This window comes from Eubalaena glacialis, chromosome 17, assembly GCF_028564815.1.
Source record: "Eubalaena glacialis isolate mEubGla1 chromosome 17, mEubGla1.1.hap2.+ XY, whole genome shotgun sequence".
Lineage (NCBI taxonomy): Eukaryota > Metazoa > Chordata > Mammalia > Artiodactyla > Balaenidae > Eubalaena > Eubalaena glacialis.
Genome location: NC_083732.1, coordinates 47,449,194 through 47,521,282, shown reverse-complemented (window position 1 = coordinate 47,521,282; position 72,089 = coordinate 47,449,194). Strand labels below are relative to the sequence as shown.

The window sequence follows — 72,089 nt, the reverse complement described above, 5'->3', positions numbered from 1 at the left end:
CAAACGATCATAAGAGATTACTACAAGCAACTCTATGCTAATAAAATGGACAACCTGGAAGAAATGGACAGATTCTTAGAAATGCACAACCTGCCGAGACTGAACCAGGAAGAAATAGAAAATATGAACAGACCAATCACAAGCACTGAAATTGAAACTGTGATTAAAAATCTTCCAACACACAAAAGCCCAGGACCAGATGGCTTCACAGGCGAATTCTATCAAACATTTAGAGAAGAGCTAACACCTATCCTTCTCAAACTCTTCCAAAATATTGCAGAGGGAGGAACACTCCCCAACTCATTCTACGAGGCCACCATCACCCTGATACCAAAACCAGGCAAAGATGTCACAAAGAAAGAAAACTACAGGCCAATATCACTGATGAACATAGATGCAAAAATCCTCAACAAAATACTAGCAAACAGAATCCAACAGCACATTAAAAGGATCATACACCATGATCAAGTGGGGTTTATTCCAGGAATGCAAGGATTCTTCAATATATGCAAATCAATCAACGTGATACATCATATTAACAAATTGAAGGAGAAAAACCATATGATCATCTCAATAGATGCAGAGAAAGCTTTCGACAAAATTCAACACCCATTTATGATAAAAGTCCTGCAGAAAGTAGGCATAGAGGGAACTTTCCTCAACATAATAAAGGCCGTATATGACAAACCCACAGCCAACATTGTCCTCAATGGTGAAAAACTGAAACCATTTCCACTAAGATCAGGAACAAGACAAGGTTGCCCACTCTCACCACTATTATTCAACATAGTTTTGGAAGTTTTAGCCACAGCAATCAGAGACGAAAAAGAAATAAAAGGAATCCAAATCGGAAAAGAAGAAGTAAAGCTGTCACTGTTTGCAGATGACATGATACTATACATAGAGAATCCAAAAGATGCTACCAGAAAACTACTAGAGCTAATCAATGAATTTGGTAAAGTAGCAGGATACAAAATTAATGCACAGAAATCTCTTGCATTCCTGTATACTAATGATGAAAAATCTGAAAGTGAAATTAAGAAAACACTCCCGTTTACCATTGCAACAAAAAGAATAAAATACCTAGGCATAAACCTACCTAAGGAGACAAAAGACCTGTATGCAGAAAATTATAGGACACTGATGAAAGAAATTAAAGATGATACAAATAGATGGAGAGATATACCATGTTCTTGGATTGGAAGAATCAACATTGTGAAAATGACTCTGCTACCCAAAGCAATCTACAGATTCAATGCAATCCCTATCAAACTACCACTGGCATTTTTCACAGAACTAGAACAAAAAATTTCACAATTTGTATGGAAACACAAAAGACCCCGAATAGCCAAAGCAATCTTGAGAACGAAAAATGGAGCTGGAGGAATCAGGCTCCCTGACTTCAGACTATATTACAAAGCTACAGTAATCAAGACAGTTTGGTACTGGCACAAAAACAGAAATATAGATCAATGGAACAGGATAGAAAGCCCAGAGATAAGCCCACGCACATATGGTCACCTTATCTTTGATAAAGGAGGCAAGCATATACAGTGGAGAAAAGACAGCCTCTTCAATAAGTGGTGCTGGGAAAATTGGACAGGTACATGTAAAAGTATGAAATTAGAACACTCCCTAACACCATACACAAAAATAAACTCAAAATGGATTAAAGACCTAAGCGTAAGGCCAGACACTATCAAACTCTTAGAGGAAAACATAGGCAGAACACTGTATGACATAAGTCACAGCAAGATCCTTTTTGACCCAGGTCCTAGAGAAATGGAAATAAAAACACAAATAAACAAATGGGACCTAATGAAACTTAAAAGCTTTTGCACAGCAAAGGAAACCATAAACAAGACCAAAAGACAACCCTCAGAATGGGAGAAAATATTTGCAAATGAAGCAACGGACAAAGGATTAATCTCCAAGATTTACAAGCAGCTCATGCAGCTCAATAACAAAAAAACAAACAACCCAATCCAAAAATGGGCAGAAGACCTAAATAGACATTTCTCCAAAGAAGATATACAGATTGCCAACAGACACATGAAAGAATGCTCAACATCATTAATCATTAGAGAAATGCAAATCAAAACTACAATGAGGTATCATCTCACACCGGTCAGAATGGCCATCATCAAAAAATCTAGAAACAATAAATGCTGGAGAGGGTGTGGAGAAAAGGGAACACTCTTGCACTGTTGGTGGGAATGTAAATTGATACAGCCACTATGGAGAACAGTATGGAGGTTCCTTAAAAAACTAAAAATAGAACTACCATATGACCCAGCAATCCCACTACTGGGCATATACCCTGAGAAAACCATAATTCAGAAAGAGTCATGTACCAAAATATTCATTGCAGCTCTGTTTACAATAGCCAGGACATGGAAGCAACCTAGGTGTCCATCATCGGATGAATGGATAAAGAAGATGTGGCACATATATACAATGGAATATTACTCAGCCATAAAAAGAAATGAAATGGAGGTGTTTGTAATGAGGTGGATGGAGTTAGAGTCTGTCATACAGAGTGAAGTAAGTCAGAAAGAGAAAAAGAAATACAGTATGCTAACACATATATATGGAATCTAAGGGAAAAAAAAAAAAAAAAAAAAAGAGGTCATGAAGAACCTAGTGGCAAGATGGGACTAAAGACACAGACCTACTAGAGAATGGACTTGAGGATATGGGGAGGGGGAGGGGTGAGATGTGACAGGGTGAGAGAGTGTCATGGACATATATACACTACCAAATGTAAAATAGATAACTAGTGGGAAGCAGCCGCATAGCACAGGGAGATCAGCTCGGTGCTTTGTGACCACCTAGAGGGGTGGGATAGGGAGGGTGGGAGGGAGGGAGATGCAAGAGGGAAGAGATATGGCAACATATGTATATGTGTAACTGATTCACTTTGTTGTAAAGCAGAAGCTAGCACACCATTGTAAAGCAATTATACTTCAATAAAGATGTTTAAAAAAAAAAAAAAAAAAATTAACAGTGATTTCTTATATTACCAAATACCAAGTCAGGTTAAAATTTTCATTTTTTAAAAAACAGTTTATTTCAATTGGGATTCAAATTAGTCTACAGATTGGGATTGTTGATAGGCTCTTAAGTCTCTTTTACGCTATGGATTCTCTCTCTCCCCCCATCCTCATTCCCCACCTCATCCCCACTCCCTACCCCCCTTCCAATTTATTTGTGAAGAAATGAATTTTTTTGCCCACAGAATTTCCCACACTCTGGACTTTGCTGGTTGCATTCCCTTGGTGTATGTTGGCATGTTCTTCTGTCTCGCTCTGTCCTATAAGTTGGAAGCCTTGATCAGATTCAGACCCATTTTAATTTCAAATGTTATGCAAAAAGATGCCCAGTGAAGGTGTTGGAGGGAGCCACGGCAGCGGATGGGATCAGCGGGAAATAGTGTAAAGCGGGAGGGTTCTGAGAACCCCTGAGGCCCCTTAGGGAGGGCGACATTTAAGGGGCAGGCAGAGGAGGAGACTTCTGGTAAGGAGGGGCAGAGGTGCAGCCGGGCCAAGGCTGAGGTAGGACCCTGAGGCTCAGACCGGGTGGTAGAGCGCGCAGGTGTCTTCACCCCAGGCCCCGGCAGTGGCAGAGCTGCTTACCCCTCTTTGCCTGCAGTAGAAAGTAACCTTTCTTCTGCAGGGGCCTCTGGTGGCCCCAGAGAGAAAACAGGCAGAAACACTGCCGGATGCGTGGGCAACACGAGCCTCGGGGACAGGGCTAAGAACCAAACACGCACAGCTCCTGGCTCTGATCCGGCATCCGGCGGGTGGGAAGGGGAGGTGGCTCGCTGCCGGATGCCCCGCCATATGACGAGGCCAGGCGGTGTCCTCCTGGCCCTCAGTGTGGCCGTCTCTTGCAACAGTCCCTGCATCTGCCTTTGCAATTGCACCCTCGCCCACTGGCCGGCCTGGTGCCTCCCTGCAGAGGGCTCCTGCTTCTCCAGCTGGTGCCAGGCTTCTCCTTCAGGTGCTAGAGAGATCCTAGCGATTGGCCTGCTTTCTCTCACTACTCAGGGACCCTGCTCTTCTTCAAGGTGTCCACTGCGCAGTATCCTCACTGCCGTGTACCACTTTCTTGCTGCCTATGGCAGTATTTATAGTCACCTTTGTGCTAGGCTTTCAATGATTAAACTTTTGGACTCTTACAAAATCAGTGGGTTGCACCATCACACAGACACCTGGTCTCGGGTCAGTGGATCAGACCAACTTGGCCACCTGTGCCCCAGCAATGCCCATTTGGCTGGTCCAGCCTCGCTGGAGAACCAGGAGCAACAAGTCCTTCTCTGCTTTGGAAAGTCCTGGAAAGAGGCCGGGACTACCACAAAGGTCTCTCTTCAGAGGAAAATGCTAGACAGGGTTTCTGAGCCCTAATAGGAAGCCTGTGAGCTGACCAGCACTGTCAATCAGCTTCCCTTCTCTAACTGCCCAGGCATCCCAAAATCTCAGCGTCAGTCACTGCTTTGCTTGGCATCTAAGGCCTCTGTGACAAGGTTAACTTGATATCGACAGATGCCTGATAGCACTCATTAACCCCCAGTGTAGATTAGTATAAAGATTTGATTGCCTTAACCATGAATATCAAGACTTTCAGGAAATGGAATAAAGGATGGGGGCAGTTAGGGTTCTGGCATGGGGAGCAGCCCTGCACAGATCTGGGTGTGTCTGCAGATGGGGGTAGCCTAACATGAAGGCCCTGGCTCTTAGTAAACGGCCAGGATAGGGGAGGCAGGAGATGTGTAAGGAAAGGAAACTGTCATTTTACTGAACATCGAGACAGGCCTTATGCTGGTGCTGAGATACATGCAAAGACTAACTTCTGGGAAGGAGAGCGTTAAAAACTATGGAGGGGGAAACGGGCATTTTTTGTTACTCCTCTCCCGATAACATAAAGCCAATCTGTGCAGAGTGAAAGAGGTCTTGAAAGAAAGTGGATGCCAGTAGCAGGAAACCCCTCTGCCTGGCACTGAACCCCCTGCCAACACAGCTCATTTCCTCAGCAAAAGCCCCTTAATAGGATCTCAGCCTCAAACAAGGCACAGGGCGTAGGGCTGGCACTGTTGACGCAGCTGCTTCGGAGGTGCCCTGGGGCGCTTCTGGAGCTGAGCCGTGGCTCAGGAATGACTTCAGCCCCATGCTCTCAAGATTCCCGCAGGCCCCTCAGTCCCCACCTCTTAAAGAAGGAAGGACGTGTCTCACATCCAAACTCATCTCTGCAGGAATTCTGCCAGGAACTACTTACCGGCAAATGGAGCCAAGATAGGTATTTCCAGCACATGAACCATTCTCCCTGTGCCCACTGAACAGGATGCAGATTCCCTGAAGCCCTCACAAAGAAGCTGCAAAGGTCACTGGGTCAGGCCTGGTAAATGGCCAATGTCTTAAACCCTCTGTAGGCCCAGGAGCCCCCAGGACAGCCCTGGGTGCTGTGCAAGCCTGCAAGCCTGGCTGGCTAGGGGCCCTGTGCTGATGAAGTCAGCCTTAGGCTTTCAAATAACCAGCCATATGGTACTAACAGATGCAAAGCTAGTTGGTTTGACTGGGCAAGGAGGGTATATTTAATTTCTAAGTGATCTGGATTATCACCAATGTTGTTTCTCTGTTATAGAAGTTACTTTTTACTGCTTGTTGCTTTTCTAAAGTTATTTTCTCCCTCTGACTTAGACAAATAACATAGGGAAGGTGATTAGAGGGGGAAAAAAAAGAGGGGGGGGAAATCATGGGAGATATGCTTCAAAGCCACAAACCTGAGGAAAAGGGGAAGCGAGGGAGAGAGGGTTTTTCTGTTTTTAATTGCAGTTGAACTGCACAACACAGTGCCATAGAAGTGAATATGACACCAGAAATTCTCTGCCCAGCTTCTGGTTGTTGATACATTTTAATTCTTATGTGTGACATTAACAGTTTTAGTGTGTATTAATTATCTGCCATCTGGCCTATTTCTTTTAAACATACCTCTGAATTAATGGATTTTTAAGTGCCTTTTGTTTTGTTTATATAAATCTTTTTTTTTCTCAAAATTCAAAGTGGAAAGAAACCCAGCATTCATTTTTAGAAGCTCATTCTCTAAAGTTGAAAGAGATAAAAATGTATTTCTTCTCTTAAGTTTATTTGTTTGATAACCTGAATTTACTAAAGCATCCAAAATGTAAAAGCCCAAGATTCAAACCTTAATGGCAGTGAGATTCCAACAGATAAAGTTCAGTGACCTGGTTTTCTCTTAAAGTGACAGAAGTATGTATATAAATAGATTAAAATAGCAAACACTCATGTAGCACTTATTAAGTACTAGGCACTGTTCCAAGCACTTCATAGGTATTAACTCATTTCATCATCATAAAGATTCTACAGACTAGGCACTGTCATTACTCCATTTTAAGGATGAAAAAATTGAGGCACAGAGAGGTTAGATAACTTGCTAAGGGTCACACTCTAGGAAGTAGAGGAGCCAGCACATAAATTCAAGCTGCCTGGTGCCAGAGCCACACTCTTGTCCCATATGCTATGACTTTCAAAACTAAAAAGAGCTTCCCTTAGGACACAGTGGTCCCTCAGGGGAGCTGCCTTGAACTCTTGAGCTGAGCCCTTGTCTGGATATGAGGTTCATGAGTTGAGGGGCTCCTGGAGGCAAGAATAACGAAGGTGCAGAGATGCTGATTAACTTGCCCCAGCCTGTGTGGCTGGTACGTGGCTGCACAGGTTCCAAAGTCATTGTGTAACATCAAGAACATATTAAACTGCTTTTAGATATTTGTAAAGTCCTTAGAAAAAATTAATATGTAATAATCAGCAATATTTTAAAATCAACAGATTTTTTAAATCACCAACTATGTTAAAGCACATCTTTAAAGTAAACCTCATACATAAAAATAAGGTGGTAGCATTAGTTTTATGGAAGTAACACAATTTTTACCCTCAGTAATTTTAGAATTAATAGATAATTGAGATAATGTACATGAAAGTTTACAAGTTTGATTAACATGGTTGAAATGTCATATGGCTCCATAACTAACTGATTTGCTGCTGTTGTTTGTTTGCTTTCTGTGTCTTCCACTAGAATATAAACTCCATGAGAATAAAGACCTTGTTTACCTTGTTCCCTGCTATAGAACAATGCCTGGTACATAGCAGGTGCTCAATAAATGAATATTGAATGTATGAATGAATGAGTGTATTTATCAGCCTTGTTGAGGCTGTGAGCTTGGATAAGCTCTGTGAGTCTGTGGACAAGAAAGGAAGAATCTCGAGGAATTCTGCCATTCAGACGATGGGAGTAAAAACTGGAGTCAGAAAGTAATCAGTGGGATGGAGAGCAAAGCAAGAAAGTGAAGGATCATGAAAGTCAAGAGTAGGGAGAAGTTTGGGAAGTGGTGAATAGCATCAGGAAACACTGCAGAAAAATTTTAAAGGGTGATAAAGGGAAGGCACTGTTGCATTTGGTCTTTGGGGCTGAAAAAAAGGCAGCTGCAGAAGAGAAATTGGAGTGGAACCCCATTTGCACAGGAATTAAGGAATAATTAGGACACTAGGCAGGAAGCTTGGCAGTGAATAGAAGGAAAGAGAGTTGACAGCACTGGGCATTTGCTTGCAGAATGCAAGGACATTGTTAATTCAGTAGAAAAGTGTCATGTTGTCACTTTGTCACTGTCTCAAGTGGGGGCTCCCTCTCACTTGTCCTTTGTCCTAAAAGAACAAAAGGGGCCTTGAATTTCATGAGTGCCCCAATGATGCTTCTGAGAGCTCAGGCTTTGGAATCAGACTGTCCAGGTTCAGATCCTAGTTCTTCCTATTACCAGTTGAAGAAGAAGAAATTACTTAAGTCCCTACGTTTTCTCATTGGTAAAGTAGAGATTCAGTCACTGAATATTATTAAGTTCCTACCATGTGCCAGACACAGTTCTAGTGAGGGAGTTAACATACCAGCGATAAATAGATCTCTGTACTATTCCAAAAACATGAAGTTAACTAATATTTTAAAATTATATCTTGACTTCTGTTTCCAGGAAGATGGAGTAGATATACTTTTCCCTGTTGCTAAGTAAAACTTAAAACCCTGGACATTGTATATAAGACATGAGAAGACTCTGAAAGGTGGAGAGAAAAAGACAGACAGGCTAGGGACTTTGGGATCTGAGGCACAACCTGGTGATGAGTTCCCTGGGTTTTCTTTTAGCTTCGTGGTTCCCAGATTTGGAGCTGAAGAAGCTGGCATCCCCTAGAAATGCCAAAAGGAGCAAACAAACAAAAAGTCCCCAACGGAAGTCAAAAGACCAGGAAAGGGGAAACCTAACAAGAGTAAAAACTTTTAAACTGTAACCACTTACCCCAGCCAAAAGCCACAGAAAAAATGGTGGCTCCACTCCCACCCACACGAGCAAAGGGGGAGTGGGAGCCTAGACTTCCTGCCCAGCAGGGTATATCAAAGGACCCCAACTGCAACCCCCCCACCACACACACACATTGAAATGGTATAAGAGAAGCCCATAGGGAGCCAGACTTTCATCCCCACCTGACAGTAATGGGTCGTGCCCCTATGATGTCAACGGAGACCACAAGGAGCATCTGAATTCCACCCACAGCAGCAGTAACAAGGCACCCCTCTCCATCCCTGCTGGGGTGGTGTCAAAGGCATCTGAGTGGAGAGTCAGGACTTCCACTGCTGCCCAGAGATAATGAGGCCACCTTTCTGTGGTGTCAGTAGTGGCCACATGGGGAACAATAACAAGGTAGTCCTACCTCTCCCAGCCAGGGTAATATATATTGGTGGATGCCTCGTGGGATCCAAACCTCCCACCCCTGCCCAGCAGTAACTAGGAGCCCCTTTCCTCTCCAGTGTCAACAGAGATCAAGTTGTGAATCTGGACTTCTACCCCAACCTGGAAGCAACAAGGCAGTGTCCCTCCCTTCCTCTGCCAGGAATCGGAAGAGCCAGTTAAAACAGAAAGTTTAAGTAAGATCCAGAGTCTCATAACGTAATATCCAAAATGTCCAGTTTTCAACTGAAAATTACTCATCACACCAAGAACCAGGAAAATTTAAACTTGAAAGACAAAAGATCATCAATAGGTGCCAACACTAAAATGACAGAGATATTACAATTATCTGACAAAGATTCTAGAGCAGCCATCTCAACAATGCTTTAACAAGCAATTATGAACGTGCTTAAAACATGAAAAAATAGAAAGTCTAAGCAAAGAAATGTGAAGTCTCAGCACAGAAATAGAAAATGTAAAGAAGATCAAAGTGGAAATTTAAGAACTGAAAAATATAACTAAAGTTAAAAAGTCAGTGAATGGGCTCATCAGCAGAATAGAGGGGTCAGAGGGGGAAAAAAATCTGTGAACTGGAATATAGAGCAATAGTAATTGCCCAGTTTGAACAATACAGAGAAAATAGACTGGGGAAAAAAAAAGTGAACAGAGGCTCAGGGACCTATGGGCCCATAACAAAAATCTAACACAGATGTTGTCCAAATCCCAGTAGGAGAGAAGAAAGAGAGCAAGGCTGAAAAATCACTTGAAGAAATAATGGCTGAAAACTTTCCAAATTTGGCAAAAGACATAAACCTACAGTTTCAAGATGTAAGTAAATCATGAACAGGATAAACCCAAAGAAACCCCATACCAAGCTAAACTTCTCAAAACTAAACACAGTATTTCTTCTTATATTTATTTAAATGTAATTTTATGCCACTGAATATAATAATAAAATTTCAACAACAACAACAACAACAAAAACCCCTAAAGACAAAAAAATCTTGAAAGCTAAGAGAAACAATACCTTACATAAAGAAGAAAAACAACTTGAATAATAGTAGATTTCTCATCTGAAACCATGGAAGCCAGAAGGAAATGGCATAACATTTTTGAAGTGCTGAAATAAAAGAACTGTCAACCCAGAATTCTATATCTAGTGAAACTATCCTTCAAGAATGAAGGGGAAATCAAGACATCAGCTGAAGAAAAACTAAGAAAGTTCATCATCAGCAGACTTATCTTAAGAAAATGGCTAAAGGAAGTTCTCTAAACAGAAAGGAAATGGAAAAGGAAGAAATCTTGGAATATAAAAAAGGAAGATAGCACAAAAAGAGTAAAAAATATGAGTAAATACATTTCCTCCTCCTCCTAGGTTTTCTGAATTACGTTTGAACATTGAAACAAGAATTATAACACTGTATGATGTTCTTCTATGTAGAGGAAATATTTAAGACAATTAGAAGCAGGGGAAGGCAAAGAAATGTAAAGGGAGATAAGGTTTCTACACTTGAACTGATAACATACTGACACCATTAGATTGTAATAAATTATGCATATGTAAAGTAACACCTGGAGCAATTACTAAAAAAGCTACAAAGAGATACACTCAAAAACACTATAGCCATAGGAGAATGTACAGATTAATGTAATTATGAAATTAAAATTAAAACAGTATAGATAAATAAAACATAATTCAAAAAAAAGTTCAAGTAATCCATAAAAAAGCAAGAAAAATAAAACAGAAAAATAAGAAATAGAACAAACAGAAAATAAACTGGCAGATTTAAATTCTAACATCAATAATTACATTAAACATAAATGATCCAAATATACCAACTGAGGGACTTCCCTGGTGCTGCAGTGATTAAGAATCCACGCTCCCAATGCAGGGGGCCTGGGTTCAATCCCTGGTCAGGGAACTAGATCGCACATGCATGCTGCAACTAAGAGTACACATGCCACAACTAAGGAGCTGGTGAGCCACAACTAAGGAGCCCTCGAGCCACAACTAAGGAGCCCTCCTGCCACAACTAAGACCCAGCACAACCAAATAAATAAATAAATAAACATCTTAAAAAATAAAATAAAATAAAAAATAAATATACCAACTAAAAGACAGAAATTGGCAAAATGGATTAGAAAATATGACCCAATCGAATGTTGTCTACAAGAAACTCACTTAAATATGACTATATATGTAGGTTGAAAGTAAAAGGATAGAAAAAGACATATCATCCAAATTTTAATCAAAAGAAAGCCAGAGTGGCCATTATAATATCAATAAAGAACACTTTAGAGCAAAGAAATTTACCAGAGATTCAGAGGGACATGACATAATGACAGAAGGATTAATCCACCAAGGAGACATATCAATATTAAATATGATGGAGGCACCAAACGATAAGAGCTACAAACTACATGAAGCAAAAGCTGATAGAATTAAAAGAAGAAATAGACAAATACAAAATTACAGTTGGAGAATTCAACATCCCTCTCTCAACTATTGATAGAACAACTAGACATAGAGTCAGCAAGAATACAGAACATCATCAAGCAACAGGATTTAATTGACATTTATAAAACACTTCACCCAACAAGAGCAGAATACATATTCTTTTCAATTGCTCACAGAACATATGCAAAGATAGGATTATATCCAAATTTCACATTTAAAAAAAATCCACTAATCAGATCTATTGATACTTTAAATATCTAGATATAAATACTGGGGTTTTTTGGAGTTATTTTATCAAAAGCAAAGATTTCAAATGAAATTTATTTCACATTCATTGGGAATGATGTTGACTGCATCTGCCATCAACGATAACTTCTTTCTTTCTTGCCCAGATGGAGCACAGCAAATTAAGGCAGGGGAGGCACTCACTTTAAATAAACAAAAGTTATGAAAATCTGGATTTACAGAGAAGATACTTTCACATTCCCAGATGTTTTTGCAAAAGGTTGGCCAAAATATTGTTTTATTGGAAGCTCCCCAATTTTAGCCTAAATTCTCTCTCCTAACTGAATAGTACTGTTTACATTCCACTTCTATAGGCAGTTTCCTACATTAAGGCACATGTACATTGGCTCTGATGAAAGTTTGTCATTTACCTTCTCTGGGCACACAAACATAAACTCATAAGCACACATTTGATCACTATTGTCACACAGCAGCAAGATGAAATTTGAGCCTGTTATTCAGCAAAGGATATATGCACATACATTTCATTTCTTCAAGCTCTCAGCCCCTCAACTGACCAGACTGCTCTGGTTATGAGTGACAGAAATTCAAATCAAACTTGCTTAAGCAAAAGGGAGGAATTTCCTGGAAGGCCCATAAAACCCAACTGTTGGCAGGACAAGGGGTGCCAGTGGAAATCAGGGACAATGGAACCATGAATTAGATGTCTTTAGGACTTTCTCTTCCACTCTCTTCCCTTTATTTCTACTTCTTTCTAAATAGGAATTTCATTTCTCAGATTTCCACATGGCTGAAAACATGGCCGCCAGTGGTTCTTGAGACTCACATCTCTTGCCATCTGTGTGTCTGTTTCCCCAGCTCCAGCTCAAATAATTTCAGGAAAGAGAGAGATGCTGGTTCATAAGACAGCAGGTGGTAGATATATGCTATAGGCACATGGTTCCATCCACCACAAACACCTCTTCAAACCCTAATCCCCCTGGTGAATACCTAGTTTACTTTAAAGGTTCCATTTAAGCATCATTTCCTCTAAGAAATTCTTTTCTAGTATCTTCTCCTTACAATAGAGCTTAACACTGTTCTTTGGATCCCTACATACCTTCTATGTATTTACCTCTATCATGGATCCGGTGATGCTTTATTTTGCTTATTTGTTTACAGCTCTCTTTCTACTGGACCCTGGCATCATGGACATCTTTGCTTTCCCAGCCCCTAACAGGGCAGCTAGTTTGCTGAATGACTGCCGATGATTTTTTTTTTAAACAAAACCCATTGCACAACTCATTCCAGGTGTAGACAATGAGTAGTTGGAACCATCAATGTGCTCACTAATGTGCATGAAGTAGTGACTACAGTAGCAGAAGAAATCGCTGATGTTCACCCAGGAAGAATGAAAAGGCCTGCCCCAGGCTAGGGTTACACTTAGCATTTAACTGCATTCTCTACTCCTTACTGTGGTTTCCTTGGCTCAGGAGAGAGAAAACTCCAAACAGAAAGTGTCATGTCAACCTAAATAGTGATTTAAATCACTACTAAATATCTAAGCAGTTACATCCCAGAAATGTCATTGAAAAAAATTCCCATCTAGGGAGTCTGCATCAAGATTAAAAAATTTAAAACTCAAGACCCACACACACACACACACACACACACACACACACAAAGCAAAAAGGACCCTTCCCCTTTCCCCCTTGAACAAAGAGGGAAAAAGATGAAGGAAGAACCAAGTGATTTTTTTTTTTTTCTTTAATAGTGGGAGAAAATTTACCACGGACAAGAGATGCCCTTTGCCCCAGATAATAAGTTCTCCACATCTAGGAGCTCTGGGCAACTGCAGAACCAAGCTCAGGCCTCCCAGTGGCCTATGGACTGCTCTGTGGATAAGACAGGAGAGTGGCCTTTCAGCAAAGCAGCCATCCCTCAGAGCCACGCCTGCCCCAATTTCCTTTTCCCTCCTGTTTCTCCATCCTGCTCGATGCATTTTCTTTTTTTTTTTAATAATTATTTTATTTATTTTATTTTTGGCTGTGTTGGGTCTTTGTTTCTGTGCGAGGGCTTTCTCTAGTTGTGGCAAGCGGGGGCCACTCTTCATCGCGGTGCGCGGGCCTCTCACTATCGCGGCCTCTCTTGTTGCGTAGCACAGGCTCCAGACGCGCAGGCTCAGTAGTTGTGGCTCAGGGGCCTAGTTGCTCCGCGGCATGTGGGATCTTCCCAGACCAGGGCTCGAACCCGTGTCCCCTGCATTGGCAGGCGGATTCTCAACCACTGCGCCACCAGGGAAGCCCTCGATGCATTTTCTAGGAACATTCTATGAGCCTGGACCAGTGCAGCTGCACTGGGAGGGGATTAGTTGCAATAGTAAATCTTCTCTGGTGGGAGCAAAAGAGATATCTTTGACCTCCAGTTTTTCACCAGGACCCAGCTGGATTGGTCCATCAGAGCCCATACTCTAAGGCACACACTGGCTTAATTTTCCCTCTGACGTTCAGGCAACACAGCATAAATTCCTCTATTGCTCATCCATCCTCTCTCACTCTCACTTACAGGCACAGACATGAAAAAGTCAGAGAGAATAAGAATGAGCTCCCCACAGCAAGTTTACAAGGTGAGCTGAGCAGCTGTGTGGGGCATCATGCATATAGGACATCACTAGAATAACTCAGAAATGCGTTTCCATTAACTCGGGTCCCACAAGCAATTCCTCACATAACCAGTAGATGTGAATTGGTCCCACGTCCACAGAGAAAGTGGGGAAAACAGTCCTCACCAGCACCAGCTCCATCCACACTAAATTAATCTTGAAAATTTATTTAAATGAATATGAGTTTGGACGGGCTAAATTATTACTCATATTCTTTGGTCGAGTACAAGTGCCCACTTCTCTTCTTTATTATGGCTCATATCTGAGCTAACCAATCAGAAAACAAAATGGAAATCTTGTTTTACTTCGTATCTGTCCAAAGCCAAGAGAAAAAAAATTAAAAAAGAAAAGAGTGTCAAGATGATTTAGAACTCTATTTCAAAGTTTTTGCTCAGAGGCATGCTAACTTGCAGTGTGGTTTACAGGCTTCTAGTTTATTCTCCTCCTCTCTTCTGTTGCCTCTTCACTGTTTGAGGAGGGGAAAAAAGGAAACCAAGACGGTGAAAGAGAAAGCTGATGGGGTGGATTAAAGTTTGATTGATGCTCCAGAATATGCCATTTTGGACAAACAGTAATTTTTTTAAAAAACAGATTTATGAAAAATGATCAAGTGTGACCACTCACTTCTCAAAGAGTCTTTTATTTTTAATAAAAGGGAGTTATGAGAACATTTCTTCAAGAAGTGACCTCCTTTAATGTATTTAAAATACACTTCAGATTCAAATACAGATGGAAATTGAATATATGCCTAAGATGGCTGATGATATTGGTTCACGTGGATCTATACCTCACATCTTGCTTCAAATTCATTCCATGTAAGAAATCAAAACACAAAAAATACTAAAAGAAATCATGGGAGAAAAGATTTTTTTATCATCTTCAAGTAGGCAAAGAATATAAAAATTAAATCAAAGGATAATCAAATGGCTTTTACATATATGAAAAGATGTTCAAATTCATCCATAATAAGACAAAGACAAAGTAAACTATTCTGAGAAGTGATGTAAGTACATAAATCCTGTGTTCCATACTACCCAGGAAATCCTTATAAATATTGACAAAGGCTATTATGCTGGCTTTTCACAGAACATTACATGGAATGGTGGCTTAAATTACTTTATTTAGTTATTAAAGGAAGGTTTGACTTCAGAAGGCTGGAGGCCTTAGCTATATTTGGATCACAACTGCAAAATAAGAGAGATAACATATTCCCACTAAATTAAAATAATGTTCTTAGAATAACAATTAAGAATATTTTTCCAATATGATCTTTTTCAAATTGTATTATTAAGCTAAAATGCAGACTAAAAAAAACTACGCAGAATATACCAATTTTGTATATTATATGTATGCCAAGGAAAAAATTGGAAGGACATAGACTAAAATGTTAATGGTGGTTATTTCTTACCTGGTAAAATTATAGTTGATTTTAAAAAGGTTTTCCTTTATGCTTTTGTGTTTATTTTTTCCCCAAGATTTCTACAATGAGCACATGTAAGTTACTTGTGTAAAAAGAAAATAAATACATTAATCTTAGAAAATGATCTCTCAGTAAAGAGAGAATTATACACTCCCCCAACCAAGACTCAAACAGACCTAATTCTAACGACCACATGGAATAGTTTACAAGAAAGGAGTGGAGGAGGTGTCTTTATGTTGATTGAGAACTTTCTCAGCTTATTAGTCCACTTAGAAGATTAACATAGGCTAAAACCACTGCAGCAAGAAACAAATGTAAGATATAGTAAAATAGCTTCTCAAATCATTAATGTTGAGTCCTAAAGAATCTTTGTAGCACCCATAAAAGAGATCTTGCAGTTTTAAAAAGCTCTAAAACTTGCTCTCTGAGAAATTCAATCTGTAGGCCTGTGTTTAAACACACAGGTTATTATTATATAACTAAGCAGCTGGGAAGATTAATCGTGATTAAAAATAAAAAGGAAAACACACAGAACACCAAGGCAGGACTTGTTTAATGAGAGAAGGGTAACTCAAAGGAAAACAGTATTTGTACAGGGTAATAAAAAGTCAACCCACAGACTTATAAAATAAGAATAAAAATATTCTATCTCATATCTGATTCAAAAGGTACGCTTATCAAAGATATGATTACACTAGAAATAACGCAAATGATATTCATAAGCATATACACAAAATATATTATGGACCATTTGTGATTTATTTCCAAATCTCATGCCATTCTTCAAATCCAAACACCTTAATATGTCTATGATTTCCCTTTCCAGCCTTACTTTTCCTTCCTCACACCCTGCTTTCCAACTGTACCTGATAATAGTTGCTTGAACACCATATACAGTCTACTCACAATTTTTTTTTTTTTTTTTTTTTTTTTTTGGCTGTATTGGGTCTTCTCTGCTGCTCACAGGCTTTCTCTAGTTGCGACAAATGGGGGTTACTCTTCGTTGTGGTGCATGTGCTTCTCATTGCAGTGGCTTCTCTTGGTTGCGGTGCATGGGCTCTAGGCGCACGGACTTCAGTAGTTGTGGCGCACGGGCTTAGTTGCTCTGTGGCATGGGGGATCTTCCCAGACGAGGGCTCAAACCCTTGTCCCCTGCATTGGCAGGCGGATTCTTAACCACTGTGCCACCAGGGAAGCCCTGCCCACCACATCTCTGACATGAACTTCCAGTTTGTCATGTACATATCAGCTCCAACCCATTTCCTCGGATCCCACTACCCCACCTTATACTCTGGTATGTTCATTCAGACCATAAAGGTTTATGGAGTAGCATCAGGATCTATGATAGGTTCTGGGGACACAAAGATGAATAGAACATTGTCTTGCACTCAAAAGAACTTTGGCTGAGTGAGGGACAGATGTGTAAACAATAGTTAAAATACAGTTGGCTTGCGGGGAGAAAGCATGGCTATGCTTAGTGAAACCAGCCTCCAGTTGGTGGTCACTTATTAATCCATCATCCACAAATTCTCCTAAACCACTGCTTGCAAACTCGAGTGCTTACAGAGTAAGCAGGTAACATGAATTTATGAATCAGGTTGGGTGTGAGACAGCAGCTCATGCTGAGACCTGTAGCCAAATGGAGAGTACCTGTCCTATCTAAAGGCATTCAATTTCTCACTCTTTTTCAAATGCTATGCCTGAATAACAGAATATGCCTGCAGGCCTGATTTGGTTCAGGCTGCCGGTTTGTGACTCTTGTATACTAGGATTAACAACGTCGTTTAATGTTTACTGCGTGTAGGTCCCTCTCCTAAGCACTTTGCAAGTATTAACTTACTCCTCACAGCAACTGTGGAGGTTGATATTATGATTTTGCCCGTTTTACGAAGGCACAACTTGGGCACGGGAGGGTTCTCATACCTTGCTGAGGTCACACATCTATTAGGGTGGTGAAACTGGGACCTGAACCCAGTCAGCCTCCTTCACAGCCCACACTCTTAAAAGAAGTACTTCATAGCACTATACTGCTCTGTATCTAAACTTTCAAAATTCCTTTATTCAGCTTAAACTACATAATAAATTACGTATTTAAAAATGTGCCAAATATTATTCCTTTTTGTTGTTGACCAAACTCTTTTTTAATTGGTATAAACAGACATGATGTAAAAATTTGACCATCTATCTGTTCACCTTTCCATAAATTTCATTACATTCCTTGCTTACCACCATCTTTCTCATTTGAAGATCCTAATTCTTTAGAAAGAACTTTGCAGTTATACTCCAAGAAATACATGTTCATTATAGGAGAAAGCAGGTAGAGTTAAGTGTTATTTGAGGTATTTTCACGATGACTCCCCGTCTCCTCTCCGTTCCCTCCAGTCTACCTCCGACATCCTTCCCAATTCTGGGTGTATGTGGATTATTAGCCCTCCAAACAGTAGGACAATGTTTTGTTTTCTTTTCAATAATTGTCAGCATAATGTTTACAACTCTGTGGATCTTTCTGGACAAGGCAATCGATCAGGCCATGTCTTCAGGGAAGTCCTATTTATATGAGCTAAAACAAATCCAAGGACACCTAGGCATTTGGTGAAATGGGCAAAATATAAACTCCCAAGTCTGTGATCTTAAGTCAAAATGTTCCACTAGACCAGGAGATGTGGCCACTTTTTATTCACAAACTTTCCTAAGAACTCTGGACGTTACATTATATTCTTTTTACTTAGGTAAGTTGAAGCCAAAAAATGAAGTCATAGAGAGGCTATTGGTTCGGCCTCCTGGCCTTTGTTCCTACTGCTTCCTCAGCCAGGACCTCTCCCAACATCTGCACCCCCTTCCCAAACCCTGCTTCCTACCTGACCTTCCTGAAACTCCTCACACGGCCCCTCCTCTGGGAAAACATTGACCTCCAAAGTGGTTACGTGTTCTTCCTATATATACCCAGTGACCAGCACTTAATATCTATTTCAGTTGTCTACTAATTTCTCTAATTTGTAGTTGGAATTTATGTAGTAATTATACTTCTTAACCTAATTTGTACATGAAACTTATGCAGTAACACTTTATTTCTGGAAAAAAGTTGTGCCCTTGAGCTTTTAAACTTGGCTGTTTATTTTACAATCTCAAGAATAGTAAAAATATATGGGTTGTGGGCTTTGGCATTGAACTAATGTGGGTTTGGCATCCAGCTCTAGTTCTAATGGCTGTGTGACCTTGAACTGAGGCAGTTTTATCCTTTGGAAAATAAAGACCTACTGCTCTGTGAATATTAAAGCCTAGGAGCGCAAGAGCACATCACCTGTCCAAGTTCGTGCTAAGTGTTAACTGCTGTTGTATTTCTCACGAGTAATTTAATTTCATCAAAAGGACAGATTTAACCAAAAGAATAGAAAAAATAATGCCAGCTGATTGGGAACTACTCAAATGCATTTTATGATAAGCAACTTTACCTACATTGAGATTAATACTTAACATTTGTTATCTGTTGCTCTCTATCTATTCAATATCAAAATACATCTTAAATGGTTTGAAAATGTATCTGACTCCTTTAAATGCTCTAAAAAAGAGATCTGAAAAATGAAAAACAATGTTGGCACCATCTAAGGGAGTATCTTTTAAGCCAGGAAATTAATAGTACAGTAAATGTCACCGAATAAGACCCTATCTTAATCTCTAGGAGACTGGAAACGTCAGTTCATCCAACTCTCTAAGCATCAAATTTCAAACGCCTTAGAAAGTATTTTGAAATTATTTACTTAAAGTAAATTGGCTTCTGAGCCAGTAAAAAATCCAGTAATCCAGTTGAGTGTTTAAACCCCTCTTTTTAACCCTTCTTAGACAGGAACTAAGATGCTTAGCGATTGATTGCTGCCAGATTTAACCTGGTAAGACCCACAGACAATTCTTACTAATAAAGACTATCTCTAATGAACTTTTCAACTCTGGACCATTCAGAATCCCAAGAGGAAATGTGTCCCATTTCCCTGGATTTTCCTCTTTTAGATAAGCTTTAAGCTCTCTAAAGCCACAGGATTAAATAAGAGGATATTCTTTCAGCATCAGTATAAACCAAAAGTACACTAACATAAACAACAGCATTGTATGTTCATTCATTTATACATTTATTAATCTCCACTTGCTCTAAATCATAAGCCATATGAGGTGCTGGGGGATCCCAAGATGAATAAAACAATCTATTCTTGCCCTCAAGCAGCTCTCCATTTGAATTTTATTTGCAAAACTGTAATACTTTAAGCCATCATTAATTCACAATTGAAGTAGGCACTAATTCATAGCTGAAACCAAAGGTTTGAGATGGCATAGAGAAATGGTACAACAGAGGTGGGAGTGGGCAGGAAACAAGACCAGTAAAAAAAGAAAGGAAAAGGAAACTAGGGCATAATTCTGGTTTTAGGAGTCAGAGACTCATTCAGAGTCCAGATCTGCCAACTACCAGCAATGTAAACAATTTTGGTTTTTGCAATTAGTATGTTTAATTAAAAATTTTTAATTACCAAAAATGTTCCTTGCTTCAGTTTTGAAGATCAGATGAGAACACTGGAAAGTATACAGCACAGAGCTTTTTAGTGGGAAGCTCAACTAGTATAGTAGTTTTTAAAAATGTAGTATCCCCTTAATGAATGTTCAATACAATTTTGTTAATTTAATTTACATTAATACACATTTTGTTAATACAGTTTTGTTCATGATGATAATGCTCAATAATAGAGAGTGAAACAAAAGGGTAAACAAAAAAGTAAAAGCCTTCAAATCAGCCAGATGTAAAGTCAAATTACGGTTCGAGCTCTTGAAAGAAGTTATTTTATCATCATGGTCAAATTTTCACAGGGTGGTAAAGATTAAATGTTAGAGGTATAAGGCCCTCAACATAGCGACTGACACTCCTCAAATATTAACTTCACTCTTCATGATCCCTAAATAAATGCATTTCCCAGCTGTCCTGGACGCCTGGGTTTTGGCTGCTCAGCATGCAAACCTAGTACTTCTTGAGCCCCTTCCCCATTCTTCTCTAAGGGTGAGGACGGGAGGAGACGTGCTTCCCCCTGCCCTCTGGTGGCTGAAGCATGGCCTGCAGCCTAAGCACAGCTAAAACGATGCTCCCTCCTGGGGCTCGGACTCTGCAGGGATGGCACAGCAGACACTGTCTGGGCTGCTGGTGACAAGGGCGGTGCCTGCAGCAGAATCTGGGCATCACGGCCCCACAGCAACTTCTCATTAATTCTATGACCTGCATACTCATCCAATAAGTGAATTTTCTCCTTATGTAAACAGTTCCTGTTGTTTGTAAACAAGAACCCTAAACTAGTACACTTTTGTAAAACTAATAAAAGTAAATATCAGTGCCACGAAATTATTTTAATATCTTTTTCTCCATGACTGAATATACAAAGATAATGGAAGTAAAGTATTCTTCTGCTGTAAAGATGGGTGGAATATATCAAAATCCACTTGTTGAATTTTCTTTAAATAGTCCTCCAGAGCAACCTGAAAAAAGAGAATAATGGTCACTAGATCACAGAATGATTAAGTCTTTAAAAGAAACAAAAACAAATCCAGCAGGTATTAAGGCTATTTTAGTTTTCCTGAGATGGTCTTCTACATACTAAGAATGTAAATGAAAATTTTAAAAGAGAGAGAGAATAAAGACATCTTCTAAGAAGTTTTCTATGAAGCCAGTAAAACTATGTCACAGATCTAGTACTAGAAACATCAAGCCAATTCTGATCATAATTTAGTGTTCTGGTCAAAATGTGAAAGAGAAATTATTTGCCAGGTCTTATTACTAGATTCTGTAGAATACAAAAGGGGTGTTTCATTTGAGGAAAATGAACCCCCCCCCCCACCAACACACACACAGAAATGCACAGTGCCATGAGGGGGAGCTCAAGTTGTTTCTTTAAAAAATTATTTTGTGCAAAAGTTTAAAGGGTCTCCATGTTCTTGCTGGAAAACAATTTGCAACCAGGGAGAACAATCACAGGTCCCTATAAACGTCACACCATGCTCCCCCCCATCACACAAAACTTGACAAAGCCTTCTCTGGGACCGGGGGCCAGGATGGAAAACAGTGACGATGGGCAGTGCTCTTTATGCTTTTCAATCTTATTAATTTGTAAATTTTTATTAAACAGAGAAGCCACCTACTTTTGCACTGCACAATGTGAAGCGGCCCCACCGCCTTCTCAGCCCACATGCACAGCTCCCCCTAGAGTTCTGCAGCGCAACCTGTGTGACCCACAGAGAGCATGCTTGTCCAAAGGACTGTGTGTTCTCCCAGACTTCTATACACTATAAACGGATGAGTGTACATACAAACAAATTCACTCTCTACTTTTGAAACACTACACTTATATATATGTACAGCAATAAACATGTGCATTAATGTGCACAGATGCAAAAAACCTGGAAACAATCCAGAAGTTCTTTGACAAAAAAATAAATGTTCACACAATGAAATATTAAGCTGCCATGAAATAAATGTAGCTAGATGCAATAATATGGATAAATCTTAGAAACACTCTGTGTGTGTGTGTGTGTGTGTGTGTAACCCAGAAGACATAAACAGAAAATGATCTATTTTTATACAGTTCAAAAAAAAAAAAAAAAAAAAAACCTAAGGGACTTCCCTGGTGGCGCTGTGGTTAAGAATCCACCTGCCAATGCAGGGGACATGGGTTCGATTCCTGGTCCGGGAAGATCCCACATGCCACAGGGCAACTAAGCCCATGTACCACTACTGAGCCTGTGCTCTAGAGCCCGCAAGCCACAACTACTGAAGCTCGCATGCCTAGAGCCCATGCTCCACAACAAGAGAAGCCACCGCAATGAGAAGCCCGCACACCACAACAAAGAGTAGCCCCCGCTCTACGCAACTAGGGAAAGCCCACACGCAGCAACGAAGACCCAATGCAGCCAAAAAAAAAAAAAAAAAAAGGCAACATTTTGGTTAGGAATACATAAAATAGGGAAAAGCTTTTCTAGAATAAAAGCAAGATAATAATAAATACAAAATTCAGGATAGCTACTTGGAGGAGGAAGGCAGAGGCAAGGGGATGAGATTGGGAAAACACATGAGCACAATTTAATGGTAACATTCTAGTTCCTGGATTAAGTGGTGAGTTCATGGGCATTCATTATGTTATGCTTTATAATACATGCAGACATATATATTCATTTGTAGATATCAAATAAAAAACACGTTAAGAGAAAAAACTTTGAAGATATTTTAGTGTACTTTCACATGTTCGCTTTTATTTTTGGAAAAAAGAGCTCATGTTATTCATAATGTTCTATAACTTGCTTTTTTTAAAAATCAATTCATATACTGTTATTAACTTTCTACCTCTAAGAACGTTATTATGTTCATTTTAATAGTTTTATAATATCCAATTATAAAGAATAATGAAATTAAGATACAAGCACATGAGAGAGTATTATACATCCATCAAATATTGTATTAATAAATGTTTCTAATGATGTGGTTAAATGTTTGATAAATAGGACACTGCCATATAAAGTGTGACTTTAAATATACAGAGAAATTCATTTAAAAGAAAGAACAGTGTAAACAGCATTTATCTCTGGGTCTGGGAATTGTAGGTGATTGTTATTTTCTTCTAATATTCTTTTTATATTGTCCAAATCTCTATTATGAGAATGTAATGCTTTTATAATTAGGAGAAAATTCCATTAAAATACAGATGAAACATGACCTCAAAATTAGAGCTCAACTGGGCATTCACAAATTAGGATTTGGTTCATGGTTAATGGTAAATAAATTGTTCAAAGTAACAAATTCATTGTGAAATTCTCAAAGATGTTACAATTTCTGAATATAGCTTCTTAAAACCTCATGTATAGAGCACAACATACTCTACCCTAGACTAGTCATTTTCAAACCATTTTTAAACAGCAAAACCTTTTCTTTGAACAAAGTAATTAACAGATGCTCCATATATAAAACAAATGAGAAGAGACGTGCCCCAGCTGGACTGAGGGTGTAGGATAGAACCAGCTCCTCGGAAACTGCCATGTAGTCCCTCCACTTTCTCCTGGCACAGGACGGAAACAGAGCTGGCCTCCAGCCCCTAGAGTTCCTGATCCATTAGGTCTGTGGTGGATCCCAAGATCTACATTTCTAACAATATCCGAGGCATATATTGCTGGCCCAGGGACCACACCACTAGCCTAAGATAGTGGTTCTTAGGCCTAGCTGCACTTCATGATTACTGGGGGAACTTTTAATAAGTATCAGTGCCTAGATCCAACCTCTTAGGTATGATTTAACTGGTTTGGGGACGGGCCCAACATTGCTTTGTTTTGCTTTCAAAGTTCCCCAAGTGATTCTAATGGACAAGCAGAGTTGAGAACAACCTATTTCACAAAAGTGAACAAAACAGACAAAGTCTTGAACTTTCTTGGAGCTTATAAGTCAAGACAGGTGATGGGGTACTTCCCAAGAGGTCCAGTGGTTGGGACTCCACACTTCCACTGTATGGGGTGTGGATTTGATCCCTGGTTGGGGAACTAGGATCCTGCATGCTGTGTGGTGCAGCCAAAAAAAAAAGGAAAGAAAAAAATAGAAAAAAAAAAAAAAGAGACACAAAAGAGATGATAGTACATCACCAAATAACCAAATAAATAACAATTAAAAATGATGATATAGAACAATGTGTTGACACAGAAAGAGATGCTTGGCACCTCATTTATACAAAAAATACATATATAATTACATGAACATAAGAAGTCCAGAAAGATGAACAGACATTATTTCTGGAAAGGATAGAACTGTGAGACCATTCTAATTTCTTTTGCCTCCTCTTATGTGAACATCTAAAACATTAACATATTACTTTTTTTTTTTTTTTTTATGGCTGTGTTGGGTCTTCGTTTCTGTGCGAGGGCTTTCTCTAGTTGTGGCAAGTGGGGGCCACTCTTCATCGCGGTGCGCAGGCCTCTCATTATCGCGGCCTCTCTTGTTGCGGAGCACAGGCTCCAGACGCGCAGGCTCAGTAATTGTGGCTCACGGGCCTAGCTGCTCCGCGGCATGTGGGATCTTCCCAGACCAGGGCTCGAACCCGTGTCCCCTGCATTGGCAGGCAGATTCTCAACCACTGCACCACCAGGGAAGCCCTAACGTATTACTTTTATAATAAGTAAACCCAGAAAAGAAAGAAAATGATTTCAAACACTCAGATCTGAGACCCAGGATAGAAGATGTGAAAGGACAGAAATGAATCTTTAAATATATTTTAGGGAAAAATGTAGAGGGAGGGGGCAAGATGGCGGAAGAGTAAGACGCGGAGATCACCTTCCTTCCCACAGATACAGTAGAAATACATCTACACGTGGAACTGCTCCTACAGAACACCCACTGAACGCTGGCAGAAGACGTCAGACCTCCCAAAAGGCAAGAAAATCCCCACGTACTTGGGTAGGGCAAAACAAAAAAGAAATAACAGAGACAAAAGAATAGGGACGGGACCTGCACCAGTGGGAGGGACCTGTGAAGGAGGAAAGGTTTCCACACACTAGGAAGCCCCTTCGGGGGCAGAGACTGCAGGTGGCAGAGGGGGGAAGCTTCAGAGCCACGGAGGAGAGCGCAGCCACAGGGGTGCGGAGGGCAAAGCGGAGAGATTCCCGCACGGAGGATCGGTGCCGAGCAGCACTCACCAGCCCGAGAGGCTTGTCTGCTCACCCGCCAGGGCGGGCGGGGGCTGGGAGCTGAGGCTCGGGCTTCGGTGCTAGCCGGGAGGGAGTCCGGGAAAAAGACTGCAGCTGCCGAAGAGGCAAGAGACTTTTTCTTGCCTCTTTGTTTCGCAGCGCGCAAGGAGAGGGGATTCAGAGCGCCGCCTAAACGAGCTCCAGAGATGGGCGCGAGCCGCGGCTATCAGCGCGGATCCCACAGCAACACGGGCGCAGAGGGAAAAACGGAGAGATTCCCGCACAGAGGCTCGGCGCCGAGCAGCACTCACCAGCCCTAGAGGCTTGTCTGCTCACCCGCCGGGGCGGGCGGGGGCTGGGAGCTGAGGCTCGGGCTTCGGTCGGATCACAGGGAGAGGACTGGGGTTGGCGGCGTGAACACAGCCTGAAGGGGCTAGCGCACCACAGCTAGCCGGGAGGGAGCCCGAGAAAAAGTCTGCAGCTGCCGAAGAGGCAAGAGACTTTTTCTTGCCTCTTTGTTTCGCGGCGCACAAGGAGAGGGGATTCAGAGCGCCGCTTAGGTGAACTCCAGAGACGGGCGCGAGCCGCGGCTATCAGCGCGGACCCCAGAGGCGGGGGCGAGCCGCGGCTGTCAGCGCGGACCCCAGAGGCGGGCGTGGTACGCTAGGGCTGCTGCTGCCGCCGCCGGAAGGCCTGTGTGCGGGCGCGGGTCGCTCTCCGCGCCGCCCCTCCCAGGAGCCGGTGCAGCCCGCCGCGGCCAGGCTCCCGTGATCCGGGGACAACGTCCCCGGGAGGGCAAACGGCACGCCTCAGGCTGCTGCAACGTCACGCTGGCTTCTGCCGCGCCAGGCTCGCCCCGGCTCCTCTGTACCGCTCCCTCCCCCCGGCCTGACTGAGCCAGAGCCCCCAAATCAGCTGCTCCTTTAACCCCGTTCTGTCTGGGCGGGGAACAGACGCCCTCAGGCGACCTACATGCAGAGACCTACATGCAGAGGCGGGTCCAAATCCAAAGCTGAACCCCGGGAGCTGTACAAACAAAGAAGAGAAAGGGAAATCTCTCCCAGCAGCCTCAGAAGCAGCGGATTAAAGCTCCACAAACAACTTGATGTGCCTGCATCTGTTGAATACATGAATAGACAACGAATCATCCCAAATTTAGGAGGTGGACTTTGGGAGCAGGATATATTAATTTTTCCCCTTTTCCTTTTTTTGTGAGTGTATATGTGTATGCTTCTAGGTGAGATTTTGTCTGTATAGCTTTGCTCTCACCTTTAGTCCTAGGGTTAGGTCTGTCCGATTTTTTTTTTTTTTCTTTTTCCCTAATAAATGTTTTCTTAATAATTTTTTCCTTATTTTCTATTTTTAAAAAATTTAAAAAAAAATTTTTTAATAAGTTTTTTCATATTTATTTTAAAAAATTAAAAATTTTTTTCTTAATAAATTTTAATAATTTTTTTCTTATTTCTTATAAAAAATTAATAAATCTATTTTTAAAAATTAAAAAAAATTTTTTTCTTAATAAATTTATTCTTAATAATTTTTTTCTTATTTTTTATTATAATAGCTTTATTTTATTTTATTCTCTTTCTTTCTTTCTTTCTATTTTTTTCTCCCTTTTATTCTGAGCCGTGTGGATGAAAGGCTCTTGGTGCTCCAGCCAGGCATCAGGGCTGTGCCTCTGAGGTGGGAGAGCCAACTTCAGGACACTGGTCCACAAGAGACCTCCCAGCTCCACGTAATACCAAACGGCAAAAATCTCTCAGAGATCTCCATCTCAACATCAAGACCCAGCTTCACTCAACAACCAGCAAGCTACATTGCTGGACACCCTATGCCAAACAACTAGCAAGACAGGAACATAGCCCCATCCATTAACAGAGAGGCTGCCTAAAATCATAATAAGGCCACAGACACCCCAAAACACACCACCAGACGTGGACGGGCCCACCAGAAAGACAACATCCAGCCTCATCCACCAGAACACAGGCACTAGTTCCCTCCACCAGGAAACCTACACAACCCACTGAACCAACCTTAGCCACTGGGGACAGATACCAAAAACAACGGGAACTACGAACCTGCAGCCTGTGAAACGGAGACCCCAAACACAGTAAGATAAGCAAAATGAGAAGACAGAAAAACACACAGCAGATGAAGGAGCAGGGTCAAAACACACCAGACCTAACAAATGAAGAGGAAATAGGTAGTCTACCTGAAAAAGAATTCAGAATAATGATAGTAAGGATGATCCAAAGTCTTGGAAATAGAATAGACAAAATGCAAGAAACATTTAACAAGGACGTAGAAGAACTAAAGAGGAACCAAGAAACGATGACAAGCACAATAAATGAAATTAAAAATACTCTAGATGGGATCAATAGCAGAATAACTGAGGCAGAAGAACGGATAAGTGACCTGGAAGATAAAATGGTGGAAATAACTACTGCAGACCAGAATAAAGAAAAAAGAATGAAAAGAACTGAGGACAGTCTCAGAGACCTCTGGGACAACATTAAACGCACCAACATTCGAATTATAGGGGTCCCAGAAGAAGAAGAGAAAAAGAAAGGGACTGAGAAAATATTTGAAGAGATTATAGTTGAAAACTTCCCTAATATGGGAAAAGAAATAGTTAATCAAGTCCTGGAAGCACAGAGAGTCCCATACAGGATAAATCCAAGGAGAAACACACCAAGACACATATTAATCAAACTATCAAAAATTAAATATAAAGAAAACATATTACAAGCAGCAAGGGAAAAACAACAAATAACACACAAGGGCATCCCCATAAGGTTAACAGCTGATCTTTCAGCAGAAACGCTGCAAGCCAGAAGGGAGTGGCAGGATATACTTAAAGTGATGAAGGAGAAAAACCTACAACCAAGATTACTCTACCCAGCAAGGATCTCATTCAGATTTGATGGAGAAATTAAAACCTTCACAGACAAGCAAAAGCTGAGAGAGTTCAGCACCACCAAACCAGCTTTACAACAAATGCTAAAGGAACTTCTCTAGGCAAGAAACACAAGAGAAGGAAAACACCTACAATAACAAACCCAAAACATTTAAGAAAATGGGAATAGGAACATACATATCGATAATTACCTTAAATGTAAATGGATTAAATGCTCCCACCAAAAGACACAGACTGGCTGAATGGATACAAAAACAAGACCCATATATATGCTGTCTACAAGAGACCCACTTCAGACCTAGAGACACATACGGACTGAAAGTGAGGGGATGGAAAAAGATATTCCATGCAAATGGAAATCAAAAGAAAGCTGGAGTAGCAATTCTCATATCAGACAAAATAGACTTTAAAATAAAGACTATTACAAGAGACAAAGAAGGACACTATACAATGATCAAGGGATTGATCCAAGAGGAAGGTATAACAATTGTAAATATTTATGCACCCAACATAGGAGCACCTCAATACATAAGGCAAATACTAACAGCCATAAAAGGGGAAGTCGACAGTAACACAATCATAGTAGGGGACTTTAACACCCCACTTTCACCAATGGACAGATCATCCAAAATGAAAATAAATAAGGAAACACAAGCTTTAAATGATACATTAAACAAGATGGACTTAACTGATATTTATAGGACATTCCACCCAAAAACAACAGAATACACATTTTTCTCAAGTGCTCATGGAACATTCTCCAGGATAGATCATATCTTGGGTCACAAATCAAGCCTTGGTAAATTTAAAAAAATTGAAATCGTATCAAGTATCTTTTCCGACCACAACGCTATGAGACTAGATATCAATTACAGGAAAAGATCTGTAAAAAGTACAAACACATGGAGGCTACACAATACACTACTTAATAACGAAGTGATCACTGGAGAAATCAAAGGGGAAATCAAAAAATACCTAGAAACAAATGACAATGGAGACACGACGACCCAAAACCTATGGGATGCAGCAAAAGCAGTTCTAAGAGGGAAGTTTATAGCAATACAAGCCTACATCAAGAAACATGAAACATCTCGAATAAACAACCTAACCTTGCACCTAAAGCAATTAGAGAAAGAAGAACAAAAAAACCCCAAAGCTAGCAGAAGGAAAGAAATCATAAAGATCAGATCAGAAATAAATGAAAAAGAAATGAAGGAAACAATAGCAAAAATCAATGAAACTAAAAGCTGGTTCTTTGAGAAGATAAACAAAATTGATAAACCATTAGCCAGACTCATCAAGAAAAAAAGGGAGAAGACTCAAATCAATAGAATTAGAAATGAAAAAGGAGAAGTAACCACTGACACTGCAGAAATACAAACGATCATGAGAGATTACTACAAGCAACTCTATGCCAATAAAATGGACAACCTGGAAGAAATGGACAGATTCTTAGAAATGCACAACCTGCCGAGACTGAACCAGGAAGAAATAGAAAATATGAACAGACCAATCACAAGCACTGAAATTGAAACTGTGATTAAAAATCTTCCAACACACAAAAGCCCAGGACCAGATGGCTTCACAGGCGAATTCTATCAAACATTTAGGGAAGAGCTAACACCTATCCTTCTCAAACTCTTCCAAAATATTGCAGAGGGAGGAACACTCCCCAACTCATTCTACGAGGCCACCATCACCCTGATACCAAAACCAGACAAAGATGTCACAAAGAAAGAGAACTACAGGCCAATATCACTGATGAACATAGATGCAAAAATCCTCAACAAAATACTAGCAAACAGAATCCAACAGCACATTAAAAAGATTATACACCATGATCAAGTGGGGTTTATTCCAGGAATGCAAGGATTCTTCAATATACGCAAATCAATCAACGTGATACATCATATTAACAAACTGAAGGAGAAAAACCATATGATCATCTCAATAGATGCAGAGAAAGCTTTCGACAAAATTCAACACCCATTTATGATAAAAGCCCTGCAGAAAGTAGGCATAGAGGGAACTTTCCTCAACATAATAAAGGCCATATATGACAAACCCACAGCCAACATTGTCCTCAATGGTGAAAAACTGAAACCATTTCCACTAAGATCAGGAACAAGACAAGGTTGCCCACTCTCACCACTATTATTCAACATAGTTTTGGAAGTGTTAGCCACAGCAATCAGAGAAGAAAAAGAAATAAAAGGAATCCAAATCGGAAAAGAAGAAGTAAAGCTGTCACTGTTTGCAGATGACATGATAGTATACATAGAGAATCCTAAAGAGGCTACTAGAAAACTACTAGAGCTAATCAATGAATTTGGTAAAGTAACAGGATACAAAATTAATGCACAGAAATCTCTTGCATTCCTATATACTAATGATGAAAAATCTGAAAGTGAAATTAAGAAAACACTCCCGTTTACCATTGCAACAAAAAGAATAAAATACCTAGGAATAAACCTACCTAAGGAGACAAAAGACCTGTATGCAGAAAATTATAGGACACTGATGAAAGAAATTAAAGATGATACAAATAGATGGAGAGATATACCATGTTCTTGGATTGGAAGAATCAACATTGTGAAAATGACTCTGCTACCCAAAGCAATCTACAGATTCAATGCAATCCCTATCAAACTACCACTGGCATTTTTCACAGAACTAGAACAAAAAATTTCACAATTTGTATGGAAACACAAAAGACCCCGAATAGCCAAAGCAATCTTGAGAACGAAAAACGGAGCTGGAGGAATCAGGCTCCCTGACTTCAGACTATACTACAAAGCTACAGTAATCAAGACAGTTTGGTACTGGCACAAAAACAGAAATATAGATCAATGGAACAGGATAGAAAGCCCAGAGATAAGCCCACACACATATGGTCACCTTATCTTTGATAAAGGAGGCAAGCATATACAGTGGAGAAAAGACAGCCTCTTCAATAAGTGGTGCTGGGAAAATTGGACAGGTACATGTAAAAGTATGAAATTAGAACACTCCCTGACACCATACACAAAAATAAACTCAAAATGGATTAAAGACCTAAGTGTAAGGCCAGGCACTATCAAACTCTTAGAGGAAAACATAGGCAGAACACTCTGACATAAATCACAGCAAGATCCTTTTTGACCCAGCTCCTAGAGAAATGGAAATAAAAACACAAATAAACAAATGGGACCTAATGAAACTTAAAAGCTTTTGCACAGCAAAGGAAACCATAAACAAGACCAAAAGACAACCCTCAGAATGGGAGAAAATATTTGCAAATGAAGCAACTGACAAAGGATTAATCTCCAAGATTTACAAGCAGCTCATGCAGCTCAATAACAAAAAAACAAACAACCCAATCCAAAAATGGGCAGAAGACCTAAATAGACATTTCTCCAAAGAAGATATACAGATTGCCAACAGACACATGAAAGAATGCTCAACATCATTAATCATTAGAGAAATGCAAATCAAAACTACAATGAGGTATCATCTCACACCGGTCAGAATGGCCATCATCAAAAAATCTAGAAACAATAAATGCTGGAGAGGGTGTGGAGAAAAGGGAACACTCTTGCACTGTTGGTGGGAATGTAAATTGATACAGCCACTATGGAGAACAGTATGCAGGTTCCTTAAAAAACTAAAAATAGAACTACCGTACGACCCAGCAATCCCACTACTGGGCATATACCCTGAGAAAACCATAATTCAGAAAGAGTCATGTACCAAAATATTCATTGCAGCTCTGTTTACAATAGCCAGGACATGGAAGCAACCTAGGTGTCCATCATCGGATGAATGGATAAAGAAGATGTGGCCCATATATACAATGGAATATTACTCAGCCATAAAAAGAAATGAAATGGAGGTATTTGTAATGAGGTGGATGGAGTTAGAGTCTGTCATACAGAGTGAAGTAAGTCAGAAAGAGAAAAAGAAATACAGTATGCTAACACATATATATGGAATCTAAGGGAAAAAACAAAAGGTCATGAAGAACCTAGTGGCAAGATGGGACTAAAGACACAGACCTACTAGAGAATGGACTTGAGGATATGGGGAGGGGGAGGGGTGAGATGTGACAGGGTGAGAGAGTGGCATGGACATATATACACTACCAAATGTAAAATAGATAGCTAGTGGGAAGCAGCCGCATAGCACAGGGAGATCAGCTCGGTGCTTTGTGACCACCTAGAGGGGTGGGATAGGGAGGGTGGGAGGGAGGGAGATGCAAGAGGGAGGAGATATGGGAACATATGTATATGTATAACTGATTCACTTTGTTATAAAGCAGAAAGTAACACACCATTGTAAAGCAATTATACTTCAATAAAGATGTTAAAAAAAAAATGTAGAAGGTATGTTTGGTACTGTAGAAAATGCATGAATTTCTCTTTTCAAACATCACAAATCTTTGAACCTTGGTTTCTATCTATAAAATGAAGTAAACCACACCTAGGAATAATGTATGCAATGACCTAGCTCAGAACCTGTCCCACAGGAGGTGCTACTAACCGGAAGCTATTCTCATTTCTTTATGTATTTTACCACAATGGTTCCTGAACCAGGCTACACATCACAATCACCTGGGGAATTTTTAAAAATCACAGATCCTCTTAGAAATGCTCCCCTCCCCAACCTCAAGAGTCTTATTTAGTAAGAAGACCCCAGGAATCTGTATTTTTGAAGAAGCCTTCCAGATAATTCTGAGGCAGCCAGCTCAGCACTGGTCTGTGAACCACTTTCAGGAACCAGTGCTACAATATGGTCACTAAGGAGAAAAAAAATAATAGACTATTAAGTCATACTTATATGGCTATAAGTAGCCTAACACTCCTATGAGGTAGTTTCTCCTATGATTCCCATCTTACCTATGAATAAACTGAGGTACATAGTGATTAAGGAACTTGCTCCACAGCTGGTAAGTGGCAAAGCAGATTCAAACCGATGCAGTCTGGCTGCAGCCAGTGCTAATGACAATTCCACTCACCTGCCTCTGGGGAACAGAGGCATGACCTTCACCAAAAGCAGAATGTAACTAACAAAACATACCATAGGGAGGAAAACAAAACAAAGACTCCAAACTAAAGAACTGCACTGGGAACCTTATAAAATAGAAAAAAAAAATTATACACATCTGCTTCATTAATTAAACAACCTTCTCTGTTAATCTACTTACTGTCTGAAGGAAAGCAGGAAATGCTTTTACAGGAACACTTTTGTGGAAGGACCTAGCCTAAAAAAGGAAGACAAAAGGAAACTGGTTTGAAATACAAATATTTCTGGAAATAAACACTCTCCCTCTGAAAGTGAGCACAAAGCAACACCAGCAGTTTAAATCAGCACTGCTAGGGACGCTCTCGAAAGCAAGAAAATAGTTCTCATCTCCTGCCGGTTGAGATTAATTTGCCAAATCTAAAGGAATCAGGAAAAGGTACTATATTAAGAATTCTCTTCTTTCTTACATTTGGTTTTGGCATTTCCAACTGCCTTATAACTTTGACACCTCCAGCTCTGTGGTAAGGGGTAAATGAAGACATACAGGTGACCCTAGAATAACATGGGTTCACTTACACGCAGATTTTTTTCAACAGTAAATACTACCGCACTACATGATCCTTGGTTGGTTGAATCCACCTTGGATACAGAAGACCACCTATAAATTATACATGGATTTTCAACTGCGTGGAAGGTTGGAGCCCCTAACCCCCGTGATTGTTCAAGGGTCAACTGTACTTGCATACAAGTCCCAGCACCTTCCCAGCTTGGATGTCACTCCCTCCTGTCTAGATGAATATAAGATCCTTCTAGCTGATCTTCCTGCCTCTTCCCCAACCTTTAATTCATGCCCCACAGTCAGCCAAATTCATGTCCTAAAGTCACTGTTTTACTTTTTCTTTCTTTAACTTAACTCCCTGATAGATCATGTCCCAACTATTCATCTTGGAATTCAAAGGCCTACACATCTTGAATCTAACCTCATCTATCCAACCTAACACCCTACTACACTGGACTACAGAGCCCTGATCCACTCAGGCTGATGCCCATCATCCAGCCCTCACCAAGCCCACTTCTGTCTAAAGGGCTTTGTTTATATTGTCAGATACTGCTTCTTATTCCTGACTCACTTACCCCATCTACTACAATTGCTCTCTTCAAGATCATCCACAATTTACTAATCATCATACCTATCTTTTCTCTCAATCTCTCCAAGAAATGCAAAACTTCAGTATTCCCCATTCTTGGAACTTGCTCCTCCCTAGGTTTCCAAGACACTGATTCTGAGTTCTCCCACTTCTTTGATCATCCTTTCCTTCTCCTTCTTCCTATTAAATGGCCCTTCCTCCTCCTACCTGAGAAATGGAGGTGGGCTCGAGGTTCTGCCTTTGGTCTTATTGTTTAAATGTATATTCTCCTTGGACAACAGCATAGCCACACTTAGAGCTTTAAACATAAGCCTTCCATCTGGATGACTCCCCAATCTGTATCTCCAGTTCTGACCTCCTTTTAAAGTCACAATCCTGCAATCTGCATTTTAGCCCACCTCCCTAAATGCCCTCTAATCCCCTTATATTCAATGATGTCCAGCAGCTACCGATCAGCACCCAGCACACCACTGCTTTTGTATTGTAGTCTCTGACTGGCACCATCACCATCTATATTTGAACTCCATGCAGCCTTCGACTTTTCTGCTTCCTGATTCTGCTACAATCCAATCAGTTATCAAGTCTAGTTGATTCTTCCTCTGTTATATGTGTCTATGTATGTATATATGTATATACATTCACATACATACATATACATATAAAACATCTACCCTCTCTAAATCACTTTATTTTTAATGACTCATTATAGCTTAATTAGTTGGTTTTAATATTATAGTTTTAATATATTTAAGTTATATTAAATATGATAATCACTTGTTTGTACTTTCTGGGCTTTAATAATTTACATGTAAATTTTAGTTTCAGAAACTATTTTGACTGAGCAACCTAGATAAGTTACATTCGCTCATATCTTGGAAGCATTTAGAGTAAAGCTACCAAGAAGGTTTAAGAATGCAACAAATCAGACACTTCTTTAAATGTGGCAGTAAGGAGATTATATACTAGAAATTATTATTAGAGTAAGCAGGATGAAAGCCAAATTACAGTATGGTGAATGATGCCATGGTGGTGAGGGCCTTGAGGTAAAATGAATGTAGAACACTTATGCAAAAAAGGTTAATTGGGAGGGAAAAATAAGAAACAGAAGGGTCCAATGGGCTGCCTGTAACTTCAGAAGGCAGTAGCAACAAACCAGAAGATAAAAGGGGCAAGTTATCAGAAAGGCCAACTGAAAATACCAGCTGGGAACTGCTGACGATGCAAGGTCCTGGAAGAGTAGAAGAGGCATCAGCCTTGACAAGGCAGAAAGACACACTGTCCCCTGAGAGAGAAACAGTGAGTGGATGGATCAGAGAGGAGCCTAACTGAGGAAGCTGAGAGGGAGAAGGAGATTTTTTTAAAGTAGAAAAAGTTTATAATAATCCCTGAGATAAATCTATTGGGATTTCAGTGAGCGATGGATATGGACTGCCAAAGAGAGAACACTACAACCATGCTCTAGGAGTAGCCACAGCTAGAAATGATAGTTTCCTAAATGATTTGGCAAAAAGAGGCTACTTACATGCTTTAGGTGCAAGTGTGCCTGGCTGGCCATGTCATATACCACATCTCTCACATTTTTATCTTGGCTCTTCCGTAGAAAATCCTCTTGTGAAACACCATGCTGTGTGGGAAAATGTACACTACATCAGGATTCAAAAAGCACAATTAAAACTAGCTCAAGAAAACTGGTGATAGAACAGTATATACAGTATAATGCCTATTTTGTTTTCTTGTTTTTTGTTTTTTTTGGCATGCCGTGCAGCTTGCATGATGTCAGTTTTCTTTTTTTTTTAATATTTATTTATTTATTCGTTTGTTTCTTTGTTTGGCTGCACTGGGTCTTAGTTGCGGCACACGTGGCATGCAGGCTCTTTCATTGTAGTGTACGGGCTTCTCTCTAGTTGCGGTGCACAGGCTCAGTAGTTGCAGCGCGAGAGCTCTCTAGTTGCGGCGCAGGGGCTCCAGAGCACACAGGCTCAGTAGGTACAGCGCTCAGGCTCTAGAGCATGCAGGCTTAGTTGCCCCGTGGCGTGTGGGATCTTAGTTCTCCAACGAGGGATTGAACCCGCGTCCCCTGCATTGGAAGGCGGATTCTTAACCACTGGACCACGAGGGAAGACCCCTATTTTGTTTTTTTAAAATATATCTATATGTATGTGAGTGCGTATATAGACACACCCACAGACACTCTCTCTCCTGGAAGAATATGCAACAAGATGCTAACTAATGACAGTTGTAGGTGAAACAAAATAAAGCAAGAAACAAACAGATAAGAAGTTTAATAGAACAGACAATAATGAACCTCCTCCAGAAAACAAAAGTTCTCATAAACAGTATTCTTTTTTAATGGATTATTTCCTCCTTTAAAATAAAATAAAGAACAGGCTAAGGTGACCACTAGGAATAATTACTGTAATTGCTTGAAAGGGAGTAAGGCATCAACATGAAGGTACACCAAGTGGGGTTCTCTGAACCTTCTTACTCATAGCTCCACCACAGCCCTAAAATGCCTGACTGATAAAATTCTGACTTGATAACTCTGGAGCAAAAAAGCAATAAGCATGTGTTTCAAAACGGTCACTTGAATAGACTAAGCAAAGAACCAAGACAGGACCGTCCCTCCCCATATTCTTGAGGTAAATAATTACAGGGTACAAACAACGGCCTTACCAGCATACAAATATCCATGGGAAGGAATACTCTTCTTCTACTACCATGATACGGCGTTGCTCTCAAGCAAGTCACAATGCCTTGTGCTTTTCCAATGTGACTTGCGGCATGATCTGCATGAAGATCCTTTATACCTATAATTTTAGAAATCAACTGGGCTGCTCTTTTCTCTTTAAATGCATAACAAGTCAACAGAAGCAGCATAGAGAAATGACCTAAACATGTAAAAGGTGTGTCTCCCATGTTTTATATCTGAAAAACAGGATTTATGAGAGCAAAACTGGGCACAAAGACAAGCTGACCATTTACCATAAACAGGTTTCTGAACTTCAACTTTTAAATAAAAGAGTTTTCCTCAGAGTACAGCACACCAAGAGCACATTTGGAATTTTAATTAGCTATCGTGGAAAAACACTGCAAGTCTTGCATTTCTTCTCCTCAGTGCAATTTCCATATGACCTCATTTTAAGTATATGCTTAACAAACATTCTGCTCTTTGCTCCCTCCTTTCATTGTGTTGGCAAACATGTCACTGAATGTGCAGGCAGAACAGGTCCGGGACATTTGGTAGGGACTTGTGTTATTCTTTTAGGGTGACATAAAGACATATTACCTTCTTCAAATGGATGATATTGTCCTTGTCCCAAATAATTTCCTCATTACAATAAGACCTCACCAACTTAGAACAAAATCAAAGGAGGAAAAATACCATCTAAACGGCATAGTTGTTTTTTTTTAAGACAAATCTCACAAAAACTTTTAGATATACGGTTTTATTTCTTCTACCTTTTGTTTTTAAACATGGGGAAGTATTATTGACAGAGAAGGAAGGAGTCAGGCCACAGGCCTTCCAAATTGTAGCAGATGCATAAAAAAATAAAATCATCTGCAATTACCAGATTATTAATTACAGCATTCTCATGAGGTAGCTAAAGTCCTTTTATGAGAGCCTGGGTATTCTGATTAGTCTGCATTCCATTCCAAAGAAAGGTATATATTATATTCCCCTTCTTACTCAAAAAAAAAAAAAAAAAAAAAAAGCTATTCCTTTCTAGTTGGTGCAAAAAACTTCAGTGTTAAACTGGTTAGACTGTCAAATTATGAAAAAGTGAAGTCTAAAAGGTGTTTTCTTAACAGTATGCAGAGTTACCACATCGTCCAGCAATCCCACTCCTGGGCATATATATCTGGAAAAGATGAAAACCAATTCGAAAAGATACATGCACTCCAATGTTCATCGTAGCTCTATTTACAGTAGCCAAGACATGGAAGCAACCTAAGTGTCCAACAACAGAAGAGTCAATAAAGAAGACGTGGGGTGTGTGTGTGTGTGTGTGTGTGTGTGTGCACGCACACACACACACTGGAATATGACTCAGCCTTAAAAAAGAATGAAATATTACCATCTGCAGCAACATGGTTGGACCTAGAGATTATCATACTGAGTGAAGTAAATCAGATAAAGACAAATATTATATAATATCACTTATATGTGGAATCTAAAAAACAATACAAAGGAACTTATTTACAAAACAGAAACAGACTCATAGACTTAGAAAACAAACTTATGGTTACCAAAGAGGAAAGAAGGGGAGGGGGATAAATTAGGAGTACGGGATTAACAGATAACACACCACTACACATAAAATAAACAACAAGGATTTACTATGTAGCACAGGGAACTATATTATCTTCTAATAACTATAATGGAAAAGAATCTGAAATACAATATAACTGAATCACTTTCCTGTATACCTGAAATTAACACAAATTAACACTTTCCTGTACACCTGAAATTAACACAATTCTAATAACTACAATGGAAAAGAATCTGAAATACATATATATATATGTATAACTGAATCACTTTCCTGTACACCTGAAATTAATCACTTTCTTGTACACCTGAAATTAACACAATATTGTAAACCAACTACACTTCAATTTTTTTAAAAAAAAGGTGTTTTCTTTAAAAAAGAGAAGTATAAAATAGAAAAAAAAAAACTTACCCAATATTTCTAGTGTTAGATAAAGAAGAGAGCTCTGCGTGTTTTCAGCATAATTTTCCAGTTCCTGGATGTTACGATATGCTTTGTCATCCAAATTTTTTTCCTACAAACAAAATGCTTTATTTGCTTGACGAATTGTCAATATTTTATTTTTAAAAGGCACAATTTTTTTGCCCTAAAGAATTGAGTAATAAAGAATAAAAACTTTTAGTATAAATTGTTTATTACACAATAAAATAAGATTAAAATAAAATTAAAATATTAAAGTCCTACATGTTCAGTACTTACAAATCACCCCTCAAAATAATATCTCAGGAATAATCTCAGTGCACAAATCACCACGGACATGGGGTTGGCTTAATTTTTACTTCCTTCTAAAGCCTAAGATATCATGAGAAACTGACAACTGAGCTCTTACTTAAGTACTTCAGACATTATCTCCTTAATCCTAACAACTCCCTCAAAAGGAATTAATACTTTTTTCATTTTGCAGATGAAGAAACTGAGTTACCACAAAGTTAAGTAATACGCCCAAGGTTGCATAGCGAATTAGTGGTGGGGAAAAGATTCAAACCCACATATTTTGACCATTAAGCCCGTGCTCTTAATATGGAAAAGGTGCCTAGAAAAAGAAAGGAGATCACAACCAGGCCCTGCACCCCATTCCCCACAAAAGAAACTATGCTCAATAAACTAACGGTTGATTACCAGAACACACTATATCCAAGAAACAGAAAAATGTAAATCTTAGAACATCCAGCAACTTTTATAATAATACATTTACAAAGACTTGATAGCCAAGGTAATATTATTCCTCCACCCCTTCCTCCTTTTTTACAATCAGGAGAAACTGGCACCAGCAATGAATCCCAGGGGAAAAAATATGCTCCAGCTCCATTACATTTAAACAAATTGGAACATAATTCATATACCATAAAATTTACCCTTTTGAACTATACAATTCAGTGGTTGTAGTATATTCACAAAGTTGTGCAACTATCACCACTAATTCCAGAATGTTTTCTTTTCATCACCTCAGAAAGAATCCTGTATCTATTAAGCAGTCACTTCCCAGTTCTCCCTTTCCTTATCTCCTGACAAACCTCTAACCTACTTTGTCTCCATGGATTTGTCTGTTGTGAACACTTTATAAAAATGCAATGATACAATATGTGGCTTTTTGTATCTGGCTTCTTTCCATTAGCATGTTTTCAAGGTTCATCCATGTTGGCACATCTTTTAGTATCTCATTCCTTTTAATTGAAGAAAATATGAATAATATTCCATTGTATGGATACACACATTTTGTTTATTCATTCAACTATGAGTTGTTCCCACTTTTGGACTATTATGAATGAACATTTGTGCACAAGTTTTGTGTGGATACGTTTTCATTTCTCATACCAACCTAGGAGTGAAATGCTAGGTCTATGATAACTCTAACTTTCTGAAGAACTGCCAAACAGTTTTTCCAAAGCAGCTGCACCATTTTACATTTCCATCAGCATTGTATGAAGGGTTCCAATTTCTCCACATCCTCACCAACACTCATTATTGTTCATTCTTTTTATTATAGCCATCCTAATTGGTATGAAGTGGTATCTCATTGTGGTTTTGATTTCCATTTCCCTCATGAAAAGATGTTGAGCATCTTTTAAGGTGCTTATTACTCATCTGTATATCTTCCTTGGAGAAATGTTTACTCAAATCCTTTGCCCATGTTTAAGTTGGGTTATTTGTCTTTTTATTGTTGAATTATAAGAGTTCTTTATATATTCTAGATACTAGTCCCTTATCATATATATAACTGGTAAATATTTTCTCCCATTCTGTGGATTGTCTTTTTGCTTTCTTGAAGTTTTTACTTTTGATGAAGTCCAATTATCTATTTTTTTTTTTATTGCTTGTGCTTTTGGTATCATACCTAAGAAGTCACTGCCCAACAGAAAGTTAAAAAGATTTATGCCTAGGTTTTCTCCTAAGACTTTTACAGCTTTAACTCTTACATTTAGGTCTTTGGTCCATTTTGAGTTAGTTTTTGTATATGGTATGAGGTAGGAGTTCAAATTCATTCTTTTGCATGTGGATAGCCAGTTGTCCCAGCACTGCTTGTTGAAAAGGTTATTCTTTCCCTCACTGAATTATCTTCATACCCTTGTCAAAAATCAGCTGACTATCAATATATAGGTTTAGTTCTGGACTCTCAATTCTATTTCATGCCAATATATATGATCTATATGATCAGTATATATTGATCTACATGTCTATGGCAGGTCAATACTACACAGTTTGATTACTGTAACTTTGTAGTTAAGTCTCAAAATTGGGAAATGTGAGCCCTCCAACTTTGTTCTTCTTTTTCAAGATTCTTTTGATGATTCTGGGTCCCTTGCATTTTCATATGAATTTTAGGATCAGCTTGTCAATTTCTCCAAAAAAGGCAGTTGGAATTTTTATAAGGATTATATTGAATCTTTAGATCAATGCAGGGAGATTGATCCCAGTCCTTTACTTTTAAATATCCCTCCATACAAAAGCCAAATGTTATATTCCATTAAACAATGGAAAAACTGCTATTTTTTCATTAAGAAAAAAAGAGATTTTCCATTATCTGTCTTGAGTTCTCAAATTTTCTTTACCTCATGAAAACTGAAGACACCTGAAAAATACATTTTCTTAGTACTAATTAATTCTATAGGCCAAATGAGCAATTTTTTAAATGTTAAAGTCATTATCTCATTTTTGCTTATATTATTACTACTATAGCCTATGGTTATTAATAGATTGTATCCAAATAAACTAAGTAAACTTACATTTTCAGGACAACAGTATATGATAAATATCAGGCCAACAAGGACACTTAGCCAACAATGTGTCAGAAAGATTACACAAATCAGCCCAGGTCATCAAGCAATTTGCATGCTTGGTTAGAACTAGAACTTAGTTCTAAGAACTCAGTATAAGACTCCATTTGCTAGAACTGTTGAACTTTCCTTATTCCCTCTATTTGGACAGAGATCCAAGCACTGGGTATGCATAATGATGTGTGTACAACTACTCAAGTTTTGATGATATTAAGGAATTATCCATACTTTTTTAAGGTCTGGTAATCATATTATAGTTATGTTTTATACAAGTTTTTTTCTCTCTCTTTTTTTAAATTTTTATTTATATTGGAGTATAGTTGATTTACAATGTTGTGTTTAGTTTCAGGCATACAGCAAAGTGATTCAGTTATACATATACATACATCTATTTTCAGATACTTTTCCCATTTTAGGTTATTACAGAATATTGAGTAGAGTTTCCTGTGCCATACAGTAGGTTCTCGTTGATTATCTATTTTATACAAGTTTTTACCTTTTCAAGATACATGTATATGTACAGATCAAATAATAACATGTCTGGGGTTTACTTTAAAATAATCTAATAGGGTTTAGGGAGGGAAGTTGGTAGAATATAGATGAAATAACATTGGACATGTATTTATAACTATTAAAGCTGGGTGACAGATACATGAAAGTATATTACACTATTCTCTCTACTTTTATATAAGCCTGAAAATTTCTGTTTTAAAAAATTTCTGTTTTTAAAAAACAAACTAGTCGAGTGTGGTGTGCACACGCATGCCTCTGCCTGGGTGCCTGTCTTTGCTTGTCTGTCTCTAGGTACGGGGGTGGGCAGCTGAGGTGGGTGGCATGCAGTGATGGAGAATGGATAAAATGGTACAGTTCTCTAAAAGTTTCCTTCCTCCAAATTTTTTTTTTTTTAATTTTTATTTATTTATTTATTTATTTTTGGCTGCGTTGGGTCTTTGTTGCTGTGTGTGGGCTTTTCTCTAGTTGCAGTGAGCGGGGGCTACTCTTCGTTGCGGTGCACGGGCTTCTCATTGCAGTGGCTTCTTTTGTTGCGGAGCACGGGCTCTAGGCGCGCGGGCTTCAGTAGTTGTGGCATGCAGGCTCAGTAGTTGTGGCTTGCGGGCTCTAGAGTGCAAGCTCAGTAGTTGTGGTGCACAGGCTTAGTTGCTCTGCGGCATGTGGGATTTTCCCGGACCAGGGCTTGAACCCGTGTCCCCTGCATTGGCAGGCGGATCCTTAACCACTGCGCCACCAGGGAAGCCCTCTCCAAATATTAATACACATACTAAAACAGTTCCTCCCTGAAGATTAGCTTAAGGATTAAAAAGGAAGAAAAAACTTAAGACTTGAGCAATTTCAACTTACTCTTTCATCAATGATTTTCATAAGCCATCTTTTAGTCAGATTATGTCTTTTGACAGCCTAAAAAAAACAAGAGTTGTAAGTTTTAGAAAGTACTAGAAATGACTTCTGTAGACCCGAGTAACATAAACAAACCAAATACAAAACTAGGTAAGGGAGCATTTGTAATGCATCACCAGATAGATAGCTATGTTAAAGAACTAGGGAAAAAAGAGAATGTCCCTAGAAAACATTTCAAAACATTTCCAAGTAAAGATAATATAGCCAAAACTTTTCCCCTAATTTGTCTTTTTTTTCTTATACTATTAGTAATTTAGTGATTCCACTTTCAAAACAAAAACAAAACAAGAATTAAGCAGAGCGGAGCTTCTCTGCTATGTGATATGCCCCAACTTCTATGCTTACTTATTACACACAAACTTTTTTCCATAAAAATGAAGATTCTATTTAATGAAAATAAACACTTTCCAAAAAGAAAACAGTAATAAAGCTCCAAAGAAAACAATCTGCAGGGTACAGTGTTATCTTACAAGTAAAGACACTCTAGTAAGAAAGAGAACACTAGTGCTCAGATCTTGGCCTCTAATACCACTCCCCGCAAAGCAAACAAGAGCCTAGAAAATGGGTGATTCCAGAGCTGGAGCAAGGGAGATTCAAGATGATTCTAGACAATTTTATTGTGCCAGAAAATAGAAAGTGCTCAAAAAACAATGGGAGGCATGTCAGGACACAGAAGCCAGTTTGACGGGACTCCCACTGTCCAAATCTGGGACTATTTGAACACCAAAATAATTAAGTATAGTAATAAGTTATAAACTACTGAAAAAAACAGGAATTCATGAGTTTATACCAATAATTAATAAACAAATAAATAATATAGGAGAGCGAGAGCACTTGCTTATAGTAGAGTGCCAAGTGGTAAATGTGAACAGAGCATCAGAGTTGCGAAATTATCATTCTGCAATCATAATAATAAAGACTGGATAAGACAAGAACCATCAATGAATGCAGGAAATTTCATGAGAAGTTGATGAGGAACAGGGCATTTGCATTGTCTTAAAGTTGATTAGTTACAAGGGGAACTATAATTATACAGTAGATTACACACTGGGAAAACCAGGCAACATCTTGACTGTTAACGAAAATGAACAATGCCAATAAAGGACAGATGAACAAAATGTGTCTCCAGATGTGATACCCTGAGAATACATCACCTATGCAGTATTCTGGACAAGAATGCATAACCTGAATCATTTAATCATGAGAACACATCAGACAAATCCAAAATGAGGAATGTTCTACTACCCAAAAAAAAAAAGAAAGAAAGAAAGAAAAAAAGAAGGGGTTACATTCTTCAAAAATATCAATGTCATAGAAAACAAAGAAAAGCTATGGAAATGTTCCAGATTAAAGTAAGCTAAAAAGACATAACAAAAAAAATACCTAACTGGATCCTACACTGGAGGGGAAAAATACATTAGTGGATATTATTGGGTCAAGTGACAAAATTGGAATATGAATGGAAAATTAGATGAAAAGTGTTATATCAAAGTTAAATTTACTAAAGTCAATAACTATTCTGGTTATATAAGAGAATGTCTCTATTAGGAAATACTAAAGTATTTAGGGACAAAGGGACATGATGTATGTAACTTACACTCAAATGATTTAAAAAAATTATGTGTGAAAATATATACAGAGAGAGCATGCTAGCACACACACACTTGAGTGAGCACACAAAATGATTAACAAATGGGATAAAATGTTAACACAACAGGTAAATCTAGGTAAAGGATATAGAAATGTTCTTATACTATTTTTAATTTTGTAACCTTTCTGAAATTTTGAAGTTATTTCCAAATAAGTTTTTAAAACATTGTTTTCTTAGCAAGTCAACACTAAGTATAATATATTTTCACAATAAATAAATATAGTAGTGAAACAAAGTCTTAGGAATATCCTACACTTCAACTGAGACTCTAAGATGTCACTGATACTAAAATGTAAAGGCTGACATGCTCATCAATACACATGGATGTGACAAAGGGTGGATCTGTGGAGAATGGAGCCCACTTTGCCCTACAGGAACTTAACAGAAGCTAAAAGAGCTACATGGAGCTGGTTTCCAAGTGCTCTCAGCATTATTACAACTACATAGCAGGACTCTCTACAGGCCTCTCTCCCCAGGGCCAGGAATCAGCCTGGGATACCTCAGTCATTAGAGTCCTGCTCTTGCTTTATTTTGCACATGTCTGAGTAGGGCAGGACTTGTTTGATCTTTGTAACCACATCATCAAGCACCATTCCTGGCATAGAAAAGTACTCAATAAATACTTAACCACTGAAAAGTCAGACTCCTATTTACTCAAGACTGACGCTATAACAGCTGTAGTTCCTTGACCACAAAATATAGCTCTCTTGTCTGATTCTGAAGGAAATCGGAGATCAAGATAAAAAATAAATATTTATAAGAAGCTGAAAACCTGCTGAACAGAACTATCAAAACTTTGGAAACAGAAGCCAAATAGAACAAAAACCTTGGCTATAAATATTAGAAATTATAGATATTCAACTATTTTGTACCCTAAAGGCACCAATTAAACAGTGTGGCAAGAATGTACTCTTTGGACAACATGTCACTGTTTCCCTATTTAATCTTCTAAAGAACCTGAAACTCTTCAAACAATCAATTGAAAGTTTGACTGGACAGTGGCGCAATAAGGGTATGTTCCAACAGAATGGGGAGGGGTAGGGAATATGCAATCAGGACAACTGGTCTGAACACTACCTGCTTCTTTCAAATACTCATATTAACCTTCAATACCTGTCATATTAGAAAGCTGGCCAGGGACTTCCAGCCAGTGGCACAGTGGTTAAGAATCCACCTACCAATGCAAGGGATATGGGTTCAATCCCTGGTCCGGGAAGATCCCACATACTGCAGAGCAACTAAGCCCATGTGCCACAACTACTGAGCCTGCACTCTAGAGCCCGCGAGCCACAATTACTGAGCCCGTGCACCTAGAGCCTGTGCTCCGCAACAAGAGAAGCCATTGCAATGAGAAGCCCATGCACCGCAACGAAAAGTAGCCCCCACTCACCACAACTAGAGGAAGCCCGTGCACAGCAACAGAGACCCAATGCAGCCAAAAATAAATTAATTAATAAATTTTAAAAAAAAAAGAAAGTTGGTCAACATTAATCAACAAAATTTAAGCAGCTATTAAAACTGGACAAATTGGCATACATGTAAACACTGTGTAATTCAGATATGGTTTCCAGAATTTTTTTAAGAGAAGCGAAGGCAAGATAAATTTGTGTTAAAGAAATCTCTGACCTTTCACATTATTTCCTGACAAAGGTCAGAATCTTCAGTGCAAGTCTTAGCATAAACCTCTAATGCAATCAGGTTTGTATATAAAATAAAAAGAGCTTCTGGATTTTTAGAGAAACTTTTTTCTAAACTGAGTCACCTAGGATGAGATTCTTGAAGTGGGATGAATAAAGGTAAACAACTAATCTAATACTCACAAGCTTCCCATCCACTCTTTCTTCTCAGTCCCCGGTGGAGGGGCCTGGCTTTCCATCCTTACTGAGGCTCTGTGAAGTCAATCTGGGGCCCACAAATGGGGCCTGCCTCTGCTGGGGCGCAGACCTGAGAAGAGGCGTACTACTGTCAGGTCTGTCAGTGGCTCCCGTGACGGAAACTATCTTTTGGCATTCATCATATTACAATGGGGACACAGATCAGTGATGAAAGGCACCTAATTCCCTTTCTCTGTTCATAGTTCAGCATATTTCTAAACTGTGCATGGCTGTTTGTGAATGAGGACTCCATATAGCTTTAATGTAAAACTAATTACTAAATACATCTAGTTTACAAATAATACCCTAGCCCATAGGTTTCCATTCTCGGACACCTAAAACTCATCAACAAATACGCAATTCTATCAAACTAGACAAGGCAGTTTTAGATTTGTGTCTGGACAATGCTGAGAGCACGTCTCCTGTCACAAAAGATCAATGCATGATTTTCTACTGCCCAGAGTACGGATTAAAGCACTGGAATAAGGAGCTGCTGGGCGGTCAGACAGAAAATGTACCTGCCACTGCTTCAAAATTTGTAGGGTTTAAATTCTGCAATCAAATATGTGGAAAATAACTTATAAAGAGACCAGATTCCTCCTTCTTCCTTTAATAAAGAAATACACTGAAGATGTGTGCAAATTATTCATGGATGATTTTAAATTCTGTCAAATCTAACATATATCTGAACGTTACATGAGCCTAAAACTATTTTCAGGATAGATTCCCCATTGACACTATCCAAATGGTATGTAACAAAAAGTATGCTCAAATAACATTCTTGCAAATGAAAAGTAGGAGTCTTTTTTTGTTTGTTTGTTTTTTTACCTTCCATAGTTCAATGGCCACAGGCTGATGTGGTGGACTGTCACAGTATACATCATCCACAGTTTTTTTCCAAAACTGCATTCTCATCAGTCCAATTGTTTTCTCAGAGACGGAGTCCTTAACCTGTAAATAGTGTTTAAAAACTTTAATAAATGCATTGTTCACAGTCTCAAAAACCAGCATTTGTAACTGCATCATCCTATAATTCAGCCAAAAATTAAGTTTCTCTACATTTAATTTTTCCTTGAAGTTATGTATCATTTAAATTATCATCATTATGAGTTTCCTAAGTAAAAGCTACAAATTATTTGGTGCTTATTCAAAAATATTTTCAAGGTCTGCATTCAAAAATAGGAGCAATTCTTCTAGAAAAAAATTGCAAGAAAAAACAAGGAGAGGGAGGGGGATCATTTCGTTTAAGAGAAATTTAAGATAGAGATCAACCAGTCACATGTAGACCTATCTGAATCCTAATTTAAAGAGATAGAGACAACTAGGAAAATCTGAACACCAGACGTTTAATGATATTAAGAAATTATTGTTAAATTTTTAATATATAATAATGGTATTGTGGTTATTTTTTTAAGTGAGTTCTTTTAGAGATGCAAGTGAAATATTTGCAGATGGAAAAATTTGAGACTTACTTCAAAATAACCTGGAGGTGGGGATGAGGTGGGTGGGGAGTAAAGATGAGAAAACAAGACTGGCCATGAGTTAGTAACAGTTGGAGGGGGGTGATGAGGTATATGGGGGTTCATTATGCTTCTCTCTCTACATATGAATATATTTCATGCTGTATATGACTGAAGTTTTCCAAAACAAAGTTTTTACATAATAAGTGGAAGAGAAGAAAAACAATCCTCACAGGGTTAGTGATAGTAAAAATATTTTTGAGTCTGAAGATAAACCTAGGAAATAGAACCAGAGGCTTTTTAGAGGAAGCAGAGAAGGAACTAATATTTATTTATCAAATGTCAACAGGTACCAGGTACAGTACCAGAGGTTATCTGATCACAATCCTCACAACAAACTCACAGGGTCCTTACAAATACACCCATTTTACAAACACAGAAATTATGGCTCAAAAAGGTAGAAGTTTATCCCATGCTCTGCATACTCACAGCTCTTATAATGGAACCAGAAGGATATGTAAAAGATTGTGGGTGAGGGGAGGGGTTGACTACAAAGGGACACATAAGGGTTGATGGAATTGCTCTGTATCACGACTCTGGTGGTAAATACGTGACTCTAAGCAGTTCTCAAAACCTATAGGACTGTACACCACAAAAAGTGAATTTTACTGTGGTACATTTAAATAAACTCATTTATTTATTCACTAAGTAACTTTTTAAAAGAAGATTATTAGACTCTCTCCCTCACTTACTACTGATTAAGAATGGCCTTGGGTCAAGCAAGAATCACCAATGCATGCTAAATCTAGGAGGTAAATTTTTTATTTTTAATTGAGCTATAATTGACACATAACAGTATCTTAGTGTCAAGTGTACAACATGATTTGATATATGTATATATTGTGAAATGATCACCATAGGTCTAGTTAATATCTATCACCACACATAATTAGGAATTTGTGTATGTTGAGAACTTTCAAGATCTACTCTATTAGCAACTTTCAAACACATAATACAGTATTAGCTGTACATTACATTCCTATGACTTATTTACTTATAACTGGAAGTTTCTACCTTTTGACCACCCTCACCCATTTCACCCATCTCCCACCCACTGCCTCTGACAACCAGAAATCTGTTCTCTGTATCTATGAGTTTGGGGGGTTTTTTGTTTTGCTGTTGTTTTTGTTTTAGATTCCACATATACGTGAGATCATATGGTATTTGCCTTCCTCTAACTTATTTCACTTAGCATAAAGCCCTCAAGGTCCATCTGTGTTGTCACAAATGGCAAGATTTCCTTCTTTTTTATGTCTAAGTAATATTCCATTGTGTAGATATACCACATCTTTATCCAGTCATCCACCAATGGACATTTAGGTGGCTTCCATGTCTTGGCTATTGTAAATAATGCTGCAATGAACAAGGGGGTGCATGTATCTTTTCAAGTTAATATTTTCATTTCCCTTGGATAAATACCCAGAAATGAAATTACTGGATTATATGGTAGTTCTAGTTTTAGTTTTTTGAGGCACCTCCATGCTGTTTTCCACAGTGGCTGCACCTATTTACACTCCCACCAACAATGCACAAGGGCTCCCTTTTCTCCACACACTCTACAACACTTGTTATTTCTTGTCTCTTTGATAACATCTATCCTAATAGGTGTGAGGGGATATGTCATTGTGGTTCTGATTTGCACTTCTCTGATATTAGTGATGTTGAGCACATTTTCATATGCCTATTTGCCATATATGAGGTAAATTTTGATGAGGACCATGGTCTTAAAATGTCTCCTCATATTTAACAAGGAAAAAAATGTTAACACCTTGACTAGTGACCAAAATTGGTATCACCAATAAGAGGCATCCAGACATGTAATGCCTCCTTGTGATTCCCTGAGAAGGACATACACCATTTAGGTAGTTAAGCATTAGACTAGATATATATAAATATAATCATGACAAAAATTAAACTCCAAATGAGAAATACTCAATTTTTGAAAAGGAACAATATTGTTTTTAAAATGTCAATGTAATAGAAGACAAAGAAAGGCTGTGGAAATGTTCCAGATTAAAGGAGGCCAAAGAGACATGAAAACTAAATGCAATACATTATCCTAGATTGGATCCTGTACAGAAGGGTTAAAAAATGCCATAAAGGACATCATTGAAATCATCTGACAAAACTGGAAACCAGAAGGTAGATTAAATAAATGTACTGTATCAATCTCAAGTTTACTCAAACTGATAACTGTTATGTAAGAGAATATTCTTATGGTAATGAAATACAGCTCAAGTTTACAGGGATAAGGGCCATGGTGTAGTCAAGTTACTGTAAAATGATTCATAAGAAAAACAGTGCGTGTATGTGTGTGCATATTTGTGTGTGTGTGTGTGTATATATACACAGAGAGAGACAGAGAGAGGGAGAGAGGGAGGGAGAAGGGGAGAGGGGCACAATATGATAAAGCAAATAGGGCAAAATATTAGCAAAAGGGTATATGGGTATTTGTACTATTCTTACTTTGGTGTGTGTGAAATTATTTCCAAATAAAAAGTTTTTTTTTTTTTATGGTCTTGGTGCTGGTAGGTCTCTTAGCAATGTTTAGTGTTCAGATCCCATGGCATACGGTCTATTCTCAATACAGCATCAAGAGTAATCCTTTAAAGAAGATGTGGCATATATATATACACATACATACACACACACACACACACACACACACACACAATGGAATATTACTCAGCCATAAAAAAGAATGAAACAATGCCATTTGCAGCTATAAGGATGGACCTAGAGATTATCATACTAAATGAAGTTAGTCAGAAAAAAGACAACTACTACTTACCAAAGTGATATCATTTATTTGTGGAATCTAAAATATGACACAAATGAACTTATCTATGAAACAGAAACAAACTCACAGACATAGAGAACAGACTTGTGGTTGCCAAGAGGGAGGGATGGATTGGGAGTTTGGGACTAGCAGATGCAAATTATTATATACAGAATGGATAAACAACAAGGTCCTACTGTATAGCACAGGGAACTATATTCAGTATCTTGTAATAAACCATAATGGAAAAGAAAAAATAAATAAATACATTTTTAAAAAAGAGTCAATCCTTTTAGGAGGGAGATCAAGAAGGCAGAGTAGGAGGACACTGAGCCCACCTGCCCCCATGAACACATCAAAAATACATCTACATCACGGAAAACAACCTGGAAACTGGCAAAAAGGCTCTTCTACAACCAAGGCTGTGAAGAAAGATGCACATGGAGTTGGGGAGGAAAGGAGGAGAACCAATTAGGTTGGGACCCAGGCCCTTAGCAGGGGACACAGAAGAGGAGGGGGATATCACACACAGGCTCAAGGAACCACCCTGGGAAGCAAGGGGTTTGAGCCACACATCAGGCACCCCAGCCCAAGGGTCTGACACCGGTAACACAATTACCCTTAGCTGGTTTGAAAACCAGTGGGACTTACTGGAGGGCTGTAAGAAACCAAGACTCTGCTCATGAAGAGTGTGCACACACTTACTTATTCCTGGGAATAGCATGGAGGCTGCAGACTGAAAACTGCCTGCGGCTCTGACCAGCTGCCTGCTCCAGCCTCTCCTGCTCCAGCACTGCCCTCCACTAGGGCGAAGGCTGTCATGGCTAAGGGGAGTGCGCACACTTAAAGAAAAGGAAGCCAGCTTGGACCTGACTCTGCCTCTGAATAGGGTAAAGGCAGCCATTAACAGCATGCACATCAGGCTGCAGGCTGAAAACTGCCTGGGGCTCTGACTGGCTTCCCAGACCATTCCAGCACGTACCCCAGCCCACACCAGGCGCCTGCTCCAGCCCCTCTTGCTCTCGACTAGGGCTAAGGCACCATTGCTAGAGGAGTGCACACACTTAGAAGGATGGGAGCCAGCTCGGACCAACCCTCAGGGCTTGTGCTCCAGCACCTTGGGCTGGAAGAGCAAAGGAAAAGCCCCAGCTCACACCTGGCTCTGGCTATAGCCCCTTCATCTATAGCCCTACCTCCAACCAAAGTGGTAGCTGCCAGCACACCCCAGGAAAAGACATGACCTATGCTCACTTCAGATCCAGCTCTCCCACCAAAGTGACTGGGCACAAGCAGACTGCATAGGGGCAGGCCCATCCAAGGACACCCCTTCAAGATTGGGACAGGTAACCAATCTTATCACCTAACTCATAGAGACAGAGAAAGTTAAACAATATGAGAAGACAAAGGAATATGTTTCAAATGGAAGAACAAGAAAAAAACCCTGAAAAAAACCCTAATGAAACAGACATAAATAATTTACCACATAAAGTATTCAAAGCAATAGTAAAAAGAATGCTAACTAAATTTGGGAAAAGAATGAATGAACACACTGAGAATTTTAACAAGGAACTAGAAAATATTAAAAAGAACCAGTCAGAGCTGAAAAATACAATAAATGAAATGAAAAATGCACTAGAAGGAATGAACAGCAGACTAGGTGATAGAGAAGAACACATAAGTGATCTGGAAGAAAGAATAATGGAAATCACCCAATCAGAACAGCAAAAAGAAAAACAAATGTTAAAAAATGAGGATAGTTTAAGGGACCTCTGAGCCAACATCAAGAGTATTAACATTCACATTTATAAGGATTCCAGAAGAAGAGAGTGAGAAAGGGGTAGAAAATGTATTTGATGAAATTATGGCTGAAAACTTCTTGAAGCTGAAGAAGGAAACAGATTTCCAGGTACAGGAAGCACAGAGAGTCCCAAGCAAGATGAACACAAAGAGACCCACACCAAGACACATCATAATTAAAATGGCAAAAGTTAAAGATAAAGAGACTCTTAGAGGCAGCAAGAGAAAAAAAAAAGAGAGAGAGAGAAAAGCAGAAAAACATACAAGGGAATCCCCCTAAGGCTATCAGCTGATTTTTCTGCAGAAGCTTTGCAGGCCATAAGGGAGTGAGTGGCATGATATACTTAAACAGCTGAAAGGAAAAAACCTACAACCTAGGATACTCTGCCCAGCAAGGTTATCTTTCAGAACTGAAGGAGAGATAAAGATCTTCTCGGATAAGGAAAAAACTAAAAGAGTTTATCAGTACTAAACCAACCTTACAAGAAGTATTAAATGGTCTTCTTTAAGTGGAAAAGAAAAGGTTACAAGAAGTAAGAATTTATAGGGAAAAAAAAATGCCACTAATAAAGACAAATCATATAGTAAAGGCTGTGGATCAACCACTTAAATATTAAAGCCAGTATGCAGATTATAAAAAAAAAAAACTGTAAAACCAACCATAACTACAATAAACAGTAAAGAGACAGACATGAAGATGTAAAATATGACGTAAAAAACACAAAATATGAGGGAAGGGAGTAAAAAACGTAGATCCTTTAGAATGCATTTTAACTTAAAAGACTATCAGTTTAAGTCACGTAGATATAATTATTGGTCAACACATATGAACCCCATGGTAACCACAAATCAAAAACCTATAATAGATACACAAAAACCAGTAAGAAAGGAACCCAAGCATACTACAAAAGAAAATCATATAACCACAATGGAAGAAACGAAATGAAGAAGAAATTAACAGAGAAGAACTACAAAAACAATTGGAAAACAAGTAATAAAATGGCAATAAGTACATACCTATCAATAATTACTCTAAATGTCAGTGGACTACAATTACTTTAAATGTCAAAAGACACAGTGTGGCTGATTGGATAAAAAACAAGACCCTTCAACATGCTGCCTACAACAGACTCACTTCAGGGATAAAGACACACACAGAGTGAAAGTGAGGGAATGGAGAAAGATATTTCATGCAAACAGAAACGACAAGAAATCAGGAGTAGCAATACGCATATCAGACAAAATAGACTTTAAAACAAAGGCTATAACAAAAGAAAAAGAGCATTGTATAATGATAAAGGAACCAATAGAGCAAGAGGATATAACATTCATTATCATATATGCACGTAATATAGGAACATCTAAATACATAAAGCAAATATCAACAGACATAAAGGGAGAAATTGACAAAAACACAGTAATAGTAGGAGACTTTAACACCCCATTTACATCAAAGGACAGACAATCCAGAAAGAAAATCAATGAGTAAACAGTGGTCTTAAATGACACATTTGACCAGTTAGAATTAATAGATATCTACAGGACATTCCATACAAAAACAGAATACAAATTATTTTCAAGTGCACATGGAACATTCTCTAGGACAGATCACATGCTAGGCCACAAAACAAGTCTGAAAAAATTTAAGAGGATAGAAATTATATCAAGCATCTTTTCTGACCACAACAGTATGAAAGTAGAGATCTATCACAGAAAGAAAAATGGGAAAAACATTTAACACATGGAGACTAAAAAACCAATGGCTCAATGAAGAAATCAAAGAGGAAATCAGAAAATACCTCGGGACAAATGAAAATAAAAGCACAACTTTCCAAAATCTATAGGACACACAGCAAAGAAGTTCTAAGAGGAAAGTTTATAGTGATACAGGCCCATCTCAAGAAACAAGAAAAATCTCAAATAAACAACCTAACCTACCATCTAAAGGAATTAGAAAAAGAAGAACAAACAAAGCCCAAAGTCAGCAGAAGGAAGGAAATAATAAAGATCAGAGCAGAAACAAATAAAATAGAGACCAGGAAAAGAAAAAAGAAAAAAGAAAAGTTCAATGAAACCAAGAGCTGGCTTTTTGAAAAGATAAACAAAATTGATAAGCCCTTAGCCAAGCTCATTAAGAAAAAGAGAGAGAACACAAATAAACAAAGTAAGAAATAAAAGAGAAGAAATTACAACTGATATCACAGATACAAAAAAATCAGAAGGGAAAACTATGAACAGTTATATGCCAACAAATTGGACAATCTAGAAGAAATGGATAAATTCCTAGAAACTACAATCTTCTGAAACTAGACCAAAAGAAATAGATAATCTGAACAGACAGATCACTAGTAATGAAATTGAATCAGTAACCAAAAAACTCCCAGCAAACCAAAGTCCAGGACTGGACAGCTTCACAGGGGAATTCAACCAAATACACAAAGAGGAGCTAATACCTATCCTTCTCAAACTACTCCAAAGTATTGAAGAGGAGGGAAGATTCCCAATCATGAGGCCACCATTACCCTGATACCAAAACTAGACAAAGACACTACAGAAAAAGAAAATTACAGGCCAATATCTCTGATGAATGTAGATGTAAAAATCTTCAACAAAATATTAGCAAACCAAATTCAACAATATGTAAAAAGGATCATACACCATGGGATTTACTAAATCCCATTGGGATTTACATCCCATTTACAAGTGGGATTTACTAAAATGATGAAAGGATGGTTCAATATCCACAAATCAATTAATGTGACACCATATTAATAAAACAAAGGATAAAAATCACGATTATCTCAATAGACTCAGAAAAAACATCTGACAAAATTCAACATTCATTCATTCATGATAAAAACTCTCATCATGGGGCTTCCCTGGTGGCGCAGTGGTTGAGAATCCACCTGCCAATGCAGGGGACACGGGTTCGAGCCCTCGTCTGGGAAGATCCCACATGCCGCGGAGCGACTGGGCCCGTGAGCCACAACTACTGAGCCTGCGCGTCTGGAGCCTGTGCTCCGCAACGGAAGAGGCCAAGACGGTGACAGGCTGGCGCACCGTGATGAAGCGTGGCCCCCGCTCGCCGCAACTGGAGAAAGCCCTCGCACAGAAACGAAGACCCAACACAGCCAAAAATAAATATAAATAAATAAATTTATTAAAAAAAAAAAAAAAACTCTCATCAAAGCTGGTATCGAGGAAACATCTCAACATAATAAAGGCCAATTATGACAACCCCATAGCTAACATCATACTCAATGGTGAGAAGTTTCTTCTCTAAAATCAGGAACAAGACAAGGATACCCACCCTTGCCACTTCTATTTAATATGGTATTGAAAGTCCTAGCCACAGCAGTTAGACAAGAAAAAGAAATAAAAGGCATCCAAATTGGAAGGTAAGAAGTAAAACGGTCACTATTTGCAGATGACATGATACTATATAAAGAAAACCCTAAATCTCCACCAAAAAACTATTAGAACTGAGAAATGAAGTCAATAAAGTTACAGGATATAAAATTAATATACAGAATTTTTTTGCTTTTCTAATACACCAATAATGAACTATAGGAAAGAAAAAGCAAGAAAACAATCCCGTTTAAAATCACATCAGAAAGAATAAAATCCTAGGAATAAATTTAACCAAGGAGGTGAGAGACCTATACTCTGAAAACTAAAAAACACTAATGAAGAAAACTGAAGATAATACAAAGAAATGGAAAGATATCCCGTGTCCATGGATTGGAAGAGTTAATATTGTTAAAATGTCAAGCCTACTCAAAGCAATCTACAGATTTAATGTAATCCCTATAAAAATACCCATGACATTTTTCACAGAACTAGAACATATAATCCTAAAATTTATATGGAACAACAAAAGACCCTGAACAGCTGAAGCAATCTTGATAAAAAAGCATAAAGCTGGAGATACCACACTCCTTGATTTCAGACTATACTACACAGGTACAGTGATCAAAACAGTATGGTACTGGCATTAAAACAGACACATAGATCAATGGAACAGAATAGAGAGCCCAGAAATAAACCCATGCATCTATGGTCAATTAATCTTTGACAAAAGAGGCAAAAATATACAATGGGGAAAGACAATCTCTTCAATAAGTGGTGCTGGGAAAACTGGACAGCTACATGTAAAAGAATGAAATTAGAACATTTTCTCATATTATATATGAAAATAAACTCAAAATGGATTAAAGACCTAAATGTAAGACGACACCATAAAACTCCTAGAAAATAGGCAGATCACCCTCTGACCTATGTCATAGCAATATTTTTTTGGATCTTTCTCCTCAGGCAAAGAAAACAAAGGCAAAAATAAACAAATGGGGCCTAATTAAACTTAAAAGCTTTTGCACAGCAAAAGAAACCATCAACAAAGTGGAAAGACTACCTACTGAATGGGAGAAAATATTTGCAAATATTTGCAAATGGTATGTCTGTTGAGGGGTTAATATCCAAAATATATAAACAGCTCATACTCAATATCAAAAAAACAAACAATGCAATTAAAAAATGTGCAGATGACCTGAACAGACACTTTTCCAAAGACGATATACAGATGGCCAAGAGGTACATGCAAAAATGCTGAACATCACTAAGCATCAGGGAAATGCACATCAAAACCACAATGAGATATCACCTCACATCTGTCAGAATAGCTGTCACGGAAAAGACCACAAATTAAGAAATGTTGGCATGGATGTGGAGAAAAGGGAGCTCTAGTACACTGTTGGTGGGAATGTAAATTGGTGTACCCACTGTGAAAGCAGTATGGAGGTTCCTCAAAAAACTAAAAATTGAACTACCATATGATTCAGCAACTCCAATCCTGGACATACATCCAAATTAATCAAAAATAATGTACATTATCACTTGTATGTAGAATCTAAAAAATAAGACAAAGGAATAAACATAACAACAACAAAAAAAGAGAAGCAGACTCACAGACATAGAGAACAAAGTAGTGGCTACCAGTGGGAAGAGGGATGAGGGGAGAGACAAGATAGGGATAAGGGATTAAGAAGTACAAACTACTATGTATAAAATAAATAAGATACAAGGATATACTGTACAGCACAGGGAATACAACCAATACTTTGTAATAACTTTAAATGGAGTATAATCTATCAAAAATATTGAATCATGGTTGTACACGTGAAACTAATATAATATTGTAAATCAACTATACTTTAATAAAAAAAATTTTTTTTAAGGGTAATTCTTCAGAAACATGACAAACAGGTGATGCCTTTCTCTGCTCAGAACCTTCCAATGGTTTTCCATCTCACTCAGAGTAAATGCCAAAGTGACTGAAGTGGTCTCCAAGACCTTACTTTTCTGGCCCAGATACCTCTAACCTAATCTCCTCCCACACTCTCCCTCCTTTCTCTGTTGTGCTACACTGGCCTTCTTGTCTGAATATGTCAGGCACACTTACATCTCAGGGCCTTTGCACTTGCTGCTCCTTCTGTCTAGAAGACTCTTCAGCCACGTATCTCACTCCCTTGCCTCCTTCAAATCTTTGCTAAAATGCCACCGTCTCAGTGAGGTTTTTCCTGATCACCCTACTTAAAACAAGAACCCCTGCTATACCTAGCCTTCCCTATCCTCCTTAATTTTTCTGTACAGTATTTACTTGTTCCTTGAATACAGGGACTTTGTATGTTTTATTCAATGCTATAACCCAGTACTTAAAATAGTGCCTAGCATATTTTGGACAATACTTGTTGAATGAATGAACAAGACTGTGTGTGTAAAAAAGCAGTAAGACAGACAGCCATAGGGAGATGGAAGTGGCATCTTGTGCAGGGCAGTGGGACCAAGGGGCAGCCAGGTGGACACTGCCTGGAGTGGCACACAGGTGCGAGGCTACCTGCACAGTTGAATTTATTTAAATTAAAAAAAAAAAAAAAAAAAGCAAGACATTCCTATAAGGTGACAGAGAATCACGGAAAATATGGAAGATTTATTTATTAAAAATGGAATTTTAATTATTTTAAAGTTATAATGGAAGATCACATTGGGTACTATTTATTGTTAAATTGTGACTGACTTAAGATGCTGAAGTGTAGTTTATACCTGAAAAAGGATGAAGTAAAAAAATATAGACCCATGACTTCTAGAAATATACCGAGGACAAACAGCCAGACTCTATTACTCTCTGCAGATTTATAGTGTCTAACCACAATTATGCCTCAGTACTATACTCACATCCTTTCATTTGCCCCTACTTCACGTCCTATCATATTCACCAGAGAGGCTGTGTCAAAACCTGTCATACTCTTCAAGACTCCAAACCCTCCTGTGCTCCCTCACTCTCAATAACTAACCTCTCCATTTCATTTACTGAGAAGATCAACGCCATTCTATCTCAACTCCCTCAATTACATTCTCCATCTCAATTTATCTTATATCAGCACACATTCTTTCCAGTCTAAGAGAAAGAAGAGTCGCTCCTTTGTTTGTAATTCTTTAGAAAAAATGTGAGTTAGTATGATATAAGGTCTGGGTTTGCTATAATTGCTTCAATTTCCATTTCACTTTAAAGCTAAAAACTCAATTTAAAAAGTGCTTTGAAGAACTGCCATATACATGTAAATTATGCAAATGTTGTAAAGAATAAGCAGTAATACTCTGATTAACCTATTCAATTAACAGACAAATGTGCAGTGTTAATTGCATAGTTTTATAATATCCTTAAAAAAAGAAATTCCAGGATGGTCTTTCCAAAAACATTAAGTTCATTAGCTAGTTTTATTTTTGGAATTGAATTGTTAAGCAGGAGAAAGAAATCACCAGCAGAAACCTTAAACACATCTAGCATATAAATTACAACTATATTTCTTTATTGTTCAGCAGTAAACATATTACATCACTATTTTTACAAATAATTTTTAAGGTATTTTAATACCAGCCTGAGCCAGTTCCACATTGAAAGCTCTCAGTGCAAAAGCTGAGCTTCTGGATTCTGCAGGGAGTAGCAGGGAGCATAAATAGCCTTCATAATCTCGTTTCCTATAATAAATAAGCAAAAAAAGATAATTACTTTTCACTTTCCAAACTGCACACAAAAAAATACTGACCAAAATGAACTGAAAACAAGGCTTCAACTCAAAATAGCCCCCAAGTTTCCTATATTTTATATGTTTCTCTACAATTATAAAAAATTTATGTGCTTCCAATCCCAGACCAGTTAAAATGAATAATCAATCTCTATTAATTTATTTTGACTTATATAATATATATATAATTTTAACTGTTTCAGAATCACTTTGGTTTTAGTAAGAATTCAAATGAGTTACAGATGTAGAAATCAAGAAAACAGTGCCAGCAAGTATTGGTATGAACTCATGGTTTTGAATGCATAGACAAATATATACATAAGACAAAGAGAACAATATGGGGGGGGTGTGGGAGGGTGCACCTGTGTGTATGTGCACACACTCACACTTACTTCTATTTCCCTACAGCATCTGCTGACAAAGCCTAGAAACAATGATATCCGCCCCCCCATACCCACAGTGTCAGCGAACACACCTTGATTTCTCCACTGAAAGAAACTAAGGCTCCTTGAAGGAATGACTGTCTCCAGGGCTGGTGCAAGGAAAATACCAGATAAGCCTGAAACATCTTCTTGAGCAGAAAGTAAACAAACGTTCAAAGAATGGAGTGACTTGTTAAAAGGACAAAGAAATTGGCTTGATGACGTTCTATTGGCCAAGTCTGGGACAATTTGAGCAACAAAAAAATAATGACAGTAAAAGATTGTAACAGGACCCCATGAGCTCATACCAATATAAATGAATGAATAAATACAAAGAGAAGGAAAAATTTGACAACCAGTACAATGCCAACTGATAAACCTACAAGACATGATTGAATTTTTAAAATCACCACTTGATAACTATCAAAGTAAAAACTCATTCAAGCAAATATCAATAAATGTCTGAAAATGTTAAACAGGTGAAAGTTTGAAAGAAAAAGTATTTACATAGTATTAAAGTATCTCCTCACAAAATAAATATTATTTGCTAACATTCTTATTAATTTACAAGGGAGAAACCTGAAAGACACTTGAGAACCAAGTAACAAAAAGTTCACTCCACAGTAGTAGGATAAATCAACACCATGTGCTTTCTGACATGATACTGAGAAAAGCACAGCATAACTTCTGTAATATTCCTGCAAAAATTGTGTAAATCATGAGTAAACATTAAAAAAAACCCAAACTGAAAGTCTACAAAGTAGCCTGTCCTGTTCTCTTAAAAAAAAAAAAAGTCAAGTTCATTAAAGATAAGGAAAGACTGAGAAACTGTCCCAGATTGGAGAAGACTAAAGACACATGACAACTAAATGTAGCACATGATCCTGGATATATGAAAGACATAACAGACTAATTAGCAAAATGTCAATGGAGTCTGTGGATTAGATGGTAATACTGGATCAATTTTAATATCCTGATTTTGATGGTTATACTATGGTTATATGGGAGAGAATCCTTGTGTATTAAAAACACACACCAAAATAACAAGGGGGGTAATGGGGCATCTACATCTCATTCTCAAGTGGTTCAAAACGTTAACAATGAGGGAATTTGGGTGAAGAGTACATTGGAGCTCCGTGTACTATTTCTGTAACTTTTATGTGAATTTGAAATTACTTCAAAAAGAAAAGTTAAAAAAATATAATCCTTACTATATTCATTCTAGGATGACTTAAGTATAAAGTGCTTACCAGGGCTTCCCTGGTGGCACAGTGGTTAAGAATCTGCCTGCCAATGCAGGGGACATGGGTTCGAGCCCTGGTCCGGGAAGATCCCACACGCCGCAGAGCAACTAAGCCCGTGTGCCACAACTACTGAGCCTGCGCTCTAGAGCCCACGAGCCACAGCTACTGAAGCCCATGTGCCACAACTACTGAAGCCCGCGTGCCTAGAGCCCGTGCTCCGCAACAAGAGAGGCCACTGCAATGAGATGCCCGCGCACCACAACGAAGAATAGCCCCCGCTCACCACAACTAGAGAAAAGCCTACGCACAGCAACGAAGACCCAGCGCAGCCATACATACATACATACATAAATAAATAAATATAAAGTGCTTACCAGACTGCCTATTGACAAGGCTACTTTCACTGTAATACACTGGAACCTTACTATAACAGTATTTCCTATAAAACAGTACTCAGTATAAAATGGGTCCAACCTCATTCCATGGAGTTTAGGTTTTGAAATTCAGACTACTCCCACTTTTCAACTGGTTCACACTTTGTCGTGTGGCTAACAGAGAACTTAAACCTTCACAATTCCCCCAACTTCCACATAAACAAAAGGGAGAGATCATGAATAGATAGCAGTAACCTTGTTATCACAAGACAGCTCTACTAAAAAATCTCACCATATGCGGTTTCAGCTACAATATGGAGAGTTCAGACAAAACTTTATAGCTTATACTTGTAAATATATATAGATGTAAACATTTCTAAATTTTATTTTATTACAAACAGTCTCTAAACTTCAAAAGTGTTTAAAACACCTAACAGTTAATATGAGACAGTAAGAAAACACTGAATAGGAATCAAACTACAATCTTAATTTCCATCATTCAACTAGTTATTGACAGAAATGATACCAGTCATGTCTATTTCCTAACTTGAAAAATGAGGATTGATATCCTACCTGTTTCATATCTCCTTAAAAATAACCGATATGTGAAGTACTTCAAGTTTCTTACACGAAAATGAAAAATGAAATGAAGACATAACAGAACTGTAACAGTCTTTGGGAAATAAGATATTCTACACAGCTAATGGTTTGCCCTGTTAACAATTTTTAAAATACTTTGGTTGGAAATTTTTCTAAACAATATTACCTACTTCTTTACATTAAATAGGATATACTATTTAACTATTTCTTCATCAATCAGGATCATTGTTATCAACATTGATTACTGGTATACAAGGATAACCTATAAATAGCTAACCAAGGTCCAGTTACCTAAGAACTGTTCCAGATAATGAGAAATGCTATGCTATGATGGCTTTATACAGCAGCAGTCAATAACCTTTCATTCATTCATTCATTCAAACATTTATTCAGTGTCTAGCACATGCCAGGCACTGCGCTAGACACTGAAGATAGGTATAGACTTCAGTCTAGCAGGGAGAAACAGACATATGAGAAGTAAGCATATCTAGTGCTAGGACTGCTATGCTAATTCCATGGACCTGTGCCACCGAAGCACAAAAGAAGTGGTTCCTCAGTGAGGCTGGAGAACTGCACTTCCAGATACCACCACTGCCACCTCCTCATCTTTTTTTTTTTTTTTTTTTTTTTTTTTCTCCTCATCTTATTATAACACTAATCCCAAGGCCTGAGGCGGTGTTCCTCAAACCAAACCCCAAGAAGCCTATGTAAATTAGGCTTGAGATTTTCCCAGGAACCGTGATTCCTAGAAGATCCTCGGCTGGCTAACCTGAAGTTATAGCCTAGTATCTTGTCTGATATTTGGAGGCCTTGCATAAGATACATGTCCAAAACAACCCTGCACACACAATTTCGGAGGCCAAATCTTGCAAAGATTAATGGACAATTAGAAGCTAAAAGTTCTAACCTTCCTTTCAAGTTCATTTTGTTTTTATTTTAAACTATTTATTGAGCATTTGTTATGTACCAGCATTTTTATATACATCATGTAATTTAATCCTCACAACCATGTTATAAAGTAGAAATCTACAAATGAGCAAATAGCTGAATCTTAAAGTAATTAACTTTCCCAAGTGACAGAGCTAGGATTAATAAACTCAGATAAGGTCTGCCTGCTGCCTGCTTTTCGATAAATCGCTAGAGTCAACAGCCTCCACTCCACTTAAATACCAATATGGACAGATTAAGTATCTGGCCATTTATAAATACATATTTGAGAAAAGCTGTTATGTGATATCCACAGACTATTTCTGGAAGAATATATAAGAAATTAGTAAGACCCTGGATAGGAAAGTTAGGACACTACTGGTGTCAAAGAAAAATTGCACTGAACAAGTGGATATGGATGGTATATGTTTTGGTAACTTAAATTTCTTATCATCAAAAAATGATAACTTAAAAATATATAGAGATGAATATAATCTTTTTGGCTTTTACAATTCTTAATGACCTGATTTCCACTAATGCTACCTTGTTTCTCCTACAAGCAATCAACAAGTAAATAAGGTGGGGTAGGAACACTATTTTAAAAAGTGATTAAAAACAAAACAAAATACTGAAATGCATGGGAATGTTGTCGTTATGCTACATTTTGCTACAATGGAATTCAAACAAATTGGATTTACTAGCCCAATCAAATCCAAGATAGTTTAACTACTCTAGCACTTCTCAGAAGTCCTTGAGACCAGGTACTTTGAGACTTTTTGCCACTGTTACGAATTAAGGGCAGCAAAAGGGCAGCGGGGGCGGGGCCGGGGGGTGGTGGTGGTAAGCCATTCACTCCTAAGTCAGGCCTGGATTCCAAGGCAGGCCCCTGCCCACATGTACCAGGTAACCTGATTCATCCAATTTATCCCACAAATGATTAACAGCGACTCCGATGTGCTATGCCTTTCACGTGCTACCAGAATAACTGACTTTATGAGGCTTAAATTCCACTGAACTCAGGTAAATTCCAGAATCTCTCTAAACCTTCATTTCCATATCTGTTAGATGAGATAATAAAGTTTATACCGTACTCACTGTACCCCTGCTTTGTGCCAGGCACTGTTCGAAATGCTCTAATCCACATAACTGTAAGTGGTAGGTCTACAACTGTTCCCTCATACTTTGTAACGAAAATTAGATAATTTACTTGTAAACTACTTTGCACAGTGCCTGACACATAGGAAGAACTCAAAGTTAACTACTGCTTAATTAAAATTAGTTACTAGCCATCTTTCGAATTTTAAAAAGCTATTCATGCAAAACGTTTAATTAGATAAAAGTTAAGGCTCGGGCAAGGTGACAGACGAAGGAATTTTGCCACAATTTTGGGACCAGTGTGAAAGCTCCTGTTGCCTCACTTCCCCATACACCCGAGCTCACACGCTGAGGGACAAGGGGAAGGTGCAGGTCCGCCCCGAGGCCCGCCGCGCCCACCAGGGTCCCTTTCGGCCTGCTCCCCGACCTCCCGGCCGGGGGCAGTCGGGCTCGCTCACCGCAGCAGCTCCAAGCAGTAGCGGTCAGTGCCCGAGGCGCCAGGTCCGCTGACCGCGGCCACGCTCCGCCCGGACCCCGCGGGCTCCGGGAGCCGCCGTGCGTGCGCCCACAGGCCCCTGGGCGGCCGGCGGCGGCACAGGCCGGGGACGCCGGGCCGTAGCGGGCCCCACGCCGACACCAGCTTGGAGGCCGCCATGACATGGACGCCGCCGTGCCCTTCGACCTCGCGCTGTTAGCGCGCGGACACGCCTCGCCTCGCCACGCCCCGCCACGCCCCCGGCAGCTCTGCGCACCTTTTAGCGGCGGGAAGGAGACCGCTGGGCGCCCCTCGGAGATGAGACAGGTGTCGCTGTGGTCCCCTGCATCTGCGCCGCCGCCGCGCTCCTCGGCCTTATAGGTTCCAGGAAAGCCCCGCCTAAATTCGACGGATCTCGCCCGGGCTCTCCCCCCTCCTTCCAGGTCCTTCTGAAGATGTATTGATATTTATCGAGGCAGGAGGAAAGAGAATAATTTGACAGTTTACTAGCTTGATTTATAACTTTTAAACATTTATTCACATGGTATGTGAGCCTCCTTTGGCACTCTTACCATCAGGCCCCTCAAATATTAGAGTTGGGTCTAGTTGCCACCAGCTGACCTGGTCCAAGCCAGCAGCTGCCTACATCTGGATCCCAGTAGCACCTCCTGCCTCCAGATTTGACCAGATTTTTCGCGCTGCAGCCACACTTGTTCTTTCTAAAGGGTGCCTCTGATCATGGCCCCTCCCTGCTTGACCAGTTTTACTGCGTGTTGGATAAAGCTCCTTCACGATAGTAGCCTCTTTTTACCTTTCAGCCTCAACCCTAGCTATCTGCATTTGTGACTCTATTTTAATGTTTCTCCTTAAACCCATGAGAGAGTACTCTGTTGTCTGGACCTAAGAACTCCAGCCAATTCACCCTGCTTTGGTTTTACTCCCTGACACTGGCTCTCTTCAGCCTATGCAGGGCCTCAGTCCCTCCTGCATAATATTCTCTTTTCTCTCTGGGCTTCTGTCCTTTAGTTCTGACAGACACACACTAGTGTTTCTGATACCAAAGTTTAATAAACCTGCTCAATTTTAAAAAAATCGCTTATCTACATCTCTAGTTCTGGTCTCCTGCCTAGCTGGACTTTTCCATCTCCACATCTTGCCATTACTTCAAAGTGTATGTCTAAAAACCAAATTAAACTAACTCCTCTCCTTAGTCTTTTTATCTGGACAGTGTCCCCCTTCTCACAACCAGGGGAAACACTTTGGAGTCACCATTACCTCTTCCTGCTTCTATATCTAATGTAATCTAACTTGTCAGGTCCTGTCAATTCTTTTACCTTCCTATACTCACATCCATGGCAGCATAACTTGTGCAAAACTACCTGGATTCAGATCCTGGTTCTACCTCCTACTATCACTGTGACCTTGGGTGACAGACTTACCTTTTCTTGGGCTTAAGATCCCTCCCCTGTGAAATGGTGATAGTAATAGAACCTACCTCATAAAGTTCTTGTGAGAATTAAATGAGTTAATATCTTCAAGGCATCTAGGGCAATGCCTGGCCCATAAATAGCACTCAAAACAAGTCATCTGTGTAGGGAAAACATTAAGAAAGACTGTTCAAAGGGACCAAAAAGATTGCTGGGTGTCTTAATGGAAAGTTAGACATTGTCCAGTTTATCTGATTTTATGGGGTTTTTGTGCCTTTCATTGTCTTTGAACTATTTTACAATTCTGTAAGTTGCAGAATATTGACAATAATGCAAATAATTCTTGTCCATAATTTATGCAAATTATATCCATAGGAGATTCAGTTGATTATTGTTCTATGGATGTTATCTGTTTTTGCCAGTTTCATATCTATTAAACAGATTTACTTAAGCATTCCTGACTGCCTATCGATGTCTAGTAGTTTGAATACTTTTTTTTTTTAATACTTCTTTGAATTGGTTGCAGAATCTTACTGGTTCCCCCACTAATTAATGAGTTAAATGAAATTTTTAACATGTGTTGACTTTATATCTGTATGAGATCATGACTATACAGTTTTGTTAAAAATTATTTCTTAACAGTTATCATTGGCTATTATTAACTTCTCTTTTGTTTTATTTCCCGTACCCAATTTCACATCTTTCTGATGGATCTATTTCATTTATTTTCTTGTCTCCAGGCCAGTCAATCTATTTCAAAAAAATATAGCCATTTCTAATAATTCACATAATCATAAATGCATACTAAAGATGTTATGAGCCTTTAGATATTTAAACTTGAAGGCAGAATTTCAATTAATGGCAATAGAGAAAAAATTAAGAACTTTTAAAATTATTCTATGGATAACACACTGTCACGAACTAACATTTATTGAACATCTATTATTTGCCAATCTTGAAGTTAATTTTTTTTTAGAATTATGAATACATGAAAATATTTCGTTAGTGTAATTTCTTGGTATTAAAATCAGTATATTTGAAATATGCATACACTTTTCTTCAATCAAGGTTATAATCAAGGCAGAAGCTCAGTGCTTAACCAAAAAATTAACATTAAGAAATAACTGCCCACAGAAGCGCAATTTGTTAACTTGGCCTTTAGCTGTGGCAGTTGCTTACTCTGTCATCTCTGAGTTTATGACTCTCTTCATGGTGACTATAACTGATTCATCTGTGTAATTGTGAATGAAATATAATAAAATTTATTTCCAAGCTTTAGCCCAATAAAGATTGTCCTATGGTTGCTGCTACATTGTAAAGAGCTATGCATTATTGTTCCAGAATATTGCTCCACGTCTTATTTTTTTCCATGGCCTCTGTTAAGAAGTGAGTTTCATTCTTTATGTTAAGAGTCAGGCTGGCCTGTTGGCTTTTATATGACACCTTGAGTATCTAAAGGGTCTGAGAGGGTCTGCACCAGACCACAACTGGTTAAATCTCCCCAGACAAGAATACTCCACACACCTCCTCCAACTTCTCCATGGCCCTCAGGGATCAACTAACTTCTCCTCGGTCCATTTTGTTTTGTTATATGTTTTTTACTATATATATGTTTTCTTTTTCTTAAATCTCATTAAAGGAAATTTGGAAAATATAGGCAAAAGTAGGAAAAAATCATGCTAAAACCTATAATTCAAACAGTTACTATTCACATTTTGTATTTTCTTCCAAACTTTTTTCTATGCATAAGCTTTTTGCTTGTTTTTACATACTGCCTGTACAATGTTATTTGATTAGCCTAATATGCTCATACACATTTTCTTATGCTATTATTTCATTCATTTTGAAAAATTTATTAAGAATCTACTCTGTGCCTACACTGTACCAGTTGCTAGGATTCCAGTGAACCAATACCTATGCTCCATGTCGTCAAAGAACTTATTCTTTAGTGGTAAAGACATTTAAACAAACAAAAATCATCACAAATCAATATATAATTACAAAATATGATAACTGCTGTTGTATTCATAAGGATATAGGTTCAGCTGCTCAAGTAAATACACAAAAGAACACTGCTGTAAACAAAGTAGACATTATTCTTCTTTGCAGTAGCAATTTGGGTGTAAGCAATCCGGGGTTGCATGGAGATTCCAGGGTCCCAGAGACCTAGGCTCTTCCAGTCTGGTTGTTCTATCATCTGAAGAGGTGTAATTCTCACCTGCGTGTCCAAGATGGCCCATTGCTAGTTCCACATGCCAGCCAGCAGCAAGAGTGAAAGGGGAAGGGGCAAGATGGCCTTCTCTTTCAGACAGGAGTTCCTTAATCATTTTTGTGTCATGGCATATATGTGCTTCTTTAAGCGTTAAATAATAAGATTTAGCAGTGAGTCTAATTTCAAGTCTCATAGTGGTGATGAACATAAACAATATTGAAAAACTATTTGTGATTTCATTTGGTGACAAGATCACAGTTACTCCCAATACTTTTGTGCTTTGTTGCCTATATTCATAACTGAAGCCAATGCTAAATTTTAGTTAGCAGTCAGTAAAAACAGATGTAGGTTTTTTTTTTTCCTATTCAAGGTTACAGACCCCTGTGAATTCTGTGCACAGCTTCCTTGAGTTAAGAACCCTCTGCTTTAAGGGCACAACCCTGAATTTGCACGTATCGCATCTGCTCATATCCCATTGGTCAGAATTTAGTTTACTACGGTGGAAGCTGGAAATAGTCTTTATTCCAGGCCGCCATGTGCCCAGTTAGAAATCAAGGGCCCTATTATTATTGAAAATGAGAGGAATGGATATTGGGGAACCACTAACAAAAAAGAACCAGATACTATGAAAGAGTTTAACAGGGAATCCTAATCCAGATTATGGGGTCAGGAAAAGTATCTCTGAGAAAGTGACAGTTAAGCTGAGATCTGAAATAAAATTCATAGTTATAGTAACAATACCTGTTACTTATTGGGTGCTTACCATGTACTAGGCATTCTTCTAGATATTCATTCAGTCTCACAACAGCCATATTCAGTTTAGGGTGACTGTTCTGGTTTTAGCACTGAAAGTCCTGCATCCTAGGAAACCCCTTGGTCTGGGGCAAACTGGATGGTTGTCACTCTATTGGTACTATTGTTATCATCCCCATTTTACAGAAAAGGAAACTAAGGCATGAAAAGTTTAAATAATTTGCTAGTAATTGGCAGAGGCAGGATTTACACCTAGGAAGGCTGCTCCAGAGCTCACCTGCTTAACTACTGTGTTAGTTTGCTAGGGCTGCCTAGCAAAATACCACAGATGGGTGGCTTAAACAACAGAAATTTATTTTCTCACAATTCTGGAGTCTAGAGGTCCAAGATCACAGTGTTAGCAGAGTTGATTTCTTCTGAGGCCTCTCTCCTTGGCTGGTGGATGGCCGCCTTCTTCCTGTATCTTCACATGGTCTTCCCTCTGGGTGTGTCTCTGCCCTCATCTCATCTTTTATGAGTATGCCAGTCATATTAGATTAGGACTCACCCTAATGATCTCGTTTTACCTTGAATTACCTCGTTCAAGATGCTCTCTCTAAATAGCAGTCATATTCTGAGGTACTGGAGGTTAGGACTTCAACATACGAATTTGCAGGGGGACATAATTGAGCCTGTAACAACTGCTGTATAATACTGCCAGGCAAAGGGGGTGAGGGTGGGATAGTGTCTCACAAGAGGGAACTGCATGTACGGAAGTCCTGAATCAGTAAAGGGTTCAGCACACTCAAAGAACAGAGTGAAAGCCTGCGTAGCTGGCACTTACTGAATGTGCAGGAGGGTGGACCATCTGAGACTGGAGAGGTCTCAGATGGTGATGTGACGTTTTGTAAGCTAGACTGAGATTGGAGGATTTTATCTTAAGTGCCCTGGGAAGCCACTTAAGGAATTAAAGCAGGGGTTTGACATAATGGGACTTAGATTTTAAAAGACAGCTCTGATGACTGTTTGGAGAAGAGATTTGAAGCAGGGAGATGGGTTAGGAGTTCATGGCTGCAAACTGGGCCAGAGCTGTTGGTGACTTGGACAGGTGTAGTAGTGGAGATGGAGAAAAGTGGGTGGATATCAGACATGTGGTGAAGATGGCACCAGCAGAACACAGAAGGGATCAGGAAAAAGATACTGCTTGCTTCTTCCACCTGGCAGAACGCTCTTTGTGCGTTTATCGGAGGAGCCGGGTACCATCCTCAGTCCACAGAGGAACATCCAATGAGCTAATGAGCCTAAGCATAGTGTTTCGACTTGCATCACCAGTGACTGGTCCAGGACTGTGCATGTTTCCCCGCTCTGGCCAAGGACACTTATGGAAAAGTCCACTATGGGGTTTCTGAGAAAAAAGCCTCACTACTAAAAGGAGACATAAGGTACAATATACTACTTATGAAACACTCTTGCCAAAAAGATTTAACATAAATCTAATTAAGCTTCTAAATCTAATTTTGAAGTTTATAAGGAATACAAAGACAAGAGGAACAAGATAAATGATACCGTGGGGAAACATATCAGAATAATTCAAAAGAAAAACTCAGTGAGACAACAAACTGGGAGAATGTTCTAAATTAAAAAGGACCAAAGAAGTATAAACCAAGTGCAATGTTTGAAACTTGATTGGATTCTGGCTTGAAAAAGATAAGCTATAAAACCCATTTTAGGGATAACTGAGGAAATTTGAACTTGGGACTGGACATTAAGTAGATGTTAGGGGATTACTAATTTTTCCTCAGTGTGATATTGTGGTTCTACAGGAGACATCTACAGGAAATATAGGCTGAATTATGTAGGGGTAGAGTGTTGTGATATCTGCAACTTATTTTCAAATGATACAGGAAACAAAATATAAATATGTATACAAGTATCAATCACAGAGTGAAGAAGAGAGATTAAGCAATTGTGGCATGTGGCATGTGGCAAAATGTTATCAGTTGCTGAATCTAGGTGGAGGGTATATGGGTAGTCATTGCACCACTCTCAACTTTTCAAAATGTTTACAGTTTTTCAAAATAATACCTCTTCTTCCTCTGGATTTCTGAATGAGACACCTGTAACTGAAGCAACCATCCTGCAGCCATGAGCAAGACTGGTCTGAGGATCAAGCTGAAATGCTGACATGGCTCTGGGTCCCTGCTGACATTAGTGAGTAGATGCATTTTCAACCACCAGAGCTGCCCTTCCTCAGAACTTTTTGTTCGGTGAAATAATCCATATTCCTTACTATTTAAGCCATTTTGAATTGAGCCATTATCTCTAGTGGAGACAGGAAAAAAAGACTGAAAATAGAGTAGTCAAGAAGGCAGCAGGGAAGCCAGGAGACAGTGGTGTTACAGATATAAACTGTTAATTCACATACAAGTTTGCCCTCTGTTTTTTAAAATATTATAACATGAATTTTCCCATATCATTAAGATTTATTTATAAATATTTTTATTTCATATGTTTGAATAGGTAATATATTCCTGTGGTAGATTAAATATGACCACAGATTTTTTGCAGCTACTCTCATCAAGAGGTAGAGTCTGTTTCCCACCCCTAGAATAT

General features: G+C 38.8%; 1 protein-coding gene and 1 non-coding gene across 7 annotated transcripts; both read right to left on the bottom strand.

Moving 5' to 3' along the window:
• Positions 1-19,650: 19,650 nt before the first annotated feature.
• On the bottom strand, positions 19,651-65,471 carry NDUFAF6 (NADH:ubiquinone oxidoreductase complex assembly factor 6). Of its 6 annotated transcripts, none has more exons than XM_061171393.1 (9): positions 65,383-65,471; positions 59,822-59,921; positions 47,619-47,741; positions 43,209-43,265; positions 38,986-39,088; positions 36,977-37,110; positions 35,826-35,927; positions 33,337-33,393; positions 19,651-21,058 (listed from the first exon to the last, which is right to left on the bottom strand). In XM_061171393.1, the coding sequence occupies exons 3-9, from the start codon at positions 47,703-47,705 to the stop codon at positions 20,930-20,932; spliced, it is 669 nt and encodes a 222-aa protein (XP_061027376.1). In that variant the 5' UTR covers positions 47,706-47,741; positions 59,822-59,921; positions 65,383-65,471; the 3' UTR covers positions 19,651-20,929. The 6 variants fall into 6 exon arrangements, with proteins under 6 accessions (XP_061027376.1, XP_061027371.1, XP_061027372.1 ...); XM_061171388.1 differs by lacking the exon at positions 65,383-65,471 and adding an exon at positions 65,089-65,285; XM_061171389.1 differs by lacking the exons at positions 33,337-33,393; positions 65,383-65,471 and adding an exon at positions 65,089-65,285.
• On the bottom strand, positions 35,098-35,221 carry LOC133077504 (small nucleolar RNA SNORA14). The gene has a single exon (XR_009697772.1). It is a non-coding gene; the product is annotated as a small nucleolar RNA SNORA14 (small nucleolar RNA).
• Positions 65,472-72,089: the final 6,618 nt, after the last annotated feature.

Excerpts from the sequence above, each read along its gene's own strand:
- NDUFAF6 (XM_061171388.1), bottom strand. The coding sequence starts at position 65,285 with ATGGCGGCCTCCAAGCTGGTGTCGGCGTGGGGCCCGCTACGGCCCGGC. Across the intron at positions 59,922-65,088 it reads TACTGCTTGGAGCTGCTGCG|GAAACGAGATTATGAAGGCT; the intron begins GTGAGCGAGCCC and ends TATTTATTATAG. Across the intron at positions 39,089-43,208 it reads TGAAAATCATTGATGAAAGA|GAAAAAAATTTGGATGACAA; the intron begins GTAAGTTGAAAT and ends TTTTGTTTGTAG.